Raw genomic sequence first — 72,089 nt, forward strand, 5'->3', positions numbered from 1 at the left:
TGTTCACCATTATTAAGGGTAAATAATGAGCCTGTCACAGTCAAATGCAGGATTTAGCGCATGAAAGTGTTGTATTAACACACATATAGTTTTTGCAGGTAATTTTCAGTTACACATAAAATTACACATTTGAGTGTTTACTAACACATTTTGCGTAAAATTACCTGACACAATTCTTGTGTTGAAATGGGCAACACTTCTGTTGTGTTGAAGTCAACACAAGATGTGTTGTCCCTGATCGCACACGGCCCATGTGTTAAAAGTTCTGCACGTGTCATTTTTGACGCATCTGTTTTTGTAGTGCAGAGGATGAGGAGCCGCTCTTTAGAGGACACTGAGGTGAAAGAGCCGCTGTGGTTTGAGGAGCCGCGGACACTTCAAGCTCTCTCTTCGCGGATGCGCAGGCCAGCTGGAAGACCCGCTCCTCCCGTGCAGGGCTCCAGTTCCCAGTGGGCCGTGTCCACAGGCTGCTGCGTAAAGGCAACTACGCAGAGCGTGGGTGCCGGTGTTCCAGTTTAACTGGGGATCATGTTGACTGGTGATATTTGTTTACATTCCAGGCAACCAGATGTGCTTGGTGTTGGCCTCCGCAGATTCGTCACAATCCGAGACCACTCCTATGCTGTGTGGCCGTCAAATGTTGCAAGATATAGATATCCGCGTTGAATAAAAACAGCCGTCCTGTCGATACCGTGCACAGAAAGTAATGAAAACGTGCTTATAAAACAAAACAGCCACATGTATAAATAAAGCCCCATGCGGGATTCGAAACTCTGCACAACAGCAATATGATTACCAACCCAGTGTCGTATTTTCTGCACCACGGACAAGCTACTGTCTCCCGTCGCTTTACCTGCACATATCTCCTTCACGGTGTTGGCCGTTCAACACACGTGAGTGATGCGGTGAACACGCCCATGTTAACCAGTGACAGTCACAACTTAACATGGGCAGATGACCCTCTTTAAAAGCGAAATAAACCAACACAAAGCAGCGTTTTTCACAGCGAAACTCAGCTATAGGGAAGAATACACAAGCACGGACACCGTCACGTTGAATGGATTTGATGTGAACCATGTGAAATATGTAACTCTGGCCCTTTTGATCGGACCACCGAACTACAGCCACCATTCAAAACATAAGCAGCGCTGTGTGTCACAGCCACGCTGGTATTGTGAAGAACATTCAAAGACAACCACCACGACGTGACCAGGGTCCAGTTATCATATTCCATGGTGCCCTATAAAGGAGCTAAATGCAGTTTTATCCCAATATCTGTGGTTGATTCTGTCACTCGCTCACATTTAGGCGGCGAGGTTAACGCGCCCATGTCAACTAGTGACAGTCACAACTTAACATGGCCCGACTTCTGCATCCTCAAAAACAAACGATCGTCTCACACAGCAAACTCAGGTGATGTAAAAACACACAGACATGGCCACCGAGGACACAGACCGTGGGCTGACAGCGTTTTTTGGGTTCGGTGTAAACATTTAGAGCTAGTTTAAAGCTCTGTTTGATTACACTGCTGAGCCACAGACACCGGAAGCGAAATGCACCTTTCAAAATAAGAGCAGGTGGCATGCACAGCCACCCCCAGAAGAAACTACACACAATATGTATCGTTACTTGTGTTTGTTTGTATGTATGCACTAACGATACAAATTGTTTACGGTAGTTATCAAACAAACACACAAAAGTACAAGTAGTTTCTTCTGGGGTGGCTGTGCATTAGGGGTGGGCGATACTGAAGATTTCAGTATCGATCCGATACCAAGTAAATACAGGACCAGTATCGCCGATACCAATACCGATACCGATACTTTTACTTTGAAGTTTCATGATCATAAAAAAATATTTTTTTGCCTTCTTTTTTGCCTTTAAATAGTTGATCGTGATTAGCAGAATAATAATACACAAGAAGCATTTGTTAAGTAAATCAAGCTGCAAACAAAAGTGCAGAACTGTATAAGTTTTTTTAACCTCACAATCATGTCAGCAATGCTCCTTATGACAGCCATGGCTCTTTGTGAATCATGTAGGTGAAACAGCATGACTAATATACTTTTATAAAAGTCTAACACCTACCTGCATGTAGCCTAAATATGAAGAATAAAGATCCTTCAACAGTTATCACCAAAGCATAATTATATTAATCATACTGAAATACATATCATTATATAAACTTATTTTGGAATTTGAGAAAAACAAGATTTATTTCAGCTGGTGATATGATGACTGTTCAGTCATTCTGCTAAAATTGCATGTCTTATTACTGCACTCAGAAAGACACCATTAATTCATGCTGCAGATTACTGAATCTAAACCTTCACTTTTTAAAATCATCTACCTGGATATTCATGAGTGTTTTGCAGTAAAGCCTCTGTCAGTGACCACTGTCTCTGGTTCATGTTTGGGGATCTGCCTCTTCCTCCTCCCTCCGTTTACACTGCAGCTCGAGGTCTTTGGGCTCTGCTGCTTTATGTTTGTGTAAATGAGTTGTGTTTCCACAGTGGCAGGTCTCTTTCCTGCACACCTCACAGTAGCAGTTTCTTCTTCTTTGTCTGTCGCTGTGAAATAACTCCAAACAGCGCTCCTCTCCCTCTCTGCCATCTCCATGACGCTAACTGCACTTTACAGCCAATCAGGAGCTCCGTCTGCTCCAGCAGAGTGGAGAAGGAGGGGGAGGGGCGGAGTGTGCCTGCGCACTGAGCAGAGTGAGAGAGGAGCGCTGTTTGCACCGCGAGTAAATACGAGTAAAGTTGCTGAAGGTATTAAGAGAAACTTCAACAGAAATATCGATCTCATCATGCTAGTATCGAGTAATTACTGATCCTAACGTTGGTATCGATACTATCGATATTTAGATCGATTCGCCCACCCCTACTGTGCATGCCACCTGCTCTTATTTTGAAAGGTGCATTTCGCTTCCGGAGTCTGTGGCTCAGCAGTGTAATCAAACAGAGCTTTAAACTAGCTCTAAATGTTTACACCGAACCCAAAAAACGCTGTCAGCCCACGGTTTGTGTCCTCGGTGGCCATGTCTGTGTGTTTTTACATCACCTGAGTTTGCTATGTGAGACGATCGTTCGTTTTTGAGGATGCAGAAGTCTGCCCATGTTAAGTTGTGACTGTCACTAGTTGACATGGGCGCGTTAACCTCGCCGCCTAAATGTGAGCGAGTGACAGAATCAACCACAGATATTGGGATAAAACTGCATTTAGCTCCTTTATAGGGCACCATGGAATATGATAACTGGACTCTTGTCACGTCGTGGTGGTTGTCTTTGAATGTTCTTCACAATACCAGCGTCGCTGTGACACACAGCGCTGCTTATGTTTTGAATGGTGGCTGTAGTTCGGTGGTCCGATCAAAAGGGCCAGAGTTACATATTTCACATGGTTCACATCAAATCCATTCAACGTGACGGTGTCCGTGCTTGTGTATTCTTCCCTATAGCTGAGTTTCGCTGTGAAAAACGCTGCTTTGTGTTGGTTTATTTCGCTTTTAAAGAGGGCCATCTGCCCATGTTAAGTTGTGACTTTTTTTTTACGGCGTACGCCGCAGAAAACGCCGTTTTCACGTCATACGCCGTATGGCGTTTTCACAGTTTAACGTCGTACGCTGTACGGCGTTTACCAAACGGCCACTCATAACGCCGTACCGCGTTTTCTAATATTATAATGATCTACACTGCAGTTTACTCTTTATCAGCCTATCAGCAGAGAAGAAGGTCAGACCACACTAATCCATCACCGACCTCCTGTGCCAAAAAGGATCGCTTCGGTCTGGATCATAGAAGACTGTATATAAGCCTGGATACTGCACAGCCATCATGTTTCATGAAAGAAATAAACTGAATTTTGTTTACAATAGCATCTGTTCACCTTTCTCTTACTTCTTCTTCTTGTCTTACACACTTAAACCACAGAGAAAAGAACGTCTGTTTACTGACTTTTTAAATCAGATTGGATTGATTTCCATGTTATTTGACACACTATCCTGAAGGACACGCACCAGGTTTTGCTTTATCTTCGTTCTGATCATAAACGTTGACAATCTTAGTGTCTCAAATGATAAACCATTTAAAATGTCGACGAATAAAGAAACCGTGCTGTTCTCAGATATGGCCAGCATATGGCACAATACACTAAGAAACCGCTATACAATACAATAATAGGCAGTTTTACCGCATAGTTGCTCAATTTGCCATTGAGGTCATAAAAATAAACTGAAACATTATGTGTGTGTTTTTATGTGTTTAAGACCTCAGTGGATCTTGGAGAAACTGACAATACAGATCAGTTAATGACCCAACAATCTGCACCAGGCCATGTGCAGGACTAGTATCATATTGTTAGATGTCAATTTAGATCCTCAGTCATTTAGGTCATTTTGACCAACCGAACCCATTGATAAGAGTTTAACTAGGGGTAAAACGTGCTATAGGAAGCCAAAAAATAAAGAAGCCTGTGGACGTCCTAATGAGACAGCACTGATAACTTATTAAACACTTTTCACTGAGACATTGTATTTGCCAATTTCATTTTAAGAGAAGTGATGTGTAATGTTTTGACTTTAAACAAGCTCCTCAAACTGTTTTTTGTTGATTTATTTCAATTGAACTCAACTTGTGAAGAACAAAACATGGAATGTCAATCTATTAAAAACAAGTCAGTGTCCCTCCATCCCCCTAGTCACCTCTATCCAGTACACTGTCAGTTGAAGGAGTCGAGAAATGACACCAAGTCCCGTATGAGTGGTATCCCATGCAGCCTTCTGGGGCCATCAAGGGGGTCAAACTGTGTGCGTACCTGCTCCATTATTGCATAATTCACAGCGTAGTTGACACCAGGAACCATAACTGTTTCTGGCCAGTTCAATATTGACGCAGGATCACCATCAGCAGGAGGCGGAGGAACACAGCCAGCAGCAGCTGGACCAGGAGCAGGGGGAACATGGCCAGCAGCAGCTGGACCAGGAGCAGGGGGAACATGGCCAGCAGCAGCAGGAACAGGGGGAACATGGCCAGCAGTTGTCATTGTCAACATTGATGATGTCCTCTCTTTCCAAATGGCGGAACAAGTTATAATAGACATTGGTTAGTCCACGCCACAGATCAGCCCACAGCCTCTCAATTCTCTGATTGTGAACACTTCGACCTTGGAGAGCACTGCCTCGTTCTGGACCTCTGAAAATGTCCATCATCAATGATATAGTATTGTTTTCTCCTCCCCTGTCAGTCCTAACCCTGGATGGCACACCGTATTGGGCCACAGCACCAACAAAACTGTCCATGACTGTTGTGCTGCGGTTGTTGGAGGAAGCATGGAGGAAAACCACAAGCCGACTGTAACCATCAATACCTCCATGAATGACTATCCTCCACCTAAAACGATATACATTTTGTTAAACAGACACAAGCATGGTCATTGTTGTTTTGGCAGAATTTGCAAAGCACCCAAATGGACAAAATCCACATTAATCTAGAATGAATTACCTTACCAGCTTGTGATTTCCATCAATGTGCCATAAAGAGTTTGGTCCTGCCACATGGTATGACCGTCTCTCAGGTCTTCGCAATAGGGCTCTAATTGCAGCTGCTCCTGGATTTACACGAAGCATGCTTTCCCTCACTCTCCTTCGCTGGATACGAATTCCTCGTGCACGTAATGCAGCCCTGACAGCTTCGGGACCCACCAGGTCATTGCCAGCCACCAAGTCTTGGAGTAATTCATCCAGATCTGGATCCGGCATTTCAGCATAGGTAGCCCGAGTTACGTGGAATTGTCTGAAATTGAAGCACAACCATATCAGAACACCTATTACCAACATGATATGTATGCATGTTTTTTTAGCCTCAATATCTAATCACTTGCCTCAGACGACGATTCACAGTAGGCACAGACACTTGTAGCATATCTGCTATTTGAGGAACAGTGAAGCCACATGATCTCAGAAATGACAGCTGTTCCCGAGTGACCGACAAATGGGGTTTGTATGCTCACAGAAAGCTCTTCGTTTTCTGTATGAGCTATCCACAATGCAAATGTTCAAATGTGTTATATGCACCTACCTCGTCTAGGCTGGCAATACAGTCTGACCTCTTGAATGTATTCCCCTAATTCCCTCAGAAGGCTGGATATCGGAGTAAACAGGGCGTTTAAAGCTAAGCTGCGAGCGGTGTGGGAGCGATGGATGGCAGACGGCGAGCACAGTTTTACCAAGAATTGGAGGCAGCACCGGGCGAGTTACGCCACCATATGTGAGTGGATTGTGGACGCATGGGCTCATGTTTCTGCATTGACTGTTGTCCGGGCTTTTGTGAAAGCCGGCGTAATTTCAGAACAGCCAGCCGGCAACGACAGTGACTCTGACAGCGATGAGAGGGAAGCTGGTATGCAAGCACTCGCACAGTTGTTTTATTCTGACGCTGAAGATGAGGACTTTGATGGGTTTGCGGGAGAGGATTGATTAAAATGTGAGTGTATTGTACATAGCTGTAATAAAGTTCGACTTAACTCTATGTTTTTGTCCCGTTACCTTTTTATTTATGTACTGGTATGTTTTAGCGTAGCATGCGTCTTAGCGTCTCAGTGTTGTCCGAGCTTTTGTGAAAGCCGGCATAATTTCAGAGCAATAATGAATTAGGAATCACTGTGGTGCAATTTATATCCAAAGATGGTCTTTATTTGTTAATAAAGTGTAAAGATAAAGTTGGAATCACAACAGGCATTCAGCAGCAGCCACTGCTCTGCCCATAGGAACACACACGCTGTTTCTCTGTCGCTGCCACCGTTGAGAGAGAGGCTGCACCGGCTCCTCACTGATATCCAGCCGGTTTTTACTGAATTTAGTACTGGTATGTTTTAGCGTAACCTGCGCCTTGTAGTACGGTGCGCCTTGTGTATGCGCTGAGGACAGAAATAGACCGTGTAACTGACACTGCGCCTTATAATGCGGTGCGCCTTATGGTCGTGAAAATACGGTAATTACCCATAAGTCGATGCGGAAGGCTTTGTACGAGTTCCGGTTTCTCCAAGTATAGGAGTTGATATGAGAGTACCTGAGAGTCCAGTCGTATCATTCATACACCATATGGCCCTTTAAAGTGCCTCCGCAATTTCGTAGTGCTGTCCGAATTCTTAGTGTCCATCCGATAGTCACTACAATTATTATTAAAACACTGTAACATGGGTCATGATCCATTCATTAAAGATATCGCTATTCCTATGTTAACAGGTCACCATTATCTCCCTTTTCGTTCTCATTGCTGGTCAGTACAATGCATAGTGTTGCATATATTTCAGAACTACTTCTTATCATGTAATTTGGGATACACAGAGTATATGGGTACAAAATTCTTACTACACATTACTGTGGCTCTATAGGGTCAAATTAGGTAGTTATTTCTTGTCAAATATGAGCACAACATTTAAGTTTGTAAATACATAGGATACAGTAACCCTACCATAGGTTGTAATGTTAAAGACACACATGCCCAAAACTTTTTAATTTCATGCTTGCAACAAAGAACACATTTCATATTAACACACAAGAACATAAATGCGTTAATAATCAAAAATAACTTAAATTAACACAATACTGCCCATCCATCCCATCAACAAAAATAAAATCAATAAAAATAAACTAAATTAAATTCAAAATTATGGTTCCCCAAACTGCAAAGAATTCCCAATTCCCAGCTCCATGCTCCATGCTTTTGGAAATCTCACCAGTCCATCCTCTGGGTGAAGGAACCCAAGTTCCGGCTGAGATGTAAATCCCATTGGTGGGATTTTCTCCAGCCCTGTGGCAAAGATTAAAACATCTTTCAGCTGTAGGGGTTGGGCAAGTCCACCTGTGCACAGACAGACAAAATAAAAATGGGAACAGAAAAAAGGAACAGAAACTGTGGACAACACATTCATGTGAAGTCTATAAAATAAATTCAAGATGTTGCACTTAATTTACAGCATTCACTGGCATAGTTTCTATAGGGAACCTTACCTTCTACCTCCAGCAGCCAGTCTTTCCAAAAGGCAATGGCCCTGGCTTCCAGACGCCTTCTATTAGATCCAGGCACAGACAGACTTCTGGCCTGGAAAAGGTCCCCGATGTCCCTTGCCGTCAAAGCTTTGGTGTCCTGGAGGAAGATTTCCTCGAAACCTTGTGGGTGCAAGGTGACTTCCTCCAGGACACCGAGGGTCATCAGTCCTTCTTTGAACCTGACAGAACAAAGAAACAAAAACATAAAATACATATTAACTGTTCCTGAAATGTTTGTTTCTAATAATATCATGGTCCAATTACAGAAATAGTAATTATATTTATGTGTACAAGGCAAGTACCAGCAGAACATACAATATATACATTAATATGTGTGGAGACACAGAGCAGTTAAAAAAATAAAACAGGAAGTAACTAGTAAAACTCAAATTAATGCACACAGAAAACAAACTATCAAAATAAAAAAAGTTTGCAAGGCTTAGACGTACAAACAAACCCACAGACATCCCAGGACAACAAAACGAACTGGCACCATGTGAAGGGAAGACACATACTATATACACAAGTAGCAGAGGAGCCAAGAAGCACAAGAAGATTTATTTACATTTTTCTACTTAAAGTATAAGCACAGGCAACTTACTGCTGGAGGGCGGAATGAATACGTCCCTCACAATAATAGTGAAGGACTGCCTCCACCAGTTCCTCTTTTTGACTGAGAGACTGGAGGTGACGAAGAGCTCCCATAAGGGCAAGCTCTTCTGCCGCATCACTGATTGCATCTCTTGCCTCCTCCAGAGTCTGTGCACTGCTTATCTGAAATTATGCCAAAAACATAATTGGCAACTAAACTGATTCTAATGCATACAGAGTTTCTACATGTCAGTTGCAGGATATTTGCAACTGTGGAACAAATACTCTTATCTTTATCAAGTTACTTACATTTCTTAATGTAGTACAATAAAATAATGTTTTAGAATGAACAAGGTAAATACACTTAAATCTGCTGAAATCTGTGCATAAATTAAGGAATCATTCACATTTTTAAATTAAATACAAGAACAATTGTAGTAGTACATAATGATCGTAAACTTTCCTTCTCAAGTTTGGTCCTTAGCCCATAGTCAGCCACCTCTCCAATTAAAACTGGGCCTGTTGCCAAACACAGACCTGCTGAAACAGGCGCCTAGAAAAAAAATGGGGTGACACCCCACCTTGAATAAGGCATACAGCCAGCATTTGTCCCACACTCCTATAAATGTTGCTGTGAAGAGCTAAATAAGAAAAAAAATAGTAATCACATATTTTTCTGAAATAACATAAATTTGTATGAATAAAAAGGAATTGAGTAATTCCATCTGTTTATGCATACCAACACTGTCAAGGGCCAGGGTTCTCTCCTCTACAGGGCCTTCAAAAATGGGGAGATTCTGCAGCTGTCCCAGAAGCAGTCTGCCGAACTCTCTGGTCGGCCCACCGTCATCAATTGCCCCTTCTCCCTGTCCATCTTCATCAACAAAAACGACGTCCAGCTTTGCCTTAGGGTTAAACGCTGGGCGCCTGAAGGCCCTCAGTGCACAATCAAACTCCTCATTCCTGATGGCATTTATTTGATTGGCAGCTGGGGCAAAATGCCGAACTCTAGCCCTCAAACTTATTAGGGAGGTCTTCATGTCAAAAGGTCTGTTTGAAGAGAATAACAAAGAACCAGTAAGAATTCTATACACAATTATACAAAAATGGGTTTATAAATTCTACTTACTCCTCTACTGGGCCTGAGGCCTGGGGACTGCTGGGTGGAGATGGAGCAGGGGAAGAGGTTGTGTCCCCCACAGCTTCTACAGGGGGTCAGGAGAAGCAGGGGGAAATGCAGGTGGAGGAGAAGGAGGGTTTATCACAGATGGTGATATTTGGGCAGCTGTATGGTCCTAAAAGAAATGGATAAATTAACATGAAGGTTGGACAGCATTATTCACAAGTTCACATCCTAATTAATAGCAATGATGTTTCTAAATGATTAAGAGGGACTTGATCCAAATCTACACACATGACAAATATCTGTGGTTTCTCTCACACATTCTGGTATTGGTTGTGCTGGTATCTTACATCTCATGTTGTGTGTTTGTGTTTATTGTGCAAAATTATAATAAAAAAGTTCTTGATGTTACTGTACGACAAGCCCCCAATGGAAACATATTTGTATACCTTGGGACGTAAATACAGTGCAGATCTACCAAGATGTAGATCTGCAGGACTTTGGGTGGTCAGCGGTATTATGTCCCGCTGACCATTGACCCGACACAGTTCGAATTGTTCTGGGCACTCAGGGACATCTCAGAAAACTCTCTGCATCTAGGTCTACTCCTACAACCACTCGACAGGCAGGAGTTCCATCTGTGAAGGGGTAAACAGAGAAACATTACTTGTATTTTTGCCATTAAGATAGATGAATTATTACTAATTACCAGTGTTAATTTTGGCAGCAAATTTTAATTTAGTTTTTATTTTAGTCTTGTGACTAAAATGTCATTTAATTTTAGTCACATTTTAGTCATCAAGATTTTTCAACTTTTAGTCTAGTTTTAGTCGACTAAATATCATAGAATTTTAGTCAACTAAATCCAAGGCAGATTTAGTCGACTAAAATTCTATGATGTGTGTGTCATGAAATTAAGGTTTTATTGTGCAAAAAACACATACACAGCTTTAACTTTTGACACAAAATTTTTATTTAAGTGCCCTTATCTTTTATGAAAAGAATTTTTAAAAACGCAACAAAAAAATGTGACCTGCTCTCCCTGAATAAGATATACACTGTTCAATGACAGAGTGCATGACATTCTTCACTGTCAGTAGCTGGAAATGCAACAATTCCTTTTAAGGATCTTCAACTACAACATAACTGCAAACCTCCAGATCTTGTGGTGCATGGAGATAAAAAAAAAAATCTGTCAACATCAAAACACCTAATAAAAATATAACATTGCTTTCAGAATAATTATGCAACTTGTTGCTATAATTTCAGAAAACAGATTTATTTGGTTCGATTCATCTTAAGAAAAGCACTTCGCGCCAATGTGACCCTTGCTCGGTTGCGCCGACCTCGAGCGAGATCACCTGTGACACTAAATACCCTCTCTGCAAATGCTTGAGAAGCTGGCATAGCCAATATGTCTAATGCAAAAGGTTTTAAGTTGTGATATAAGGTGTCACTTTTTTCCAGCCAGAAGTCAGTCCCTGTGTCACATGTGATGGGCTGTGAAAGCTGTTCCTTATACTTTATGATCTGCTGCCTCATGCTGCTTGTGGAGGTCCTCTGTTTAGACTTTGTGCTGCATTTTGAAAGAAACCTGAAGACTGGCTGCTTTGATGAGGACGGTGCTGATTTGGAGTCCTCTGCTTCCTTCCTATTCTCCTCTCCATCATCTTCAGACAGATCCTCGTGTTGGGAATGTGACTGAGTGGACTGGACCAAGTACTCCTCTGCCTGTTTCAGAAGTTCCTGGATATTTTCATTATCCACATCAACAAGAGTTTCACAAACGGTAGGGTTGACAAAGCAGGCAGCCGCTACAAGTGGTAAGAACCTTTCATCAGTTGGATCCAAGATCCATGCAAAGCGCTGGTTCATACTTCCTGTCATTTTCCGTGCAAGAGCAGCAAGGTCTCGGTGGCTAGTGCTTTTTCAAAGTCAGCAAGGTGGCTGAGGAGGTCAAAAAGAGCAGGAACCACAAGGGACATGGACATGGTGTCACTCTGAAGGGTTTGAGTGTGTTCTGCAAAAGGCAGCAGTAGTTCATGCAGTGACTTCAGCTTTTGCCACTCACTAGGGAGCAAGCTGTCCCATCCCATGTCATTTGCAATTTTGCAGACTGAGTCTTTAATTTTAAGGAGTCTTGCAACCATGTTGAATATGCTTGACCATCGTGTAGGGCAGTCATTTACAACAGTAAGGCCACATTCATCCAAAATCCTTTGTGTTGCAACAGAGGACTTGCGGAAAAGCTTCACCACTGACCGTGCTTTATCAAGGACTCTCTTGACACTTGCCTCCTTCTGTATTGTGTGGACGACGAGCTGTAATGTATGCACCACACATGGCATTCGTTGTATATCCATGTCAATATGTTGGTATCTAAAAAGGACGAACACAGACAAATGAGCATATTAATAAATAACATAAAAAGGCTTCCATTTACTGTAAATTACAAACACTTTATGGTGGATTACTTGTGGGATTAATAAATTATTGTAATTTATTAAGTAATTATCTTAGATTACAGATCTTGTGGGGAAAATGCAATTCCCTTTCATGTAAATGTAATGAAAAAATGGGCTCACCGCATGTCATCAGTTTCAGGCTCACAGTCACTTTCAGCCATTGGGGAGTCTTCTGAATCCTCAGTGGTGGCTTCTCCCTCTGGTGTGATGCGTTTAAATGCTGCCACCATATTACTGCCATTGTCTGTGATCACAGTGATGATCTTCTCGTCTGATATGCCCCAATCTTGCATACATTGATCCACACATGCTTTGATGGATTGTGCAGTGTGTGGATGTGCCACTTGTTCCAGGGCCAACAATATATGTTCTGGCTTATTTTGTTCTACACAAAAGTAGCATGAACTAATAGCCAGGAAAGAAGCAGTCAGTCCTTTTTTCGTCCACAAGTCAATGCCAATAGCTATTCTTCGGGCAGCAGCCAATCTCCTTCTGAATTTTTGTACTTCACCTTCATAATATTTGTCTATCAGATTGCTTATTTTTGTTTTCTTTGGAACGGTGAGCTTCCTGTCCACTGTTTCCATCATAAGAACAAAGTCCTCATCTTCAACTGTAGTGACTGGTAATCCATTTTGCTATAGCTTCCTCCTTAGTCTGTTGCTCTTTAGAGTCACTTTTGTACTTTGCAGCACTTAAAAGAGCTGCTGAAATATGCTGCTGGGACACCCTCCCTTTCTTTGCACTCGGTGGTCCACTGTTATCTTCTGAGGTCTTCTGTAACTGTGACGTGATAACAGAAAAAAAATGTTCTCGTCAACTAAGCTAACAACTTTTTTTAATTCACATTAAACATGATTCAGATTCTTTTAAAAGTATTGTTAACGGTCCGTGTATCTTTTGGTATTTGGATTTTTTCTTCAAAGGTTGATATTAAAAAAAAAACGAGCGCTTATTTGAGTTTTGTTTTAAAATACACAAATCAAAATTGAAATACGAGGCATTTCACTTTTTTGGTGGTTTGAATGGAGTTGCCGAAATGTAAAAAATACTTTGAATTTCTTTCTCTACAAAGCGTAACGAAATACCTATTCAGGAAGAGACAGAAACGAAAAACTACCATTTTTCTGTATGTGTTTTTTTATCCAGAGACCGGAAGTTGTCATTGTTTTCTTCTTCTTGTATTTAATGTAGACCTGCCTGCTACTGACTGGAGCATTGTCGCCACCTACCGTTGCTTATTTATAACAATCTCGCGTTTGAGCGAACTGTAGCTTCTTACAGCCACCAAGAGGAAGACCCGTGCTGGTGATGTTCTTGTGACGCGCGCAATCAGAATGTCACTCGAGCCTTACCGCGAGATTGTTTTAGACATGGCTAAACAAGGCCTTTCTTCTGCAGAAATCTCTGCACGAATTTCAGAAGAAAGCGGGGGCGGAAGAGGATTTTCTGCAAGAAATGTCAGAAAGTTTTGTGCCGAAAATGGCTGCAGTTTAAGAGGATTGCCTGACACGCATTTGGAGTTGGAGGTGGCAAAAGCCATAACTGAGGTATGACTCGTGCTATAGATTTAATTGTATGCCTATTTAACGTTACTGCAAGGAGCACTGTCTTTGGCTAATAAAGCACAAAAACGTGTTCATCTGCCATTTGTATATGAGAAGCAATCACAGCCTACATACATGTAAACGTTACAACCCACACACACACACAATATGGTAGCATTCAAGTTTATGGTAACATTTTGGTAAGAGTAAGTCATGTTTATTTGTTATTAATCTAGACTGGGCCTACTTATGGAAGGAGGATGATGAAGGGGTATCTCGCTATAAAAGGAGTGCATGCTGCAGAGACACGAGTTGGAACAGTGCTCAGAAATATGCATCAACCTTACCATGAAGCCAGACGTCAGGTATGCGTCTATTTAGGCCAAATATTTTTACACAACAAATAGTGTAGATTATGCGTACACAGTAGAAATTCTTATATCATATAGAAATACATTATTTTTGATTTACTTTTCCCCCTTTCCTCTTCAGGGTGCCCGCAATCTAAACCCAATACCATACAATGCTGAATATATGGGTCATAAAATACACATGGATCAAAACGAAAAATTAGCTATGTTTGGACCCATGTTTTGGGCATTGATGGTTTCAGCAAAAAGGTTGTTGCTCACTCAACAATGCCTGTAAAAAACAACCTTGTCATCTATGAAGACGTCTTCAGGTAATAGCCTATTGTTGTGGACATCAAATCGTATATAGTGCAGATATGCACATGTTGTTTCTTTCTGGTTTCAAAAGATGCTTTACAGTAAAATGAGATTAAATGTAATCTTTCCAACAGGCCTGCTGTGCTTGCACATGGTATCTGGGACCAGGTACGAGTAGACCATGGCAAGGAATTTTATTTGACACTCTTCATGCAGGAGCTGCTGTCACCTCGTCGCCATAATTTGGAGACCAAGCCCTATTTACAGACTTCATCCAAAATGGTAGTTATAGTATCTTTTATTACCACTATTAGAGTATTTGCTTCAGCAGGATAGCTGTTTGGAATATGTATCATAAACATTCTGCATGCTAGTAAACATAACATTATTATAGTTGAACATTTTACAACTGCAGAAGCAACCATTACTGGAGTTTATGCAAACCCTATATTCTAGTTATATGGGGGAGCATGGTCCTTCATGGTAATTTGTGGAAAATTGTCAATTAGCAGAAACAATGATAAAGCTGTAGTTATTAGTTCACCAGTGTGCATAATACCTGGTCAGCTGTCACCATGCAGATTTACTGACTGATAAATGTGAGAGGTCACTGCTGAATTGATAAATATGCAGTTTTACCAGGAATCCTACATGACCACTTACATAGGCTTTTCATTAACACACAAATGATGACTTACCTTTGTTGCAAATTTAGAATCACATAGTTGAACGAATCTGGCCTGAAGTCAACAATCGTGTCAACTATCCACTGAAGACAGCCCTTCTCCAGATGGTGGATCAAGAGGAACTAGACATGGACGACAGCCTTGTGAAATACTGTGTGTCTAACTTGACTATACAGTTGTGCCAAATTGGTCTGGCACGGCTGGTTGCATCATGGAACGCTCACAGAATTCCAGGTAATCTAGTGTTGTTAAGCTTATTACAAATACAATCATGAGATTCAAGACTAGCATTATTGTCTTTATTAAACAGGCAAAGGTATACCAAATGATTTGGCTGGCAGCGGGTGTCCCAAAAGAATCCCACAGGAGCTGCTGTCTAATTCAGCTGAAGCAGCAAACCTTTACAACCAGCAGCTGGGATCTTCACTGACAACACATTCAACTTTTGGAGTTGATCCATTTTCAACAGAACAAGACAAACTTACAGTTGAGAATCAGTTTTCAGAGCAGTACCCAGACATTTCAGACTTGTACTCTAGAGCAGTGAACAATGACTTTGCTCCATTCAAACATGCACTGCTTGACCTCATAACAACAACTAAGCGCCATGTGTGAAAAGATATTAGAACTTTGGTACTTTTACAAACTGCTGGAATCCAAAAGAGAGTAAAATAAAACTTTTTTAAAAAATGTGAAAATCAAGTGTATTTTCTGGGTTGCAACTTAACAAAGTTGAGAGCAAGTGCTCCATGGCACTGAACAGTAGATGTTGCCTCAAATAAGCATTGCTCTCTCACAACTACAAAACCATCAGTATCAACACTTTATGAGTATGAAAGTGCAAGAAGTTACTCCTCTTCAAAGAAGGGTCTCAGAACAGAAAGCACCTCTGTCAGACCATTAACCTCAAATGTGCCTGTGGTCCGCCCTCTACATTTTGCACAGTGCTCAGAGGTCATCTGCCATTGCATCACGCATGTTTTGCAGCCAATAATGCTTCGGCAGCAGTCTGTCAAGACTGGCTCCTCAATGAATCCTAAAAGACAAAATGACGATGAAATGAATAGAATAGAATATACTTTATTCAACCCAAGCTGGGAAATTTCACTAGATGCATGTCTCCTGATGATGATAGATGATGTAATTATAAGGGGCAATGAAAGGATTAAGAAAGGAATGGGGAAAAGAGGAGACAGAAATACTTACTCATACAGACGACACAGCAGAATCCTTGCTTGATGACCAGCAGCTGGGAGGGCGTCAGGATGACTTTTTGAGAGGTAGCAAGATTGGTGAGCTCCCTGATTGCTACAGTGACATCTGGTAGGCTCTGTGCTGCTAGTACCAGCTCTTCGACTTTCTCAGTGACATCTCCAATGCCAGCAACATCATCATATTTTCCGCTGTAACAGTACAAATACAACAGATATGAACAAGTTGTATTAGTAGTGGTGTAGCGTGTAACTTTGGAAGTGGTTGTGAGGTGGAGGCCTAACGTTTTGTTTTACATTGGAATTATTAAAATGTTTTTAGCAAGCATTATAGAAGCTGCTGGACAGGTCCCGATGGGCTAATTTTTCAGTTCTTTAAAGATATACTTAAGTGCAGGAGAGAAAAGCAGAGAAAAGGACAAGGAGTGGTAAGGGAGTAGAATAAGAAAATTGTCAAAAACAGCATCCATTCAAACATTTTATAAAACATCATTAATTTTAACCGATCTCATACCCAGGAACCAGTTAGTTCTTAGTTAGTTCCAAGAAAAGTTTCCTAATGAATGAGAATGTTGCATTATGCTTTGCATGCACCTTGATTTCCTTCTTTTTTTGTCCTGCATTTCCTCATAGTCTTGTTCTTTTACAGCAAGAATCTTTCGTGCATTTTGTTTCCAGTAGGTTGACCCTTTGAAATGGGGGTGGGAAAGGAAATCAGTATGACTTAACAATGAGTAAATAAAAGTAGATGAAATGAAAATAAAACAAAAATTACCTGTTGTGCCTTCTGATTCTAAAATTGCATTCCCATGTGCATCAGTCAATACAATGGGGTCATGACTTCCAACAGCATCTTGCACTTTTCCAATGATACCCTGAAGAGTAGCCTCACACTCTAAAAACCGGACAACAACCATTCTGCTGGGACTCAACCTCCCACCAGCCACCTCAGCAAGTAACACTGATCTGGAAAAATATATATAATAAAAGAATTGCAATCACACATTATTCTTTATTTTATAGTCGACAATTATTAAAAAATGCACTGACAGAAAGGGTCAAGAGTGATGCAAACTACTATACTATGAATATGCAAATATATTTTGACATATGACTAACAACATTTTAGCAAACATGAGTTAGGGTTAGCTAACAGGATGATAGGCTACTGTCCTCTTGGCCTTTATTGGCCTGGCAAGGCTTACTTACTTTTTACTTACCTCTGAAATATTTTAGAAACAGTGGCTCTTGGGGGTGCATGAGCAGTTTGCTGTAAACTTGAACTAACAGCACCTGCAGGCCCTCTCATAAAGGAAAACCTCGGGCTCATGGTATTTGAACTCGCTGAGGTCTCCTCTGTCTCACCATGAACCTCATAATGAGTTCCTGAATTAAGGTCCAGTGAGCTGAAAACACCAGATGCTCCAGGAAACAAGGCCACATTTGTGTCATCGGTCAAGTAGAGACTACGAGTTGAGACCTGTAAAAATGCACAAATTACATAATAATGATCAGTGTTTATAACCATGCCTTTCTCTGTGAATATATCTAATTCACTGCTAGATTATCTTCTTAAAGTCCACTTTCCATGTGAAATTAGGGCAGATCTGATACATAGTGGAAAGTAGTCGTGTGCGAACATTAAGGTTATCTTCTATCAATTCGGAGAGCATTGATAGAAGATAACCCTTATGTTAGCAACCATGGCTAACCATGGCTAACCTTAACGCAAACGACTACCATGTAGCGGTAGGCCTGCTAGCTAATGTGTGTAATTTCAAATTACTTTTCTTTACCTGAAATATGCGACTGAGTTTTTCTCCAGTCATGTCTTCCTCCCTGAGACACACTCTTTTATTGTTTCGGAAGACAATATACTGATCCATGACGGTCAAGGGTAGTGTCGACACGCGTTGCTGTAAGAAGCTACAGTTTGCTCCAACGCGAGATTGTTATAAATAAACAACGGTAGGTGGCGACAATGCTCCAGCCAGTAGCAGGCAGGTCTACATTAAATACAAGAAGAAGAAAAAATGACAACTTCCGGTCTCTGGATAAAAAAAACACATACAGAAAAACCGTCGTTTTTCGTTTCTGTCTCTTCCTGAATAGGTATTTCGTTACGCTTTGTAGAGAAAGAAATTCAAAGTATTTTTTACATTTCGGCAACTCCATTCAAACCACCAAAAAAGTGAAATGCCTCGTATTTCAATTTTGATTTGTGTATTTTAAAACGAAACTCAAATAAGCGCTCGTTTTTTATTTTTTAATATCAACCTTTGAAGAAAAAATCCAAATACCAAAAGATACACGGACCGTTAACTTTACAGGACAGCAGTGATGTCTTAATTTATAGCAGAAACAGAGGCTTGCAATTAAAAGAAGACATTTTGTTATGTTTACCTTTGCATGGATGTCAGGATGACTAGCGTGCAAATGTCGCTTCAAATTTGTTGTATTCTTGCCGGTTATACTCGCTCCACATGGTTTGCAAACGGTTTTATTTGTCTTCACATCAAACGTGAAATGCGTCCATATGTCTGTTCTTCTTTTTCTCCCAAGCGTTGTCATTTTTGGTCACCATTCACGAGAAACTGAGTACTGAGTCTTCCATGTGCTTTGTCTTGCATCGCGGGGTCACATCAAATGTGTGCGTAACGTCCTTACGACACAAAGACATTACTTCTGATTGGCTCTCCGCCGCTGTCTCCTAATTCGTCCCGCCCTTCCACAAATAAAATCTGCTCTGATTGGATCTCGTCTCCATCAATAATTTCGTCTCATTTTTATTCGTTGACGAAAGTGTCAATACATTTCGTCTTCGTTTTTGGCACCGTGCGTTAGTTTTTATTTAGTTATCGGCTCGTTTTTATCAGCAAAAAAAGGTCGTTAACGAAAACTATGACGAAAATGATTCGTCAACAAAATTAACACTGCTAATTACAAGTTAATAAATGAATTTTACAAAACATATTTTTTATATAGAAAAATGAGACAGCAGATTACCCCTGTGAGAGGTGTAGCGAGTAATTGTAGAGCTCCTCAGTACAGATACTCGATGATTGATGAATGAGATTTGGCAAGGCCTTGCTGTGCCTCGCCTCTGCCGTCTCACAGGCCCTGCCTGGCTCTCCTGTCTGAACATCTGGAATCTGGTATTAAGTTATTAGTATAGCTATAAATATAGTTAGCTATAGTATAGCTATCGATTGTTGAAGACTTATATGTAATTACAGACAATGTATATAAAATATCTACAAAAAACCCACCTTTCAATAATAGAATTACCGTCTTCTTCGGTCAAAATCCTACTTATTTGGTCATTTATTCTGTCTCGCAAGTTGCTAATTCATCTTCGGAATCTTGCCGTTCGCTCATCCATGACACCGGTACTCCTTTCCAAAAACCACGGAAGGTCTTGGCCTATAGGCTACATATACGTAGTGAAAATTCAAATTTTTGCAGGAGCAAGACGCACACATTTTTCAAAAGTCCTTTTTTGTGTTCTTTTTTTTGTGAAAAACTGTTTAATTCGGAGTGTATTTAATAGTTTATATGCAAAGTGAAAAAATATTTAATACAAGATAATGTATAGTATTTAGCTACATCCCAGATTTCTTTTAACCCTTTCAAACCCTGAGTGTTTCTTAGCTAGCTTGCAATGTATTATTCCGGAAGTGAAGTAATCTCTAATAATAAATTTGTGCTTTCTAAATAAACAATTTCTTATGTTTATTTAGACTAGTATATATTTAAGATAAAAGTAGTGTACCATTTTATATATGCTTTATATATTTATTCATTCATCCAACTTAAAGATTTACATAAATGTTTTTATATAATTTTTTTATTTTTAAAGAAAAAATGTATTTATAGTCTTCCAATTAATTCCGATTAAATATTCCCAAATCATCATTTAGAAAAAATAACATTTTTGACTTTGTATTATATCATCAATGATCTATGTTATCTACTGTACTGATGTATAGTAAAGGGTAAAGGGTAAAATTATTTGCAGATATCTGTGTAAGGATACTATAGAAATACAGAACTCATCATGTGAATAGAATTATGTGTGTATTGTCTTCAATCATTGGTTTTTGTATGCAGACGTGCTCGGTTATATTTGCACTCAGTAGTTTGTTAGGCTATAGGTTGTGGATTGACATTGTTCAGCTGTATAGGTGTGTTTTATGTTGTCTTATCTTTACTTAGTATATATTTAAAACTATAGAACAACAATTATTGCGACTTCCTCCAAAAGTCGCTAGAACAGAAGGATATGGGCCCTGCCTATTTGTCTGACGCGCTGTGACTGGTAGAAAAGACGCAGTCGATCTTTGGCTTGAAGATGTTTTACATAGCTTATATGAGAGTAAATACTGCATTTCGGAGAAAACATGTAAACCGAGAGAATGAGACCGGGGATGAAACGTGAAAAGGTGGTCAACAAAAACTGTGGCCACCCAGCTTCCTTCGCTCCTCCTAACCCCCATGTAGGTGAGTGAGTGCCCATTTTATAAATTCCAGCTGTCAACACCTACGCCCATGTGACACAAATATTTTCATTTTACTATGTATATAGATGATCTTATTTTTTGCTTCTGTAACCTATTTTTGCTGTTGCAAAAAATTAAATTTCCCCATTGTGGGACAAATAAAGATTTTGTTAATATTCATCTTAATTGTATTTATTTTATCAATACTTACTTTTTATTATGATTTACCTAGCATTATTTTATATGTCTTCTCTGTTAATATTTCTGGTCATGCATGGAACACTTGGAATGTAAACAATTTTCCTCTGGAAGGTATTTCTGATTCTGAACAAATAATTCATGTAAATTCCTTCCTTGTTCACTTGTCAATCAGCGGCCTTGTATTGTATAGCGGTTTCTTGGTGTATTGTGCCATCTGCTGGCCATATCTGAGAACAGCACGGTTTCTTTATTCGTCGACATTTTAAATGGTTTATCATTTGAGACACTAAGATTGTCAACGTTTATGATCAGAACGAAGATAAAGCAAAACGTGGTGTGTGTCCTTCAGGATAGTGTGTCAAATAACATGGAAATCAATCCAATCTGATTTAAAAAGTCAGTAAACAGACGTTTTTTTCTCTGTGGTTTAAGTGTGTAAGACAAGAAGAAGAAGTAAGAGAAAGGTGAACAGATGCTATTGTAAACAAAATTCAGTTTATTTCTTTCATGAAACCTGATGGCTGTGCAGTATCCAGGCTTATATACAGTCTTCTATGATCCAGACCGAAGCGATCCTTTTTGGCACAGGAGATCGGTGATGGATTAGTGTGGTCTGACCTTCTTCTCTGCCGATATGCTGATAAAGAGTAAACTGCAATGGCTGAGCAAGTTATGGGGCGGAGATCATTAGAATATTAGAAAACGCCGTACGGCGTTATGAGTGGCCGTTTGGTAAACGCCGTACGGCGCACGACGTTAAACTGTGAAAACGCCATACAGCGTATGACGTGAAAGCGGTGTTTTCTGCGGCGTACGGCGTAAAAAACGCCATTTAAAGTATGGCGTAAATGTGATATGGGCGGCTTGCCATACCTGAGCGCTGCCGCACGCTGAATCATTTGAGGAAGATCCCTGACGAGAGCGCCTATAGCCGGCAAGGGAGAAAGGATTAAACTCCCGAGTGAACCCCAGGCATCTCCTTATCATCATCCAGCCCCTCCATCCGGAGAGGGGGATCGACCTGAGGAGAATGTGGTGAAGGTGGGGCAGAGTCGTCCGACTCCGACCCTTCTGCAAAAAGAGCAATAGCGTCCTCTAACGGTTAGTCATCTGCCGCGGGAAAAGTTGCGTCCGCTGTAGTGGTGAAAGCATCTGCTCTCCGCCGCCTCTCGTCCTCGGGAAGGAGCTTGTAATAGGGGCACCCTGCCTGTGGAGTTAGCGTCAGGCCGGCGTGCTCCGGGCCAAGGCAGGATTCGCAACGGGCATGCAGATCGATCTGGCACACCGGGCAGATCCTAATGCCATCCGAGGACTTAGCGGACTCTCTTGCTCGTTCTTGCTCGCCATTGCTCGCTTGCTCTTAGCTCGCTCTTAGCTTGCTCTTAGTGCTGCAGCTTACGCTGAAGAAAAATGGGAGCCGATTGTCCGGTTTCAGTTTCCAATTTATACTCGAGGTGAGACCGAGGTGAGGCCCACGTAGTAGGTGGGCGGTGATTAAATCTTTCAGTGCTGCGCATGCGCGCGAAGGGATGAAACCCACTAGCGATAGCCTTAAAGGGCGAAGCCTATACGAAATAGAACCACTTCTTCATCTGAACCATGGGGATGCCAATTTATAACACCTGAAACCACCTCCACTGTCTGCACACACAGGAAGTTCACCCTTACTCAATGCTCTCTGTTTCAGTTAACCTGTTTGCACAGAATTATTCTCTGTAACAACATGTAGAGCCCGGATAGCTCAGGCTAATTTTCATATCTGTCCAATGAGAGACAATTATCAGAGGAGAGGTTCTGCTTCTCAGGAGGGTCACACCCTAATACAAGACCACTTCCTGTTATGCAACAAATAAACTTTATGATTCAATGTTGGGCTAATGCCACAGCCACAAAAAGACATTTCTCCCAGCTGCTAGACAGCAAGCCTTATCTAGACATGGAGGACAGCCTCCTCATGGAGGACAGTGATATGCAAAGTGTTCAGTCTTTGTTGACACAAAGAAATCTTTGCACATATCTTTACCAATGTCAAACTGCTGACAGTCGGCCGGGTAGAGGAGGAGAAGAAGACCCATGAGAAGCAGGTTCCATGGTGTAATGGTTAGCACTCTGGACTTTGACTCCAGTGATCTGAGTTCAAATCTCAGTGGAACCTTTTGTTTGGACAGTAATACTGGTGTCCTTTCTACTTCTACTTCTCTAAAAATTCAGGGCTCACTTTGCAGATTTCCAGTCAGCATGTTGTAACTGAATAACTATCAGAGTGTATCAGAAGGAGAAGTTACATAAAGATAGAATTTAAATCTCTCTCCTAAATGACACCTTAATCTGGGATTAATAATGAGTATAAAAGTAGCTGAAGACATAATTTAGTATTATAACACATACCTCCTTTATAGGGCTGTCTTGATAACTGCCTCTCATTTCCACCTGTTATCTGCTCCATTTGCACAACAGCAGCTGAAACTGATCCACAATCAGTGTTGATCCTAACTGGACAGGCTGGTTTCACACAAGTGTGGCTGACTTTTTGGGGCAATATTATAACAAATACTTATGAGACATTATATAAAAAGAAAGATCAGTGCATCATGACTTCAGCTCCATTCAAAGCTTTAAGAGGCTTCATGGCCTCCATCACTCCATAAGACTGTTCCATCTGTTCTGCATCTCTGATATGTGCTGGGACGTGGTCGCTTGGATGTTTCACTGCAGCTCATCTAGTAATAATGAGTAACACATATATGAACATCAAGCTAATCATGTCATGCTAAACTGAGTCCTTGGAAGAGCAGAAGCTGTGAACAGACCTCATGGAGCAATGGTAGCACGTCTTGAGTCCAGATCAGAAGGTTGCATGTTCAAATCATGTCAGGGTCACTGGTTTTATGTAATTTAGTCCTCTTTCTGTTCACACCAGGTCCACTAGAGCTCTCAGACTCCTCCACTGCACTGAAGTCTGGGTAGTTTTCACTTGAAGCAGAATGTCGGCTTTCTCCTGTGTTTTCTGGTTAAATTACTGCACATTCAGGGAAAATAGAGTTAGAGTTAAATAGAGCAAAAAATCCTGAGTCATCGATCTGCATTCGTTTAGAGGGCCGAAAGGGAGCAAGTGTGAAAACACCCTAAATTTTAATCTTAAGTGGGACCAACACTCCCCCGAGTAGCTTCTTCAGTTCTGCAGTGACAATGTTCTTCCTCAGCCAGTTGTTGTCTTTGTCTTGTTGTCTGTGGGTCTTGTTTTTGTGGCTTTGATGACAGCCCAGCTGGGATAGCCACAGGTTTGCAGGGCCTTCCTGATGTGATGTTGCTCCTTCTTCTTCTCCTTTGAGCTGGTCGGTACAGTTTGAGCTCTGTGCTGCAGCCATTGCGACAGCCATCGCCCCTCAGAGTGATCCAGCAGTGCCTCATGTTCAGCAGCATACAGTGAGCAGCTTTAATCTCTGGATTGACAGACTTTATCTGCGCAATAACTTGCAGAACAGAAAGTCTTCCAAAATATCTCCTTTCCAGGGATAGCACACCAAAACTATCAACTGAGCAGCACTGGAGATGCTCTGCTCTGTCGATTCATCCAACTGAAAGGAACATTTCTTACATGATCGCAGTCTATCCAGCAGCTTTGCCTGAATGTCAGCTGAGAGATCTTCTGTTCTCCTCCTCACCATGTCATTTGAAAAAGGTACAACTTTCAGTTTATTAGCTGCCTCTGTGCCAAGCAAAAGCTCACACCAATCAGATCTCTGTCCACCTGTACGGTCACAAAGCCGGGGGCAGAGACGCTGTTTTCCGGGATGTCTGGGTGCAGTCCTTTTTTTCTAGCTCTGGACAGGAGCTGTATCCACCCTGAAGGACGGCGCCACAGGAAGTTAAAAGGCACTTTGACTCTGGTGGGACTCGAACCCACAACCTTTGAATCACTTCTCCTGTGTTTATCTAGAAGTCCAATGCGCTATCCATTGTGCCACAGAGCCACAAAGCAGTCCATTTGTTTGTCCTAGAATGAAAGGCAGAAATCCGGAATAAGCAGCAGCATTCCAGAATAGTCAACAGAATTCCAGAATTATACGTAGAATTCAGGAGTAACAGTCAGTATTCTGGCAAGTCAGCAGTCCAGAAGGGAAGGCAACATCAGCAGTGGCTCAGTGGTAGAGCAGGGTTGTGTGTCCTTGACCCACATTGCCTCCAGTGCTGGTCATTGTATGACACTGCTTGGCAGCAGCCTTAATTAATATCCCTTCTGGGATTATTAAAGTATTTTTTTAAAAAAAGTCAGCATAACAGAGGTTACAGCATCACTGAGTTTCCCCTCAGGGAAGCTGCTTTTTACTGCCACCCCTGGATATATGCAGTCCAGTGCAGTGTGGCATGCTCTGTTCTGTACAATGGAGAAACCAAACAACTACTCCAAAAACTGGCCTTCAATGTTTGTCAAAGTTTGTCTTCAAACGATGCTTATGTTTAAGGCAAAAGCTGTGACAGAAACAAGTTCTTCTTCAAAGATACACAACTCCAACATCTTTGTGAAGTTTGTGGACGACACAACTGTGGTGGGTCTCATCTCCGGTGGAGATGAAACAAACTACAGGAAGATGTTGATGAAGATTCTCAGTCATCCAGGTCATCATACGTAGAGAAGATTGAAGCAAGGCGTCTACAGGAATGAGGTGCACCTTCTGGCCGAGTGGTGCAGAGACCACAACCTCTCCCTGAATGTGGAGAAGACAAAGGAGATGGTTGTGGACTACAGGAGAGCACACAGTCAGCACACCCCTCTGACCATCGACGGGGTTCTTGGGTGTGCACATCACTGAGGACCTCTCCTGGACTAACAACACTGCATTCCTGACCAAGAAGGCACAGCAGCGCCTCTACTTCCTCCACAAGCTCAAAAGAGCCAGAGACCCTCCCTCCATCCTGTGCACCTTCTACAGAGGGGCTGTTGAGAGCATCCTGTCCAGCTGCATCACCGTGGTACGGAGCCTGCACCGCCACCTGCAGGAAGACGCTTCATCGCATAGTGCTGCTCATAGCTGAGAGGATCATCAGCGTCCCTCTCCCCTCCCTCCAAGACCTCTACGACAGCCGTCTCATCCGAAAGGCCCTCCGCATCACAGGAGACCCCACCCACCCTTCACACCGCTTCTTTAGTCTGCTGCCATCAGGAAAGAGACTGCGCAGCCTCCGGGCCAGGACCAGCAGACTGAGGGACAGCTTCATCCACCAGGCTGTCAGGAAGCTGAACTCTCTCCCTGCTGTGCCCCACTTTCTCCCCCTTCCCTCTACAAAAGAACCCCCCCAAGTTAGGAACTCTGTGCACCAGCCACTTTACCCTGTGCATTCTCTTGCACCCTAGTCATGTCATCCAGTCTCATATAAGCTGCTATAACTTAAACCATTCCTGGACTGTTTACATTATGCCAACTGCACTGTCTTGCACTATACATCTTTTGCACTCTTACTGCATTGTGCCTTCATTTTTGTGTGTGCCTCATTGTAGGTACATTTTTTTATACTTACACAAGTTTTTAGTTATATGTTATATATGGAGTGAAGAGTAACGCAATTTCGATTCTCTGTATGTCCAGCACATATAGCAGATTTGACAATAAAGCTGACTTTTTTACAAGTGAGTTGTAAAAAAAAATTCACCCCCATACAATTGACACTAGAAGAGAACCTATCATTTGAGACCAGAATGTTTGTACCAGGCTGTAAACATGTTCATTTCTGCTGTGAAGTTGGACATTTTAACATGGGAGTCTATGGGAAATAACACACGTGAATTACAATTTTTCACACATGTCGTAAACATTCCAACTTAAGACTAGTGGTTAAGACCTTCAAAACTCAGTGTGTAACATTGTTGGTAAAAACTGTTTGCTTTGGCATGTTTGTAGAGAAGATTGAAGCAAGGCGTCTGGACTTGTAGAGTTTTCCTGAAGAGGTTTCGCTGCTCATCCAAGCAGCTTCATCAGTTGTTGATCTGTTGGTGGGGAAACATGGTTTATATGTGGTTGCAGACCTCAGTGAGTGGTCTGGATAAAACTCACAAACAATAGCACTAAATGTTTCCATAATTACTTGTGATGATCTGGCTGCCTGTGCCAGGTGTGTCTAACGACTGGCTAACGACTATGAGACTGCTGGTAGACAGCCCATTGTTCTTGCTGTTAGCATGTGACTTGGAGTGAAACTTCCTGGGAATGGATGAAATAACTGCTTTGTATGTGGTAAAAAGATGAGGCCACCACCTCGAGAAGGTTTTACCAGCTTAACATAGATGGCTTCCTTGACTTCCTCTCTGTCTAAAATGTGAACATTGTTGTCCTCAAAGGAGTGTCCTTTGTCTTTGAGGTGGAGGTGAACAGCTGAGTCTTGTCCTGAGGAGGTGGCTCTCCTGTGCTGAGCCATTCTCCTGTGGAGTGGTTGTTCCAATGTACAGATCAGAGCATTCCTCACTGCACTGGACTGCATATATGATATTGCTGTGTTTCTCCCTGGGAGTTTTATCCTTTGGGTGTACCAGTTTCTGTCTCAGGATTGTCCTCCAGTGGAGACTGCAACTTTAACACAGCGCCTTGGACGAAAAGCAGACTTGCAGAATGAAAGGCAGCATTTCGGAATGAAAAGCATTCCAGAATGAAATTCAAATTTCCGGAATGAAAGGCAGTAATCCAGATTAAGTGGCAGCATTCCAGAATAGACATCAGTATTCCGGAATGATAGGCAGAATTCCCGAATAACACTCTGTATAGTGGAACAGAAGTCAGCAAGACATCATTCTGGAATGAAAAGCATCCCAGAATGGAAGAAAGCATTCCCAAATGAAAGGCAGAAATCTAGAATGAGAGCATCCTGGAATAGACATCCATCCACCCACTCCAGAATGATAGGCAGGATTCTGGAATGGTAGACAAAATTCTAACCCAACAGCGGCCTGTGATGTCATGGAAGCGTGCGTTCCAAAATGGAAGGCAACATTCCAGGACAAAAGTCAGCATAACAGAATGAAAAGCAGATTTGCGGAATGAAAAACACCATTCCAGAATGAAAAGCAGTCCATAATGAAAGACAACATTTTGGAATGAAATGCAGAAATCCAGAATAAACAGTAGCATTCCAGTATAGACATCAGTATTTCGGAATGATAGGCAGAATTCCAGAATAACATCATAACGTCATTTAATCAATAGGGCTCGACCGATTAGCTCAATCCCCATACGGCCAATCTGTGTTTTCATTGTTGAAGCGTGGATATGCCTGTTTCACTTAATGTGTGCTGGTTGGTACATTGGACTCAAGGATTGGTTTTTGAAGACACTCCTCCAAGTGGTGTCTTCAGTTCTGCTACTATTCTGGTTGGGAATCTGAGTTTTATGTGTTCAGGATCTCTGTGGGTGGATCTTGCAGGAAATCAGACTTTTAATCTGAGGGCCCAGGGTTCAAGTCCCTGTTCAGGAGCAACACTATATATTCCTAACCAGAAATCTTTGTACATATCTTTACCAATTGCGAACTAAGAAAAACATGTGCTTTGTGTTGTTCTTCCACCAACTGAAACATGAAGTCACATGTGGCTCGTTGGTCTAGGGGTATGATTCTCGCTTTGGGTGCGAGAGGTCCCGGGTTCAAATGCCGGACGAGCCCTTATCTTTGAAATTCAGTAGATTGGATGTCTGTCTCATGTTTACATTTACAGGAATAATCTTCAACCCAAATAGGTTCATATTCCAATTTAGACCCTGTAAACAGCAGTCAGCTCAAACTCCTAGAAGCAATCATTCTAGAACTGATATTGTTTCTTCAAGAGAAGAAGTCTTTACACTGAGGACTAACGTCGGAAGTAAAGGCTGCACGTAGACATTTTAAGCCAATGACCCCCTCGGCAATAATAAGGAATGTCAACTCACTACTGAATAAGATGGATGAGCTGTTTTGCGCTGAACAATCAACAGAGTTAGCGTGAGTGCAGCTTATACATCTTCACAGAGACGTGGCTCACTGATATGAGACCGGATGCTAACGTGGATCTACCAGGCTTTACTGCTGTGAGAGCCGACAGAGACATGAACGCTTGTGGGAAGAGCAGAGGTTCATCATATATGTGAATGAACGTTGGTGCGAATGAACGCCCAGGACATGTCTCAGTGAAAAAGGTACTGTGTTGTCAGGACTTGTTAGCCTGCGGCCATATTACTTGCCGAGGGAGCTAAGTCATGTGATCGTGCTCTGTGTTTACGCCCCACCGAGCGCGGACACATCAGCTGCCTATGAGAAGATACACACAGTAACAGCAAGACTGCAGACAAAGCACCCCGAGGCGTTTGTGGTTCTGGTTCACCTGCAACCACAGTACACCCCCCTGGTCAAAAGGATGTCTAAAACCACACGTTCAATCAGGAAGTGGTCAGCTGAGACAGAGGATGGTCTGAGGGACTGCTTTGACACCACTGACTGGGATGTAATGCTAAAAACACATGTTGAGGACATAGGGGAGCAGACTCACTGCACTCAAAAATCTGATTCAAGCCCCTCTTAGAGGTGAAACATTATTATTTTGTTTGTCTTATGAAAATGTTATTAATTCCAACAATACCCAAATATGTTTAGCAGATGTAACATAAATATATATTTGCTTTGACTCCCGTGGCCCTCTCAAACCGAATGAGTTCAACTAGCAGAGCAAGAGCATGAGCAGGAGATCAGCCTCTGTCCTACCCGCCATCTGCCTTGAAACTACCGTTGGTAAGTTTTCTGTCTTCTATTCAATAAGTTTATTATCTTTATGTGAAACAATGTGCATGCCTTAAGATAAATGGACCTTGAGCTTAAGAAGAAATGTCAGTCATTGTTCACGTTGGGGTAGACAGGCTACAAGCAGCTAAGATTAGTTAGCATTCGTTGTAGCTAATGTCTATGGTCGCGTCATATAGCTGTCAGAGGTAAGTGGTGAACACGGTTAGTACTTGGAGTTTTCTACACAGGCACGTTGAATTCATCCTTAATACACTGAGAGCGCAGCTCGCCGCCAGCTAACGCAATCCAAAAGTGCTTGGCTTTACTTTTGTAGTGTAGCTGACAGGCTAACGTTAGCCCAGAGCTTTAGCCCAGAGCTAACGCTCTGTGTTAGCCTAAGCAGCACTTGTATCGCGACTGTATTGTTTCACATTAACTACACTAAGTGTAGTTAATGTGAAACAATACAGTCGCGATTTATTGAAGTGAAGCAGTCGGCATATTTTCGCGATATATTTTATTTTTTATATATTTTTTTGTCTGCTGGTTGGTGCCTGCTCCCCTGTGCATCGGGCTGGAACTGCGCCGTACATGACAGAGAGCAGGGGAGACCTGTAAACGTGCTGAAATGACTTTGTTTAGTAAAAGGAAAAGGTATAAATGTGTTCTATAGTAAGGGACCATTAAATGACTTCTGTTGTGATCTGGCGCTATAGATAAAAATAAAATAAAAAAGAACTCAGTTAAATTGTGGGAGACTTTTCCATCCAATAAATATGGGTAGCCCCAACTCAATGTGATGCATTTGAGTTGGACCAACATGATTTTTCCATGTTGGTCCAACTCAACCTAAAACATACCTATTAAATGATATTTGATTAAAACGAGTTGAGATTTCAGATTAAAGTTTTGGGTGGACCTCAGAGGCTTTTCAGATTTGAAATTTCATTGTGAAATTTGGGAGTGGCTGCTGCAGCATAACAGCTTTAACATATTTATTACATGCATACCTCTAATATATAATCTCATCTTATGCTCTTAATGACTGCAGCTAATTATATACTTGGTAATCAATTACAGCATCTTATTGTTATTTGGTCAATGAGATCTGACTCTTTTCTGACTTCTTTTATTTTACAGGATGCTGTATGTGGAAGTGTGCAGAGTGCAGTTTGGAACCAGGTACTTTTATGCATCTGCAGCTTATCATACACCATACACCGCCTACATGCAGATGTACTTTAATACATGGATTATGCTACTACTAAATCACATTTTTACTTGTCCATGGTAATTAATGAATGTAAAATGAAAACTCACATTTCTTTATAGCTATTCAAGTCTGTGTGAGAGTAACTACAACTAACAATACTGTTTTGTACTACTACTGTTTTCAAGGTGAATGATGACTTGCAGATCACCAGAAAGCCGCTGCATTGAAGTTCATGGCCCAGCTGAACCACTTCTCAAAGAAGCTTCTGTACGTTTCCCAGAACAAAGGAGAAACTTCAATATTAATGAAAGATTCACATGTTTATGTGATGCTCAGGATTGTATGTAACATGAGTGTTATGTGTGTTTGTGTTTTTTAACCCTATAGGAGGGCAGCTTACATGTTCTGAAGACAGGAGCCCAGCGATGTGGGGGTTTCATCCAACTTAATTTGGTATATTGAAATGCAAAGGTTTATGTCCTGGAGGAATGTTATGCACCTTACTGTTTCTATTTCTGCTGCATTTAAATAAAAGGACCTCAACCAGGTGTCATGTTTTTCTTAAGGGGTGGTAGGTTCATTTAAAGGTAATTTTATAATAATTGTATTATATATTTAGGTTGGACAAAAACAAATAACCTTAATTACTAATAAACAAATGTACTATATTTTAGCTCTATTTGACACAATTAAGATGAACTAACTGATGAACGACCCTCGGGCGTCATTGGGGACTTTTTTGTGCACTTGGGTAATTTTTGCCTCTTTACCTGGCCACCATTATATCTGTGTTGGTGCATATGGCACAATTTTTTGTAACAAAGACTCTCTCTAGACACATTTTAGAATTCCAATTTCAATTTTTCAAATACATCACCAGAACATGGTGAAACAAATTTACTACCCTTTTGTATCATTCGTGGACAAAAACGTCCACTTACAAAAAACTGCTATAAAAACTCAACAGATTAATGTTTTTTCTTACTTTTTTCTGCATAAATATGTTAAACCACTTCAGCCCTGCTCAAAACTACCAAACAAATCATTTTGAGGAATTTAACCCTTTGAATGCCAGTTACATTACTTTATGTCACAGTATTTATTTATGAAGAAAACACAAAAATGAGTTTTTTTCCACAAAACAAAAGTTAGGTGGCTGAGGCATTATATTTATATCTATCATGAATATGTCAAAGATTAGCCAAAATATTGAGTTTTATGCATTATCAGTTTTTGTTTAGCAGCAGTTTAAAATGGTATTTTCCACTTATTTCCCATATAACAATATATAACCATGCATTTCTTGATGTAAGGGTTGCATTATATTGCATTAACATTGTTTGCTTGTTTTGAGTTGGGGCTACCAGTATTTATTGGATGGAAAAACTCAATTTAATTGAGTTCATCCAATGAGTATAGGTTAAACAAATGAGTGATATTTAATCACAATAAATATACAGCAACAGTGATTAATGTGATTAAAATTTTAATCATGTGATGGCACTAGTTCAAACGTTTGAGTTCAAAGAACAGATGACCTACCAGTGGATGTCATGGTCATGGTTTTCTGCAGAAAGTCTCGTTCGTTTTCTAACATGGCAACCTTCTCCTTTAGAGTTTTCTGTCAACAGGCTCTTGTTCTGACTTTTGCAACCCTCACCTCTCATTAAAGCTGGCTTCCAATGATGTGTGTCTGGGTGCGTACACACTGCCCATAGTTACTGACGGAGCCACTGCGTCACACCCCAGCTTATACATGACCGCACCAGGTGACTGCTGCTATGACCTATGTTGGTTATCAGCATTCCTTCCATTCCATTACAGCAGCATGAAAACAAGGTCCTGAGCAGCATAACAATAGATAAAGTAGAAATAAAGACTATGTACAGAGCAACCATAAGATATGCAGATATACAGATGAGAAATGTACAGAGATGTATTATGTCCTGTTATGATATCATGAAAAACTCTGAGTATTACACTGTAGGTGAGGATGTTATTGTCAACTATGCCTGTTGACATCAGACAAAAACTGAAAGAAAACTAGAAAGTGGTAAGTGCTCTTGTTTCAAATGTGATGTGCACTGTACCACTGAAGCTCGTCTGTGAAGTGTAGTGCCTCTGTGTGTATGTCACAGTGATGTTAACAGAAGTCAGATAGGTCTGTTAACACATATAAAAACAACATGCTGAACAGCAGCATAGATGTGAAGGTGAATATATGTCCCCTCACATGTTCCTCAGTTAAAAGGGTCATTGCATTAGCCGGGAATCGAACCCGGGCTCCCGCGTGGCAGGCGAGAATTCTACCACTAAACCACCAATGCTGTGAAACGTTGACATCTAGTGGTGCCATCGCAGGTTGCAGCCTCCTCATTCCAAAATCAATCCCTCCTACATATAAAGTCAATTGTTCTAAATTCGCCTCATTACATGAGCGGTTGTGTGTAATGACGCGGCTCACCAGCAGAGGGCGTGTGACGGAGCAACAAGCAGGAAACTACAGGGGAGAAGAGACACAAGCATCCACAGATCAGAACAGACACTCTCAGCTCTTCTCTCTGAGACCATGATGATACCGTCACATATCATCACTACACATGTTTTTGGCTGCACGTCTGGAAATGAGAGGAGACAGAACATTATCATACATGTTGCATAAGTAAAGTCACATGACATGCACCACTGTAAACAAAGGAAACCACATATTCTCAGACTCTTAGAACACAGAGCTGAAGGATGAATGTAAGACAGCAGTTTGTTGCTATCTGACTTTTCTGCCAACAACAGTGAACATGGTCTGGACCAGGGTCCCTTTAGCCACCAGGCTCTTGATGGCCTCCACATCGTATCCTCCGGCAGCCAGAGCCTTCTGGAGGGCGGCTGCAGACACGCCGCTCCGCTCCTTGGAAGCGGCCACAGCTTTCACGATGAGCTCACTGACGCTGGGGCCGGACTTGTTCGGCTTGGAGACCTTCTTCTTCTGCGCTTCGGCCGGAGCGGCGGCTGGAGCTGGAGCTTCTTCTGCCATGTTCAGTTCGTAGCTGCAACACAAGCACAGTCAGAGTGTATGTGTGAACAACAGAAGCTCTTCACTGTAATACATTTCAAGTCTGTTCAACTTAGAAATGAAAGTTCAAAAGTTAAAAATGTGAGTAAATACAACTTTCAGATAAGCTTTTCAACTCAAAAGTCTAAGTTGAACATTCTGGTTTATATTATTTTATATATTATGTTAATATTCTAATATTTGTTCATTTTTAAAACTTGATGCTGTGAGTTACAACAACTTACTTGGTGTATTTTTCTTGTAATTGAACTTACTTTAATGTGTCAAACTAATGAAGATCTCCACACTATTTCAACTCATAATTTTCACTTATAGATAATAAAAAATGTCACTATAAATTATGTGGACTCATATTTTTCAGTAGTTTCTACTTTGAACAATGATTTTACAACTCATGTTCAAATGATTTATTCAAACAAAAAATCTGTTTTTTAATAACATTCACTCCAACAAGGAAGGAGGTACAATATAAAAGCTTCCAGGCATATATATTCTTACATATATGCCCATTCCTGCAGTGAGAAGAGCAGCAACATCGGGTAAAACAAACGACTAGACAAAACAAAGCCTTTCTTTAACAACAAATGATGCAAAGTGGGATTAGTACAACAAAACTTCTATGCACATTCCCTGATCATGTTTCAAACAACAGTATCAGTTACCATCTGTTATAACATTTTCACCACCCCAACCAGTTAACTAGCAGGTTAGAGAACGTACAGAGCAGTCTATACAGGATACATCAGTATCAGTATCAGTATCTGAAAGTTGTTCCTGAGTCCATGTATCCTAGCTGAACACTGGTCAGCTTTGACCTTCAGGCTGACCCTCTGCAGGAATTCAAACGTGTACTTCATGGCACAAGGGTACTCCAGATGGAGGCAGTAGATGAGACCCATCAGCATTGCAAAGCCAGACGGTACATCTCTGATGTCACGATCGTCTCCTCTAGCACCACAGCTACATTGAAGATTTCAACAGGGAAAGCATCATGCAGGATGCCTTCATACCCACTCAGAAGTCCAACAGTCATTCCCTTCATGAGGACATCCAGGGTTTCTCCATGAACCTTAAACAAATAGGAAACAACGGAACAACAACGGCTCTGTGTGAAAAGAGTGACATTCAGCACATAGTGTTTCTGACAGGAGGACACTGACTTCATGACTTGGAGCTGAGCTGGGTGAAGATGCTCGCTCATTACCACTGTGTACGTCATCAGTCGTTGAGCTGAGCATCATCGATGTAGCCCGAGTTGATAAACGTTTTCATTTATTGCGGTTCATCCGTTCAAACGTGACCTGAACAACAACAATATGTGTTTTTGTTCACAGCCAAAAGTTTAGCGGCATCAACAGAGGTTTTTGGTGTCCGCGCATCTGCCTGATCAAAATACTGCAGCACTAAACAATCCATACAGACAACAGCTGCTTAGAATGCGCGGACATCATTATATGTTGTTGTCATCATCGTCATGGTTTGTGTAGTTCACTGCTGAGTTGTGGTTTAACCTGCATGTTTAAAAAGTAAACAGTGCAGCACTGATATGATCATTACATGTTGGCTGGTAGCTGAATTCCACCAGTGCCGTGGTGCACACCTCCACAGACCACAGCCAGGTTCAGATGTGACAGCTTAACGCCCTCCTGTCTGCCAATGACAGACACAGACAGCAGTATTATTTAAACAAAGTCTATGATTTGTTCCTGGGGGTCAGGAATCAAGACTCGCTCAATTACAGCACATATAAACTACCTGATCACAGCTAGCAGGTGCTAATTGTCTAATGATGATGTTGAACATGCTGTCACATGCTGGCCACATCACTACGTTCACTGTTACTGCTGAAATAATGAAAAATTTTATTTTAAGGAAGAAACGTTCCTGATGTTACTTCCTGGTTTGTACAAAAAAAACATGTGTGTGTGCATGGGGCAGCTATTTATTGTGTTTAATAAAAAGAACAAAGACCTGTTCTATAGGAAAGGTGACCTTAAATGACTTCTGCTATGATCTGCTGCTGTATAGAAAACAGCTGCTCCCTATATAATGGCAGGGAAACACTGGTAAGTGTGGAATATGATGTAACAACAGTAGTTAGTAGTGTGTGAATGTCCCACACGGGGAAGCCTAATATTTTGTTACTGCACCCTAAGTTAGACTTGCTGAATATCTGTTGACATGATATTACTGAAAAGCTGATGGTATTTCTATGTTAGAATTCTCTATATATAGAAAATACATCTCTCTGTGTGCTGTAAACCTTCTGACCTCTGACCTGCAGATCTCCCTCAACAACACAGTTGTCAAGTGGAGGATGTTCTGGCTGACCAGCAGCTCTGTAACCAGAAGAAGAACTCCATTCTGGACCAGGAGGAACCAGAACCTCCACAGGTTAAAGAGGAACAGCAGGAAGTCTGCACCAGTCATGAAGGAGAGCAGCATGTACTGAAAGAGGAGACTGATCCCTCTATAGTAACTGCTGCTTATGATGGACCAGAACCAAACCATGACATGGTTCTCTCTCACAACGCTCCTCAAGGTAAAACGTCTCTAAAATGTCAAACTTGTGGAAAATATTGTCCATAACCAGATTAAAAGTGTTTTTTTCTTTGTCAGAACCTGAATGTTTGTTATTATTTCTGTTTATTAGAACTTTAATGTTGGTTCAGGTCAGTTGGTTGTTCCAGGGTTTAGATCTCTTGAGAGCAGGTATGGACTGGCCATCTGGCATTCCGGGTAATGCCCAGTGGACTGGAACACATTTTTGGGTTGGGGATGGCATAATGTAATCAAAGGTTAGGGCTGGAACAAACCAGTATTTTGGTACTCGGATACTTGCCGATTATTTTAGCAATTATTCAAGTACTCGGATCACACGTAAATGTCATAGTTTTCTCATGGAAACGGCTGCAGCGGCATTGCTTCAGTCTAGGGCTGGGCGATAAAAACGATAACGATAATTATCTGATAATTATATAACTATAACTTTTTTCAATAACAACATGACAAAAGTTCGATAATGCTCAATAAATGTGTACAAGTTGTGTGACGCTGCACATGTGCATTGCATGCTTGGCTCCCAAGTGCTACATGTGGAGCTGCACCATCACTTGTAGGAGTGGTGAGAGAAACATTAACGGCATATATTTTGGCTATTTTGTTTTTGTTTGTTGAAATTATACCTAAAGCACTTAGAACTTGCACATGCAGCCACGTTACTTGTGTTTTATAACATTGCCCCTTCGGAGTCGACAAACGCTTACAGTTCAACTTTCTCCGAAAAGAGGACACTTTATGCTTTCTATTAGTATACTCCGCCATGTCTCTGTCCTGTTTACAGGCTGTGTCTATGGGAAAGTCAGTGTCCAATCGGACGATCGAACAAGATCAACATTATTTTGACAAATAAAGAGAAGCTTAACACCACAATTAACCATCTGGTTTCTACAAACTGTTCTCCTCTAAATGTGAAATAAATATAGATTTTACATATCGTGTTAATTATCGATAGTGACTGATATGGAAATAAATGATCATGATAAATTTTTTGCCATATCACTCAGTCCGTCACTCCTCCATACCCGGCGCCAAAACCGTGTGTCTATGTGTCCGACCTGCAAACTGCTCACTCGCTTTTGAACCCAGGACCTCTTGCACTCAAAACACTGATCATACCGCTGCACCACAAGAGAATCATTCGCAATGACATTGGGCAGTCGTCGAATGCTAAATTAGTTGTCAATGAATTTTGCCTTCGAATATTACTTGAGTACTCGAGTAATCATTACAGCCCTAAAAAAAATACATCATAGATATTTTCTATCAACCACAATGGTATTTGAGATGTTAGTATTAGTATGAAATAACAATGTTGGTGATACAGCAGTATACCAAAGGGGTACTGGGAAACTCACTCTAAGCTTGAACTGGAAAACTTGAGAGCTCTGCTTTGTGTCCATTTGTTCCTCCAGTTCTCCCTCAACAACATGACTGTAAGGAGGAAGAGATCCTGTCTGACCAGCAGCTCTGTAACCAGGAAAAAAAATCCAGTCTGGACCATTTTGAACCGATTGTCATCCAATACAAAGAAGAAATCAACCATCAGGACCCACTGCTGACACCTGAGATAAAGTTACACAGAGCAGGTATGTGAAACTGCAAACAAGCAGTGATTCCAGTGACTCATGCAGGATCCTACTCAGTTCTGTGCAACGTTTATATTAAGCTCAATGATCAAAACTGTGAAACATGTTTTCTTGTTTCTTCTAACCCTTTAGATCTCACTCAACACAATTTTAAGGAGAAAGAGCTGATTCTAGCTGACCAGCAGCTCTGTAACCAGAACAGGAACGGCAGCCTGGATTGGGAGGAACCAGAACTCCCACAGGTTAGAAAGGAACCGCATGTTCTCTGCAGCAGTCATGAGGAAGAGCAGCATGAACCGAGAGAGGAGACTGAGCCCTCTATATTGACTGTTGCTAATGAAAGGAACTATATTGAACTAGAACCAAGCTGTGACAGGATTGTCTCTCACAACTCTCCTCCAGGAAAAAAAATCTGTAAAATCTAAACCTGGTAGAAAAGGTGAGAAGCCATTTTCTTGCAGCACATGTGGAAAATGCTTTTGTCGAAATCATGATTTAACTATTCACATGAGAACCCACACAGGTGAGAAACCACATTCTTGCAAAACATGTGGCAAGTGTTTTAGTCAATATAACCATTTAACTACTCACATGAGAACCCACACAGGTGAAAAGCCATTTTCTTGCAAAACATGTGGCAGGTGTTTTAGTCGATATAGTCATTTAACTACTCACATGAGAACCCACACAGGTGAAAAGCCATTTTCTTGCAAAACATGTGGCAGGTGTTTTAGTCGATATAGCCATTTAACTACTCACATGAGAACCCACACAGGTGAGAAACCACATTCTTGCAAAACGTGTGGGAAATGTTTTACTCAAAATGGTACTTTAACTACCCACATGAGAACCCACAAAGGTGAGAAACCATTTTCTTGCAAAACATGTGCCAAATGTTTCAGTCATAAAAGTAACTTAACTGTCCATATGAGAACTCACAGATAAGAAGCCATTTTCTTGCAAATTATGGTGGAAATGTTTTAGACAAAATAGTGTTTTAACTGTCCACAAGAGAACCCACACAAATAAGTCAAGTGTTTGCCAAACAGGTGTGACCAACTGAACCATTTGTTTAATGTTCCTTGGTAGGTTTTATTTCTGTGTACTATTGAATGTGAACTGACAGCTGACACTGAGATCTGTCATGTTGATTTGTGTGTATGTTGATCATCAGTTCTGTTAGTTCTAGTTCTGGTTCTAGTTTTAATTCTAGTTCTTACTGTTAGAAAAGTTAGAACTGATGAAGCTGCTTGAATGGGCAGCGAAACATCTTCAAGTCCAGACGCCTTGCTTCAATCTTCTCTATGTATGATGACCTGGATGACTGAGAATCTTCATCAACAAAACAGCACAAAAAAACCCAGTCAACTAAAAGCTTGTCTGAATAAAAGTTTTTTCAGCTGGCGTTTAAAAGAATGAACAGACTCAGCCACACGGATAGGGAGGGGCAGAGCGTTCCATAGTCTGGGTGCCACTGCCTGAAAGGATCGGTCTCCCTGGGTTTTAAAGTGGGTTTTTGGAACCTCATGTAGGTGCTGGCAGGAGGATCGAAGAGTACGTCTAGGGGAGTAACACACCAGCGTGTCTGTGATGTACTGGGGGGCTTGCCTATTTAAAGCTCTGAAAGTTTGGGTTAAAATTTTAAAATCAATTCTGAATTTAATGGGGAGCCAGTGTAAGGAAGATAAATTTGTGGTAATGTGTGACCATCTGTTTGATCCTGTTAAAAGCCTTGCAGCAGCATTCCGAACCAATTTCAGGCGTTTGAGTCCAGAATTGTAAAAAAAACAAAAAGTGAACTGCAGTAATCTAAACGAAACCAGATAAAAGCATGGATAATCAGCTCTAGATCTGCATTTGACAACATCGGCCGTAATTTTACCTGTTTATGGTTTAATAATATGAGCAATGAGCATTCAAACGTGTTTCTGTGTGGGAGCTTCTTTGATGAAGATCAGAGTGAGTCTTAAATGTTCATATGATTTATCAGATTTGTCAGAACAAATATAAAACAATACAAGTGAATATACACACACACACTGCATGCAGGACTATAACATACTGTTCAGCCCATTCACCCATGTGAAAATATATACAACATATACAGGTCAAATATTATACAATAAAATTAATCAGCACTGCATAAAGACAGCCTTATCTAGACATGGAGGACAGTGTCAGTCAGTGTTGATCCTAACTGGACAGGCTGATTTCACACAAGTGTGACTGACTTGGAGTTACATTGTTACAAAGATTTCTTCTCTTCATTGTTCTCTTTTTTTCATTCATTAGAGTGCTAACCATTACACCATGGAACCTCCTCTTTACGTAAACCTGCCTGGAAGAGAACCAGAGACATGTCTTGTCCAGATGGTCTGTCTTTCCAGAAACGGAGTCTGTCAGTGGTTAAAATGAGTGAGCTGATGTCCAGGTGTAGAACAAAGGAGCTCCTGCTAGCAGTGGTACAGTTTGTACCTACCAGCTTCAAATGAGACAGAAGTGTCCTCTGAGGACTCACACAGCACTACAGTAGATCCTTATTATAGTCATCCATCTTGTCACATGACCTCACAACACACTGAACTGTTAGTGGGATTTGAACCCACACTATCAACAACAAATTTGGAACACCTTTTCCCCTCTCATTGATCCTCACCAATTATTAACTTCTTATTGATTCTTGTTGTCCATTGATTCATTGATCAATCAGTGACATCATCAATACAGCAAAGCTGAACTTCATGTGGTTCATTAATGCCAGCCTCTTATTGGTTGTTGCTGGTCATTAGATAAAGAATGACAGACCTATAAAAGGCTGAACTTTTCTTGCTGAACCTTCTCTTCCCTCCAGCCAACCCTTCATTCAGGTACTTTTACTGCCATAAGCTGTTGGCAAAGATAGGACCACTGTCCTCTATGGACTAGACTGATACCATCAAGGCCACAGCAACAGTAACTGTAATGTGAGGAACTGGGCCTGCTCATCTGACAAAGATTGCTGAAGGTGAACCTGTTTTATATTTGGAACGATCTTTATATGTCTTTAATGTAGTGCTGACTCTGCGGATGAAGGCCCCAGTCGAGCTGCCTACGGCTCCAACACAAAGATGTGCAGGCAGCGTTGGTGAGGTGGTCACCGCTGCAGAGGGCCAGCAGATACATGACACTGCAAGCAGGTAGGAGACCGGCTACATGTTCTTTTACATGAAAGAGTGGACTGCTGACACACACTTGGCCCACTGTGAGTGCCACCACGACAAAGATATATTTGGCTGTCTGAAGCCACTCATCCAAGTGCTGCAACCTGAAGCTGAGGCTGGACACCATTGGCTGCTTGGGCGAGGAACAGGATGTCAGCCAGCTGGAAAAACAAGCACTGGCTGAAAGACTAAACTTTGCCAAATTGCCGGAGCAGATTCCATTGGTGGAACTTATCATGAGGTGGAGTCCTCAACACACAGTAGAAGAGAGATCCCACTAGCAACTAAGAAACAGATAGTCAGCTACCTACAGAAACTGGAGAGGGATCAAATAATCAGCTGTCAGCTCTGCTTCCAGCTTTATCCAGGCCTGTATGTACTCCAAGATACACCAAGGAGTCTCCCTCAGACCCATCATCAGCAGCACAAACTCAGTCACACAGAATGTGGTTAAACACTTGGCTGACATCCTGACACTACACTGCACTCTGTTCGACTAGAACAGCCTTAATGCACCATTCTGATATGGATTGCTTCTGCCTCATATAGACCCTGGTGGGGAATAGTTTATCCATTCCTGATAAAGCTCCCGATGAGACAACACCTCGGCTGCCCCGCAGATGGCGCAGCCCCTGCTGAATGCCTCTTTGTTTATTTGATGTAGCACTATTCCAGGGTGTATCTTTCTGTGCCTTAATCTAACATCCATTGTGAGCACATTCCCAGGGGCCATGCCGCTCCTGAGTGTGGCCCAGATCCTGTCCCCCCGGAGGCCAGGGAAAACCCTCCTCTACACCTGGTCAGCCGCTGGTGGTCTCCTCTTGTTCTGGAAGAAGATGTGATACAACCCTTTTGTGGGGATGTCTTGTAGGTTTTTCTGGTCCTGTCGGGTATAAACTCACAACAGAGTGGATTAGTTGTTCCTGGCTGCCTTCCCTCCCTCAGCAACCGTAACCAGTGCTGAGGGACAGAGGCAGCCAGTTTATCACATACATCAACAATGTTGCCTGTTCTGAAAACTATTCTCCCCCTCCTTAGGATGGCCAGGATCCCCGCAGCTTCTATGCCACCGGCCGGGTCGACAATGTCCCCGAACTGGACTAAGTATCATGACGTCATGGGCGACCTGATTCATGTTAGACCTCCACAGGGAGCTGCTGATGGCTTTGTTAATGTTGCTCTCCTGCTGTGGGGACAGAGGACAAACAGCCAGGACATGATTCATTCTAGACATCATTAGTGAATTGATTACCATTATTTTTCCCTTTATCCCCAGCTGTCTCTGCTTCCACAGGTTAATTATGTTCTTGATTTTTCCTGTTAAAATGTCCCAATGTTTTTGATTTGCTATCCCTTCATCTTTCCCCACCCACACCCCCAGTATCTTTATTTCCTCTCCCGCATTCTGAAACCCCCATGTGTTGCGTGTGCTTTGTGCTCCCCCACACATCATTATTTGTATTTTATTAATATTCATTTTTGCACCCGATGCTTTACAAAAAGAATCTATCGTGCCCATCACCTCATTAACACTATCTTTATCTACCACCGTGGCATTTGTGTCGTCTGCGTACTGCACAATCTTGCAGCACGCAGACTCTCCCACTCTAATCCCTCTAATATTTCGTCTGAGCGCTTCTGCCAGAGGCTCTGTCACCAGGGTGAAGAGCATGGCAGACAGCGGACAGCCCTGTCTGATCGATCTGCTCAGCAGTAACGCGCCCGTGCACGCGCCGTTTATTTTGACGCAGCTGGTGGCTCCGCTGTACAGAGTTTTGTACCGCCCTCCAAAGCCCAGCCTCTCTAGGACTCGCCATAGAAAGGTGTGCTCCACACGATTTTCAAAATCTACACTCAATAAAAACCCCCGTTGTGCACATGTGTTTGACCAGGCATCTGACGGCCAGGACAGAGTCAGAAATGTCTCTGCCCGGCACGCCATGTGCCTGTGTCTCACCCACCACCTCCTCAATGACCCTTTTCAGCCTGTTTGCTAAAATGTTCGCCATTATTTTATAATCCGTATTCAAAAGACTTATCGGTTGTAGCTGTAGTTTTCTAGTTTGTTTTATCCCCTGTCTTTTTATACACTATTGTTATTATTCCTTTTGCAAAATTCTCCGTTGTTGTTTTTCTTCTTTCTATTTCGTTGAAATAGGATGGGGGCCAGGTTAGGACTGAACGCTTGGTAAAATTCAGCTGTCAGTCCGTCCCATCCTGGGCTTTTCCCCGTATTCAGTGATTTTATGGCTGTTGTGATTTGTTGTATTGTCAGGTCGGAGTCACAGAAGGCCCTGTCTGCTTCGTCTAGCTTTTTCTCCAGGTAATTTATATTTTTTTCCCCTTCGTCCTGATCTGTTGCTTCAGTTTGAAATAATTTACCATAGAAATTCTGCGCCGTTTTGTAAAATCCCTCCCAGGTCCGTTATTATTTCCCCCTCACTGTTTACTATCGATTTTATGAAAGAGTTTTCCTGTTTTCGTTTTTCCAACCCCAGAAAGTAACTTGTTGATTTTTCCCCTTCCACTAGATATTTTGCTCTTATTGCTGCTGCTTTGCATTTGTTGACCGTTAAATTGTGCAATTTTGCCTGCGCTGTTGCGAGTATGATTGTGTTTCGATCCGGATTTTCTTCTATTTTTTTCGTTTCGATTTTTATTATTTCTAATAATTCGTTCTCTTCCTGTTTTTCCTACCACAGTTTTTTTTATCCTATTTTTTACACCCTCCCACCATTTCAATAAGTCTTCGGTTTCCGTTATTTCATATTTTATTCGTTTAGAAAAGAATTAATCTTTATTTTTCATTTTCTCAGATTTTATTGTTTAGAACCCACAGACCGCCGTTTCTGGGCCTGCCCGCTCCTCTCATTCGAACCTGAAGCAGGGAATGATCGCTCCACCTGTTAGGCATGTAATCCACGGTGTCCACCTCTGTGACTACTCCAGGAGACGCCAGTACCAAGTCTATTCGGGATTGTCTCAGCTTCCCCCGCACCAGCTGTCTCCTGGAGTAGTCCCGACCTCCCGGGTTTAGCATAAATCTATTAAATTATATTCCGACATTAACTTTAGTAATTCTTGTCTGCTCATATCACTCTTTAATTTGTTGTTATTTATATTTACTGTATCTTCTGTTGTCATTATTATATTAAAATCCCCAATTATGATGCAATTCCCCGATACCCATTTACTTAGTTTTTCCCATAGTAAATCTTTCCTTCCCTTTTCATCATTGTTTCCATATATATTAATTACTTAGACCCTTGCTGCCTTCTTTCAGGTCCACCATGACCAACCGGCCCCCGCCGTCGGTGTGCACACAGGCCACATCGTGAGGGAGGCCCGGTTTGATCCGCACAGCAGCGCCCGCTGCCAGAGAGGGTCCAGGGTCATAAAATATTTCTCCTCTCCAAATGTTCTTTACTTGACTTAATAGGTCTGCGCTCCACCTTACTTCCTGCATACAGAGAATATCCGTGTGTGTGTGTTGTATTTTCCTTATTGTCCTTGCGCCAGGAATGTTTAAAGATGTGATAGTGATCATGGCAAGAAGTAAGGTGGAGGCAAACTTTAATGTAACAGTATCATTTCTTTTTCCTAGCATGCCTATTCTGTTTTGCTTCCTGCATCTTTTTTCTATATAATTTCTGCCCTGCCTCTCTCTCCAGGTCAGAGTCGGAGGAGATCACCCTATGTCCCAGGAAGGCGGGCACAGAGGCGGCTTCTCTTGCCCTGGCTTTTTCATCCAGCAGGGACTTACTGGAGCGAAGGGTGAGCCTCACAAAACTGTCTTTCATGGTGCTTTGCCCAAGCTCCTGGGAGCCGGCATATAGGCTAACGTCATCCAGGCTGGATCCTAACGACAGAGCCTCTTCACCACCTGGCAGCCTCCGGGCAGGGCTCTTCACCTCCCCCCCATCCACGGCTGTCAACGCACTGATCCCTGCGCCACCCCTTCCGGGTGCGCTCATTTTTTTTATATGCTACAGGATCCGGGGTAGGGCCAGACTCACCGCCCCCTTCTGGGCAATCCCTCACGATTATGGAGCCAAATCGGGGTCATAAATTTTGTTAACCTGAAAAAATAAAATTCATTCAAACACTAAAACTTGAAACTGAAAATGTATGTTTTGATGTTGATTTTTTCAGTTCAAAATTTTTTTTAATCAACTTTGAAATTCTTTTGAATAAATAGTTTATTTTCAGGTTTCATGTCAATAATTATTTTCATATTTACCATTTTATTTTTTAAGTTTCAGAGTTTTTGTTTTCAGATTCAAATCTTAATTTTTTACAGTTTCACATCTTGTGTCTTCAGGTTCAAATCTTTTTTTCAGCTTCAGATTTACTTTTCAGGTTCAAATCTTTTTTCCACTTTCGCCTCTCCTTTTTTCACCTTTGAGGTTTTGACTCCGATTTTGCGGGGGGTGGGACATGGGTGTGGCCTGCTGAGTGACAGCAGGACAATGATGCTGAGGCAGAGCGCGCTCTGGGCTGAGGCCTTAGCTCGGCCATGGTGCCTTCAGGGAACATCGGACGTGTGTCCGTTAAACTCAACATGCGCTATCTATCGTATTGACGTGACTGGCTGCAAAACACTGACACCAGGCAAAGTTGTAGACAGTGTCGCATCAAAAGGGAGAATATTAATAATTTGTGGAAGCGATAAGACGCTAAACACATCACGCAGGCCTCCTGGCGGACCCTGAAAGGAACTATCGGCTGGCTGTCACTCTCCTCCTGCTCTGTGCACCAGAGAAGTAATAAGCGTCAGTGCTGAGTTACAGCAAGAATAAATACATAACATCATCAAACATGGCAATTACTGCAGGTTAGATTTGCTAAAACCAACAAGGGCAGCGATGCTACACAGCCAGTTAGCACTGAATCTTTATTATGACTCTTCAGTGCATTTCCTCTGGTGTTTACAGAGCTGTCTGTGCTCCCTACAGATATTCAGCTACCTCACATCACCAGACACCTACCTGCTCTACTTTAGTCTGAACACCAATCATACTGTATGTAAGACCTGGTCAAGGACAGTAAAGCTCTGTTTATTGACAACATATAAATGTTTATTGTTTACTGATTGACAGGTCAGAATTCAAATCCTGAGCCTTGAGCAGACCCATCAGCTGCTGGACCAAGTCTGACCTCTGACCCCCTCACCATGGTCCTCCTGCAGCAGGTGCAGCCAGCTGTTGTTTCTGAGGGAGCTGCAGGCTCAGATGATGCTGTGGACAACCTGGTGACTGGTGCATCCTCATGCTGACACACACAGGCCTGTATAGAAGGAAGGCGCCCCACACCTAGAACTGGCCTGTTATCTCTTCAGGTTCTAACATGTTTGGTGCTTCTGTTCTTTTTTTGTTGATCATACATGAGAATAAATATCTGTTCACTGAAAAACTGTAACTGTGTTTGTTGTCTATTACAGAAAACATTCAGTCTTTGTTATTTTAAAAAGCTGCACAAATAATGAAAACCAGATAAGTTGGCAACAGTTTACTGTATTTGGATTTAAATAAAATACACAACATATATATGAACAAAATCAGTGATCATTATTATCACGTGCTGTCCTCAGGCAGGTGAAGACTGGTCTGGTGCAGCTTCTGGCCATAAGATCACAGAGCTGTGGAGAGAATATCACAATTACACAATGTACAGTAATTACAGCGAGACATAAAGAGAGCAGCAGTAAACTGAACAATGAAAACAGCAGCAGGTCTATGACAGAAGACGCTGCTCTGCTCTCCCTCAGCAGAGCTGAGGGAGAGTCACACTGAGTCACACAAACAGAAGCTTCTGTGGTTGCCTGGCCTCACAGCCAGAGAACAATATGCCATTCTTGTAAACACCTTTTATCCTATCTTGAGATCCCATAAAATCATGTCCTTCCCTAACTCTGCACCAATGGGGTCAGCTCAACTGATATTTAGTTTACCTTATTTGGTAATGGTTAAACCTGAGAGTCAGGAGAAAACAGAAAGGAAATAGCAGGGGGTCCCCTTTTGTCAGTCATAAACCTAAGTTGAAGATAAGTTCACCACGACAATGATCACTGTCCCATACGAGCGACTTTATGACGCCCCATAAAAGCTTACACCTCTTCCCCCATGTAAGTTCACTTTAAGTCCTAACATCTCATAGGCTGTGGGTCGGATCTGGAGGTGACCAGGAAGACAAACTCACAGGAAGGGTGGGTCGTAAAATTGGGTCATGGAGGTGAACACATCCTTTCTGTCAAGATCTAGATTTACAACCTTAGCTTGATATCAACCAGAGCTGTCTCCAAAGAGCAGACAACAGCTAACTGATCTTCTGTAAAACTTACTTCACACATAAGTACTTATAAAACACATTACAGTAATATGCATACAGAAATGAAAACTTCATATTAGGGACACACTTCTAGATATGTGGACCCACACCACATAACAACATTATACAAAATAAAATCTTTCACCTAACAATACCTCTAATATATAATCTCATCTTATGCTCTTAATGACTGTAGCTAATTATATACTTGGTAATCAATTACAGCATCTTGTTATTTGGTCAATGTGATCTGACTCTTTTCTGACTTCTTTTATTTTACAGGATGCTGTATGTGGAAGTGTGCAGAGTGCAGTTTGGAACCAGGTACTTTTATGCATCTGCAGCTTATCATACACCATACACCGCCTACATGCAGATGTACTTTAATACATGGATTATGCTACTACTAAATCACATTTTTACTTGTCCATGGTAATTAATGAATGTAAAATGAAAACTCACATTTATTTATAGCCATTCAAGTCTGTGTGAGAGTAACTACAACTAACAATACTGTTTTGTACTACTACTGTTTTCCAGGTGAATGATGACTTCTTGCAGATCACCACAAAGCCGCTGCATTGAAGTTCATGGCCCAGCTGAACCACTTCTCAAAGAAGCTTCTGTAAGTTTCCCAGAACAAAGGAGGAAGTTCAATATTAATGAAAGATTCACATGTTTATGTGATGCTCAGGATCAACATGAGTGTTATGTGTGTTTGTGTTTTTCAACCCTATAGGAGGGCAGCTTACACGTTCTGAAGACAGGAGCCCAGCGATGTGGGGGTTTCATCCAACTTAATTTGGTATATTGAAATGCAAAGGTTTATGTCCTGGAGAAATGTTATGCACCTTACTGTTTCTATTTCTGCTGCATTTAAATAAAAGTACCTCAACCAGGTGTCATGTTTTTCTTAAGGGGTGGTAGGTTAATTTAAAGGTAATTTCATAATAATAATTGTATTATATCTTTAGGTTGGACAAACACAAATAAAACTTGAATTACTAATAAACTAATGTACTTTATTTTAGCTCTATTTGACACAAATAAGATGAACTAACTCAATCAAATTATATTTAATAGATGTTTAGGTTGAGTTGGACCAACATGAAAAAATCATGTTGGTCCAATTCAAATACATTATATTGCATTAACGTACTTGTTTTGAGTCAGGGCTACCAGTATTTATTGGATGGAAAAACTCAATTTAATTGAGTTCATCCAATGAGTATAGGTTAATCACAATAAATATACAGCAACGCAGTGATTAATGTGATTAAAACTGTAATCATGTGACGGCACTAGTTCAAACGTTTGAGTTCAAAGAACAGATGACCTACCAGTGGATGTCATGGTCATGGTTTTCTGCAGAAAGTCTTGTTCGTTTTCTAACATGGCAACCTTCTCCTTTAGAGTTTTGATTTCTGTCAACAGGCTGTTGTTCTGACTTTTGCAACCCTCACCTCTCATTAAAGATGGTTTCCAATGATGTGTGTCTGGGTGCGTACACACTGCCCATAGTTACTGACGGAGCCACTGCGTCACACCCCAGCTGATACATGACCGCACCAGGTGACTGCTGCTATGACCTATGTTGGTTGTCAGCGTTCCTTCCATTCCATTACAGCAGCATGAAAACAAGGTCCTGAGCAGCATAACAATAGATAAAGTAGAAATAAAGACTATGGACAGAGCAACCATAAGATATGCAGATATACAGATGAGAAATGTACAGAGATGTATTATGTCCTGTTATGATATCATGAAAAACACGAATGAGTATTACACTGTAGGTGAGGATGTTATTGCACTAAGAGAAAAAACACTGTACTGTTTCCCCATCAGTGTCACTGTGTGTAAACATGGTGATACAGTACAGAGGTTAGAGTACAGATGGACTGATGTTATACAGTCTGACCCCTGTCTGGACAAATGTCTGTGGCTGAAGGAGACACCCAAGGTCCCCACTGTCTCATGTTTGTATATTTTACTAATTTTCACAGCACTTCATTAGTTTGTTATCGTAATCAGCCACCATGTACAGGTGCATCTCCATAAATGAGAATATTGTGGAAAATATTATAAATATATTATATTAATATTATAAACTAATGATGTCACACTGTGATCAGATGATGAACTCAAAACACCTGCAAAGCAGACACAATCATGGGGAAGACTGCTGACTGGACAGATGTTGAATAAATAAAAAATAGTCAGTATGGTTATCCTCAGGAGCAATAATGGGAATATGACTCCCATCCATCACCCCTGCACACTGAGGGAACCCCTGTCATGGTTTCAGCCAGGTCTTTTATTTTGTAGTTCATTTTCTGTTTGTATTAGTTCTAGTTTTACTAGTCACTTCCTGTTTTATTTTGAAACTCGATCTTCCCCCTGTGTTTCAGTTCTGTTTACTTCCCCTTCCTCATGTGTGCTCCCTTCCCCCACCTGTGATTACCTGCTCCGCCCTAATGTGCTTCACCTGTGTTCAATTGTCTTCCCGCCCTCCTGTGTATAAAGCCTGTGTGTTTCCTGCCCCTTGTTGCCAGTTCGTTTTGTGAGTCTTCCATGCGACACAGCCGTCCAAGTAGCCTTTCTGCTCCTGTGATTTTTCCCTGCGTGTTCTCGAGTAAGTTTTGGATTCTCTTGTGTGTGACTTGGTTTGGATTTGACTACTGCTTTTTTGCCTTTGCCTTTTTGGATACCTCTGCCACGTGGACTGAACTCCTGTGTACCGAACCTTGCCTGAATTAAAACACTGAGATTTGCCTGATACTTCCGGCTTAGTCTGCATTTGTGTCCTCCGTCTCACAACCCTCCTGACATTACGAACTGGCCTGTAAAGGACGCAGCAGACATGCAAGAGGTCGGAGCGGCTGTTAAAAGCCGAAGCCTTCAGTGGGCACCGTTTAAAATGGTGCGCCTCTGGAGCCAGGTTTACCGGCTTAGGGAAACTGTCCAGGCCGAGTTAAACCTGTTGGACAACCTGCCCTCACCGCCCACAGAAGAGAAGGAGATGTGGTGGATGGTTAACCGCAGGGTTGTCCTGCTTCAGCAACTGGGGACATTATGGAACTGGAAAGAGCTACTGAAAGCTGGCATGGACCAAGCACTGAACACAGAGCCTTGGCTCCACGTCCTTTATATAGGGCCGTTCCAGGAAATGGAGGAGTTCCCAGCGCCTGTGGCCTCCTTTCTGCCCTCCTGGTTTCCCAGTCTCCAGTTGACGCCGTTCTCCCCAGTGCCGCCTGAGGGCAGGCTCCCGATGACGTCACCACTTCCGGTTCCGCCCGGAGGCGGGCCAGAGGGCGGGCTCCAGACGGCGCCGCTCCTCCCGTCTCAGACAGAGGGCGGGCTCCCAACAACGTCGCCACTTCCGGTTCCGCCCGGAGGCGGGCTCCAGACGGCGCCGCTCCTTCCGTCTCGGACAGAGGGCGGGCTCCCGACAACGTCGCCACTTCCGGTTCCGCCCGGAGGCGGGCTCCCGACAACGTCGCCACTTCCGGTTCCGCCCGGAGGCGGGCTCCAGACGGCGTTGCTCCTCCCGTCTCGGCCAGAGGGCGGGCTTCAGACGGCGTCGCTCCTCCCATCTCGGCCAGAGGGCGGGCTCCAGACGACGCCACCTGCCCCAGAGACCTCCAGTGCCCCCCGCAGAGGACTTCCTGCCAAGACTGGAGTGGCAGAGACACTGGAGGCCACCTGTCTGGATGCAGGGGGTGCATCCAGCCTTGATCTTGGAGGGCCATCTGTTCTGGGTCCACGCCCTGACCCAGAGGGACCCTCAGCCCCAGCGACTGACTCTGTCACTGGGGAACCCCCAACTCCAGTTTCTAGCCCTCAGCCTGGTGGGGTTCCGTCCCCGGCTTCCTGTCCCGACCCCGGTGGTCCACCGCTCCCGAGTCCCTTTTCCGACCCCGGTGGTCCACCGCTCCCGAGTCCCTGTTCCGACCCCGGTGGTCCACCGCTCCCGAGTCCCTGTTCCGACCCCGGTGGTCCACCGCTCCCGAGTCCCTGTTCCGACCCCGGTGGTCCACCGCTCCCGAGTCCCTGTTCCGACCCCGGTGGTCCACCGCTCCCGAGTCCCTGTTCCGACCCCGGTGGTCCACCGCTCCCGAGCCCCAGTCCCGACGCCGGTGGTCCTTCGCCTCTGGTCGTCAGTTCCAACGCCGGTGGTCCCTCGCCTCTGGTTTCCAGCCCTGACGCCGGTGGTCCTCCCTCAGCTCTGGTTTCCTGTCCGGACCCCGGAGGGTCCTCGGCTCTGGTTTCCTGTCCGGACCCCGGAGGGTCCTCGGCTCTGGTTTCCTGTCTGGACCCCGGAGGGTCCTCGGCTCTGGTTTCCTGTCCGGACCCCGGAGGGTCCTCGGCTCTGGTTTCCTGCCCGGACCCTGGAGGGTCTTCTGCCTCGTCTTCGGCTCTGGCTTCCAGTCTGGACCCTGGAGGGTCTTCTGCCTCGTCTTCGGTTCTGGCTTCCTGTCTGGACCCTGGAGGGTCTTCTGCCTCGTCTTCGGCTCTGGCTTCCAGTCTGGACCCTGGAGGGTCTTCTGCCTCGTCTTCGGTTCTGGCTTCCAGTCTGGACCCTGGAGGGTCTTCTGCCTCGTCTTCGGCTCTGGCTTCCAGTCTGGACCCTGGAGGGTCTTCTGCTCCAGTGCCGGTCTCCAGTCTGGACCCTGGAGGGTCTTCTGCTCTAGCGCCGGTTTCCAGTCTGGACCCTGGAGGGTCTTCTGTCTCGTCTCCGCCGACCTTCTGCCCTGTCCCTGGTGGGTCAGCCTCATCGTCTCCGCCGACCTTCTGCCCTGACCCTGGTGGGTCAGCCTCATCGTCTCCGCTGACCTTCTGCCCGGACCCGGGAGGGTCCACAGCCTCGTCTCCGCCAACCTTCTGCCCTGACCCTGGAGGGTCAGCCTCCTCGTCTGGTGGGTCGGCCTCCTCGTCTCCGCTGACCGTCTGCCCTGGACCTGGTGGGTCAGCCCCATCGTCTTCGCCGGTCTTCTTCCCGGACCCAGGAGGGTCCGTCTCGCCTTCCTCGCTGGTCTTCTGCCCGGACCCAGGAGGGTCCGTCTCGCCTTCCTCGCTGGTCTTCTGCCCGGACCCAGGAGGGTCCGTCTCGCCTTCCTCGCTGGTCTTCTGCCCGGACCCAGGAGGGTCCGTCGTCTCGCCTTCCTCGCTGGTCTTCAGCCCGGACCCAGGAGGGTCCGTCGTCTCGTCTTCGCCGGTCTTCTGCCCGGACCCAGGAGGGTCCGTCTCGCCTTCCTCGCTGGTCTTCTACCCGGACCCAGGAGGGTCCGTCGTCTCGTCCTCCTCGCTGGTCTTCTACCCGGACCCAGGAGGGTCCGTCGTCTTGCCTTCCTCGCTGGTTTTCAGCCCGGACCCAGGAGGGTCCGTCGTCTCGTCCTCGCTGGTGGTTTTCCGCCCGGACCCTGGAGGGTCCGCGTCTCCATCGCTGGTGGTCTTCCGCCCGGACCCTGGAGGGTCCGCGTCTCCGTCTCTGTTGTTTTTCCGCCCGGACCCTGGAGGGGCCGTGTCTCTATCTCTGTTGTTCTTCCGCCCAGATCCTGGAGGGTCTGCAATCTCGTCCCTGCCGTTTCTCTCGACCCTGGGAAAACTCGCCCTTCTCAGCCTCTGGCCTTGCTCTCTGAGCCCCCCCCAGACTTCGTCACGCTGGGTCTCTACCCAGTTTTCTGAGTTTTTGTTTTCTGGACTCTTATTAGACTGATTTTTTTTGCTCCCTGTATTTTTGTTCAGACTAGTGGTTTCTAGTGGAACGTCTGGGAGCCGTTCCTTGAGGGGGGGGGTACTGTCATGGTTTCAGCCAGGTCTTTTATTTTGTAGTTCATTTTCTGTTTGTATTAGTTCTAGTTTTACTAGTCACTTCCTGTTTTATTTTGAAACTCGATCTTCCCCCTGTGTTTCAGTTCTGTCTACTTCCCCTTCCTCATGTGTGCTCCCTTCCCCCACCTGTGATTACCTGCTCCGCCCTAATGTGCTTCACCTGTGTTCAATTGTCTTCCCGCCCTCCTGTGTATAAAGCCTGTGTGTTTCCTGCCCCTTGTTGCCAGTTCGTTTTGTGAGTCTTCCATGCGACACAGCCGTCCAAGTAGCCTTTCTGCTCTTGTGATTTTTCCCTACGTGTTCTCGAGTAAGTTTTGGATTCTCTTGTGTGTGACTTGGTTTGGATTTGACTACTGCTTTTTTGCCTTTGCCTTTTTGGATACCTCTGCCACGTGGACTGAACTCCTGTGTACCGAACCTTGCCTGAATTAAAACACTGAGATTTGCCTGATACTTCTGGCTTAGTCTGCATTTGTATCCTCCGTCTCACAACCCTCCTGACAACCCCTGGGCACCAGTACAGCACCTCCCTGTGGATTAATCTGTACATTACAGGCAAGTGTCCCTGATCAGATGGCGGGTTACTGTCCGTAGCTGTCCTGAGGGTAAGCCAGTTCATCATCAGATTAGGGTCACTTCTACAATGGTGGTCCGTCAAATTGGCATGCTAACTGACATGCTAACATTTATTGGCTTGCAGCATGTTCCATCAACTGCACACAAGTGAGTTACCTTGGCTGGGCGCTCCCTGGCCCTCTTCAGTCCAGAGGTGGATGGGGAGTCATCTCTGTCTTTTAGTTCTTCCACGGAGGCCTGCCTTAGGGACAGCCGCACAAATACCTCCCTGAGGGACTTTGCCAGGCTGAGGTTTTTGTGTAAGGCGTAAAAACGCTCCTGTGTATCAATGTTATGACACATGAAGGAGGACACTGCCTCCTTCATGGTCGGATTGTTGTCCTCAAAGTTCTGTGGAAAAAAGACAAGCAAATCAGAATCAGCATCTGCTTTGGCTTTGTCATCTGAAAGAAAAAGGGGTTCAAGATTGATTCAGCATTAATATATCTATCATCATATATTATCATCATTAACATAGCTCATATGTCTGCTTCTACTTGATGCCTGTTGACATCAGACAAAAACTGGGAGAAAGGCTGCAATCTGAAATTAATGCAGCAATGCAGGTGGCCTAGACTGAATCCTTTGACTTTTTCTGTGGTTTCCTTTGTTTACAGTCGTGCATGTCATGTGACTTTACTTATGCAACATGTATGATAATGTTCTGTCTCCTCTCATTTCCAGACGTGCAGCCAAAAACATGTGCAGTGATGATATGTGACGGTATCATCATGGTCTCAGAGAGAAGAGCTGAGTGTGTCTGTTCTGATCTGTGGATGCTTGTGTCTCTTCTCCCCTGTAGTTTCCTGCTTGTTGCTCCGTCACACGCCCTCTGCTGGTGAGCCGCGTCATTACACACAACCGCTCATGTAATGAGGTGAATTTATAACTTTTGACTTTATGTGGGGGAAGGATTGATTTTGGAATGAGGAAGCTGCAACCTGCGATGGCACCACTAGATGTCAGCTTTGCACAGCATTGGTGGTTCAGTGGTAGAATTCTCGCCTGCCACGCGGGAGGCCCGGGTTCGATTCCCGGCCAATGCAATTACACTTTTAACTGAGGAACATGTGAGGGGACATATATTCACCTTCACATCTATGCTGTTGTTCAGTATGTTGTTTTTATATGTGTTAACAGACCTATCTGACTTCTGTTAACATCACTGTGACATACACACAGAGGCACTACACTTCACAGATGAGCTTCAGTGGTACAGTGCACATCACATTTGAAACAAGAGCACTTACCATCACTGGTAGTGAAGGTGTCACAGGAAGAATTACTGTGATGTTTTACCTTTAGAGCCTTTTTATAGAACACATTCATTTGATTTAAATTAAGAATGTTTGTTGGTGCAGTAGCCAGCATGAGCACTGTAGATGTCTTTATTTTAAAAAGAAAAAGAAAAAAGACCATATTTCACCTCTTTCTGAGCCTCGTTAGTGCAGTAGGCAGCGAGTCAATCTCATAATCTGAAGATTGTGACTTCAACCCTCACAAGGGGCACTTGTTACCTGTGATGATCTGGCTGACTGGGCCAGGTGTGTCTAACGACTGGCTAATGACAATGAAACTGCCGGAGGGGGACTGGTTGACAGCCCTTTGTTCTTGCTGTGAGTATGTATATAACTTCCCGGGAATGGATGGAATCACTGCATCACTGCAACAGGGTCTTGAACCCTGGACCCTCAGATTAAAAGTCTGATGCTTCCAATACTTCACTAGTACACTTCATGTAGAGCAGTGTTAGGTGAAGGATTTTATTTTGTATGATGTTGTTATGTGGTTTGGGTCCACATATCTCGAAGTGTTACCCTAACATGAAGTTTTCATTTCTGTATGCATATTACTGTAATGTGTTTTATAAGTACTTATGTGTTAAGTAAGTTTTACAGAAGATCAAAGGAAGACAGGTATACTGAATGTATTGAGAAGTGTGTAATTTCCCTACTTCTCATAGACTTTTGTAATTCATTTCCTTTGTTAGCTGTTGTCTGCTCTTTGGAGACAGCTCTGGTTGATATCAAGCTAAGGTTGTAAATCTAGCTCTTGATTGAAGTAATGTGTTCATCCCCTATGACCCCATTTTACGACCCACCCTTCCTGTGAGTTTGTTTTCCTGGTCACTTTCAGATTTGACCCACAGAGATGTTAGGACTTAAAGTGAATTTACATGGGGGAAGAGGTGTAAGCTTTTATGGGGCGTCATAAAGTCACTCGTATGGTACAGTGATCATTCTCCTGGAGAACTTATCTTCAACTTAGGTTTACGACTGACAAAAGGGGACCCCCTGCTATTTCTTTCTGTTTTATCCTGACTCTAAGGTTTACCCATTACCAAATAAGGTAAACTAAATATCAGTTGAGCTGACCCCATTGGTGCAGAGTTAGGGAAGGACATGATTTTATGCGATCTCAAGATAGGATAAAAGGTGTTTACAAGAATGGCATATTGTTCTCTGGCTGTGAGGCTAGGCAACCACAGAGGCCTATGTTTGTGTGACTCAGAACTTGCTTCTTTACTGTTAGAATAAATTGTAATTTTGAGACCAGATATTGTCCACTTCTTCTTAATCAAAGAACCGGGGAAGATGAACGAAAGGATCCAGAAGATTTTACTTCCACAACAGCAGTGAGTCCTGATTGACTTGTGATTGACCCTTTATACAAGGGGGATTAGCTCAAATGGTAGAGCGCTCCAGCCTGCTTTTTTAGAGGGAGGGTGTAGCTGGATGGATGAGGGTGGATGGATGATGTAGTGGACTCCCACCCAGCAGATCAAGTCCCAGAGGTTACAGCATAATTTATTAGCTGAGTTTCCCCTCAGGAAAGCTGCTGTTTACAAGCTGTTTAAAGTATTCTTCCCAACACTGTTAGTAACATACGACACCAGCAGATGGAAAAAACAGGCATTCACCTGGCAGTCCCCAAACACAGTGGAAATGAAATATGAAGGAGACAGACAAAATAATACACTGCAATGGAACTGAGAGGAGGAACTACAGCTGAGTGAGCATACGATATAGAAGCTAGGGTACCGTTTCACCACAAACCAATGTATATGTTCTGGGCAACAGCATTTATAAAATATGCCTATTTCATGTGCATCAGATGGCATGGAGCTCCTTCACTCTGTTGGCTGTTGTTTTCTTGCTTCTCTCTTTAAACAGCTTGTAAACAGCAGCTTCCCTGAGGGGAAACTCAGGTAATAAGTGATGCTGCATCAGCTCTCACCTGTTCACAGCTCTGTCCCTTCATCCCTTCCTAGCAGACTTCACTCACATTCAATCTCTAACGATGGGCCGTCAACTAGTCCTGCACATGGCCCAGACACACTTTCTGGTTGTTAACTGACCATTAACCAACTATAGGGATCTTAGTCATGGTAGCTCCTGCAAGATCCACCCACAGAGGTCCTGAACACATAAAACTCAGATTCCCAACCAGAACAGTAGCAGAACTGAAGAAGCCACTTGGGGGAGTGGGAAACATCTTCAAAAACAGTCCTGGAGTCCAGCTGCCTCGATTTAAACTCTTGGAAATGACTCTGACCTGATGAATGAGAGCATCCACAGATATACTTTTCTACTTACATTTACTCTGTTTCGTTAGTATATTTAAATAATTAGTTTCATGTTTACTTAATATTTTGAAGTGTAAAAATGTTTCACCAAAGACGTTGAGTAGAGCCTGCTTATAGTTTTTAGAGTGTATATCAGTTCACTGTGCAGCATAGTGCTCATGAACAGTGAGCTGCTGAGACACACCGACATGTGGAGTTTAGGGAAAACGTTGAAATGCATTTTCACACAGGTTGGTTTGGACCTCTGAACACAGCACACTCTGCTGTAAACACCCCAGATGGGACTTGAACCCACAAACCCTGGCTTAGGAGGCCAGTGCCTTATCCATTAGGCCACTAGGGCTGATATGTGCCTCTTCTATGTCCTCCCCTTCCTGGGTGATTCACAGTGTGAGGGGGTGTGGGGGGTCTCTTTGTCAATAAGAGGTACTGTAACACCGTTGTGATTTGGGAGAAGTAAGAAGAACATTGAACTGCTGTCTGTCTCACTCCGCCCTTACTTCGTTTGCCCCGTGAATTTCAACAATTATTTTTTATGCTTCTTATATTCCTTGGGGACTTTAATCACTGCGATCTGAGCAAGACACTCACAATACACACACACAATATTTCACTTTGTCTTTTTAATACATCTGCAAACATGTCAACAACTCTGTGTTTCTGTCAGTATGGGGTGCTGTGTGGACATTAATGAGGAAAAACGAACTTCAATGATTTTAGCAAATCGCTGCAATATAACATTTAAGGGGGTCTGAATACTTCCTGCACCCACTGCACATTTTTCCATCCTTGAGATCGCACGTTTCTCCCTTGTCAACGATCCTGAACTGCTCGACTTCTTCTACATAATAGCTGTCAAGGAAACAATAGCTTAGCATTATACAGTGAGATGGTGTGGATGTGTTGTGTTATGTTTTTTTGTCATTGTTAAAAATGACTCTAATTTGTATCACATATTTTGTGTGAAACCATATACCTGCCATTACCAAGAGTCAAGGATGCAGATATGAAGGAGAGCATCAAGTTCTCTCACTATCAGATCATCAATGGGAACCTTGTCCCCCATAAACTTTAAAAAAAATTCACAAGTACAATAACAATGTCATATATAAATATTTTTTAATTTCACTGCATCAAATTGTTTTTTAAATAACTTCAGACTTAATTAGACATTGAACATTTTTTTTTCTTCTTTTGAAATATTTTTTAACATTTTAAGGCAATCACTGCAGATGACATCATGACGCATTTTGCAGACATGGGCCCCACATTTGGCACAGTGGCTCCACACACGTCTGCGCTGGAAGCACAAAGTGCACTGCTTGCGGCTTTTAGATGGCCCTGGCCCTTCTTTTTCTTCCTCTTCTTCTTTTCCTTCTTCCTTCTTCCTGAAGGACCAGGTTTTCTGGCTGTTCCATGCAGGATCGACAGCCACAAAGAGTACAAAAGCATTGAAGCAAGACATGTCCAGCATGTGATATAAAATGCACATTGGCCCTCTCGGTGTCTTGCGCCGGCACGAGTTGTCATGACCTGGTGTTTATTTATGGTTTTGTTTTCCTTGTTTTGGGTTTTTAGTTTAATCTGTGTTTAGTTATTGTTATTTTCCTGTAGTTCTGGTGTTTTGTTTCCTTGGGTTTGTGTTTGTGTCTAGTTGTCTAGTCTTGTTTTGTGTTTCTAGTTGTCTAGTCTTGTTTTGTGTTTCCTGTTTTACTTTGGTAGTCCTGTCCTCCCTGTGTATTGTCTTGAGTTTTGCTCCTGGGTTTTCCCTCCTTGTTGATTACCAGCCCTGCCCTCATGTGTGTCACCTGTGCCTCGTTGTCTTCCCTGGTCCCTTTGTATATAGTCTGTGGCTGTGTCTCATTTCAGGGTCTGCATCCTTCGGAGGACGCAGCCTACGCGGTCTCAGGAGGCCGCGTCCTCCTGAGGATCCTCCGGAGGATCCTCCACCGTTGGTAAATGGGACGGTCTGGCCTTCAAAGCACTTCCTGATTGTGGCGCGACGTCATAAATTTTGCCCCGGGAAAAACAAAAGCAGCGACAGCGACACAACACGGACTACACAACAAACGGGACAACAGTGTGGATTTAGACATTTGGAATATTTTAATATATTTATTTGTTGTTGGAGGAAGAGGAGAGGCGGCTCCAGCGGCAGCAAAACCGGTGACGGCTCATTTTCTTCAGGCTGGGAGAGCGCAGTGGGGAGGTGACGGTAAGCTGCTGTTTAACCATATTATTGATCATAGTTAATATACCGGTTACTGAGCAAACGCTAGATATATAACCAGTAGATAGACAAATATGATTAAATGTAATTTATATTTGATTCAATTGTAAGACTTGATACAGGGTCTGTTTGTAATTTTAATACTTTAAATAAATAGCTAAATGTGTAAGAACCCTGCAAATAACCCTGAAACCACTGCTTTAATGTGTCATTAAGCATCAGGTCTGTCACTGCACCAGAGAATTACTGCTGGGTGGAGGAGAGTGGGGCTCCCTGCAGGACCAGCTGTCTGTCCTGGAGGAGGTGTACTGACCATCATCACCTTTGGAGGGTGAGGATACATATTTTATAGCTTTTCATATTTTAAGCTGCTTTGGAAGCCGCTCTGTTGAAGTTATTATTTTTATTTTTGCCCTTTTTAAAAACATCTTTAGTAACATGGCAGCCGCCGATCGTCAGCTCTGCAAACCCTGATGGACGATGTGGTTCAGAGGAGACAGGCACCCCCCTCCCCCAGATGATGTCCCACTCACAGCCAGAGGACTCCAAGGTCTTCACCGTGGCATCATCCAGTCCAGCAGCACCAAGGACTCCTGCTCAGCCAAACATTTATATATATGTTCTTTGTGAATAGTATTTTCTGCTGATCTTTATAAATAATAAACTGTACATTTTCATAATGCCCACTGGTAAATAGTTAGAAATGTTCAAACTGTGTCTTTGTAAATATTGTACATAACACAACACACACACAATAAATGATTTACTGTGGTCACTGAGAAGTTGTTCAAAAGTTTACTTAAATTATAAATAGGTGATGAAACACATAATGTAACAAGGTTAGAAGAGTTTAAGAACACAGAGACAAGAACGATTTAATATCATCCTTTAATTTAATAAGTAACATTTAAATAACACAGAACATAAAATCACTGCTGTCCAACATCCTCTCAATGAGCTGAGGTCTGTCCGTTCTTTCTCTGCTCTCCCCCTCTCCCCCTCTCCCCCTCTCTCTCTCTCTCTCCCTCCCTCTCCAGCCTCATCTCCTCCGTTATCAATTGTCAGGTTTCTTCTGTTTCCCTCTGCTCCTCCTACAACAAAATGCCAACAGGCAGAATGACCGTTTGATATAATAACGATAATATTGCTCCTCACGTGAACTATACTTTATACTATACTACAGTAAACAGTCCAGAAACAACATTCAATCAAAACGTTTAGTTTACAGCGCCTCGTATCAACAGGACGTCATGTTTGTAAATATAAAACTCATTTTTTTAATGCCGCTGTCACTACTAGCATTTTAAAACTCTCGAACTACTGCTCTTTACTTACATTTAAATGTGAATTCGGCACTCCTGCCGGTGCCGCTGCCGCTCGCTTGGTCCGTCATCGTACTATTGGACAAAAAGTAGGTCCGCAAAGCATTGTGGGATATTTAAGGCCACGAAGGATGGTAGCGATGCGTCCTCCAAATTCAGGCAAAAGGAGGACGCATTTGGAGGACGCATTTGAAGGACCCTTCGACTTTTGGCGAATTGGGACAGCCTTCGCGCAGCTTTGTGACGTAAGCGGCCTTAAAATGCGCACTCCGAAGGATGCAGACCCTGAAATGAGACACAGCCCGCGTCTTCCCCAAGCGGCAACCTTCGGGGCTCAAAGTTGAAGCCCATGCGGAAGTGTCAAAACTTGTAATTCACGCTGCAACAGCTGGGGGTTGGCTCCAAAAGCGAGTAATTTCCCATAGACTCCCATGTTAAAATGGCCGACTTCACAGCAGAAATTAACATGTTTACAGCCTGGTACGAAAAATTGCTGTGGTCTCAGATGATAGGTTCTCTTCTAGGGTCAATTGTACGGGGGGTGAATTTTTTTACAATTCACTCGTTTCAATTGTATTCGGACTTAAAATTACGCCTAATTATGGGCGTTGCCGCTTGAGTGACAGACAGTTGACGTATCACAGCGTGAGTTTCCTGCTTCCACGATCGCCCGCCCCCCTAAACCCCGCTCGTGCTCCCCCTCTTTGTCCATATTCGGAGTTTTAGTTGACGTGACGCTGCCAACATGGCGGCGGTCATCACGTCCCGGAACCTCCCACTGAGACTCAAAACGGCTCTTCAGAAACAAACGGGTGACGTCACGGAAGCTCTGTCCATAGTTTTTACTGTCAATGGTCTTCCCCTTTGTCCTTGCTAGTTCGTCTCGTCTGTGTGGGCTTTGTGTCCGTCTATGTCTCGTCCATGCCATGCCATGCTATGCTATGCTCCAGGTAGTTCTTTGTTTGATGTTATGGTTTTTGTTTTACCACGCAAGGTGTGATTTTTGGTTAGGTTATTTTGGACTCTCCTTTGGACCACGCTAGTGTGATTTTTAGTTTTGTATTGTTTTGCCCTCCTGGCCTTTAAATAAAAGACCTTTTGGATTTTAACCGCTCTGCGTCCTGCAACTGTGTCCTCCCTCACAAAACCCTGACAGTACGAACTAGCCACTATGGACACAGCAGATGCAGAAGCGGGCTTATCGGCTGCTTCTAGCCGGAGCCGTGAGGTGGCCCCTCACGAGTTGGTGATCCACTGGAGCCTGATCAACCAGCTCAGGAGGAAGCTCCAGGCCGAGCTGGACCTGGTTGACCACTTGCCATCACCTCCCATGGACAGTGGGGAGGTGTGGCAATGGACTAACTATCGGGTCTCCCTGCTCCAGATGCTGGGAAGCCTGTGGAACACCAAGCAGGAACTCAGAGCAAGGATGGACTTGGCTCTGAGCGCTAACCCGTGGCTCCACCTCCATTATGCCAGGGCGTTCGAGGACATGGAGGAGTTCTCAGCGCCCGTGGCCCCCATGCTGCCCACCTGGTGTTCCCGACTTGCATACGACTCTGCTGGAGGTCTTCAGGGAGTCCTGAAACCAGCTGTGTTGGCTCCATCTCCAGCCACTGTCCCTGAGACCCCCCAGCTGCCGACCAAGACGACGTCATCCATCTCTGAGCCGCTGGAGAGCAGGCTGACAGGCTGACTGCAACTGTGTCCTCACCTCATCCACAAACCCTGACACGAGTATGTACCACACATCTGAAAAAGAAATGCTCAGATGGTTTGAATACATTTACACACAACCTTCTTATTATGAAAAAGAGTCTGAAATCTTCCAATAATATGTAAATACGGAATACAATTGAATAAATAGTATGGCTATATCAGACAATCACAATAATACATAATAATACTACATACAAATGTATTTACTTAACATGTACATAAGTAAATAACTTGGGTAATAATTGATATGTTGCTTACCTGGTCCAGGTGGTCCACAGCTCCTTTGGCTTTGCTGTAGTCCAGGATGATCTGGGGCTTTAACTTACCAGACTCCTGGAATACTGGCTCCCCGTGTTTTGTACTGAGGAGGACCACTTTTTTGGGACGTCTTGGCTGCAAAAATGACCCTCCCTGTTGTTTCATCCCAGAGGCTCTTCATGGACTCGTGTCTGGACCAGTACATGCCGCCCAGGATCAGCAGCCCCAGGAATTCACACAGCTCCTCAAGATCCGCATCTCTCCATTGTGGCACTGAATGCCTTCAATGCTTTTGCTTTTGAAAGGTCCACAGCTGCGTGGTAGCGCTGCAGTGTCTCTCTGAGTCTTTCTTTGTGTCTTTGCTTCTTTTTAACATCCCGGGCAGGAGCAGGTGAGTGATCGAAGTTCCGCCGATGTCACAGGTTGAGGAAAAAAAGGGCAATCGGGCAGTTCAACACAAATTTTAGAATTCAAACTTAAATGTTTCTAATCCATCACCAGAACACTGGGAAACACACTCATGACAATTATTTTACACCAACTACTGACTGTTGACTACTATGACTACTGTTAGATTAGGACACCACTATTACCGTCCAAACAAAAGGTTCGCTGGAGTCAAAGTCCAGAGTGCTAACCATTACACCATGGAACCTGCTTCTCATGGATCTTCTTCTCCTCCTCTACACGGCCGACTGTCAGCAGTTTGACATTGGTAAAGATATGAACAAAGATTTCTTCTAATTGTGTCAACAAAGATTGAACATGTTGCATATCACTGTCCTCCATGAGGAGACTGTCCTCCATGTCTAGATAAGGTTTGCTGTCTAGCAGCTGGGAGAAATGTCTTTCTGTGGCTGTGGCATTAGCTCAACATTGAATCATAAAGTGTATTTGTTGCATAACAGGAAGTGGTCTTGTATTAGGGTGTGACCCTCCTGAGAAGCAGAACCTCTCCTTTATAGGGGCTGTCTTGATAACTGCCTCTCATTTCCACCTGTTAGTCAGTCTGTCAGTGTTGATCCGAACTGGACAGGCTGCTGCTGCTATTTTCTGAAAATGAATCTTTAATGTGATGTTAATGATTAATGATTGTTTAATGTAGTGTAGTGGTTATCATATATCAACAGATATTACATTGATGTTTCATTATATTAGCTCAACATTGGACATAAATGAAAACTGTGTTTGGATAACTACTACTAACTGAGCTACTACCGACTGAGCTATCCGGGCTCCACATGTTGTTATAGAGAATAATTCTGTGCAGACAGGTCAACTGAAACAGAGAGCATTGATTAAGGGTGAACTTCCTGTGTGTGCAGACAGTGGAGGTGGTTTCAGGTGTTATAAATTGGCATCCCCATGGTTCAGATGAAGAAGTGGTTCCAGTTCCTCACATTACAGTTACTGTTGCTGTGGCCTTGATGGTATCAGTCTCTATCAGTATCTGCTAGTCCACAGAGGACAGTGGTCCTATACACATAAAGAATACATTCTTAATGAATTTATGTGTTTTTATAGAGGACTTATTATATACATATTGTCCGAACCTGAGGAGGGGGGGGTCCTGTTCATATCACCTGACGGGACCGATTCTGGTGTAAGCACATGTTGCTTTAATCTACAAAGTGAAATTGTTATTTGTTGCATAAGTCATACATTACAGGACAATGTGGACCTCATGTCAGTGTTGTATGGAAAGCCAGTTCAGCATTTGTTACATTTCTTAATATTAAATATTTTTTCTTGCACTAGTAAGGCAAAACATTGCACTAGTTAACTAGTGAATGCATTTAGACCTGGTTAGCTAATTAGTTCTTACATGTTCATGTTCTTATCTGTCCTTCAAGGAGTGCAGACATGTTTCTGACTGCTCCTGCTATGCTCTGCTCAGCTCTGTTCTCTCTTGTCCTGTCCTGTGATTTTTGTGACTTTTTATTCCCTGAACACCCTGCTTTGCTATCCTTGGGATAATTTTTTTGACATGGAGCTAATAAATTGGTCGCTCAGTGCATTGGAAAACATTTTCTCACAAAGAAAGACATCACTGGGAGAACCCCTCTGCCCTGAAGGGACATTTGCTGGTGGATATGTCCGTGATTCCTGGAAAACCTTGCGTCTGGTATGTCTCCAGCCACTGACCCTAGAAGATGTGGAGGATCTATTCATCTATTGGACATTGGTAGTAGGCATACTTCTGAATTGCGTGGGAGCTGTCCTGCTGTACCGAAAAGTTGGAAAAGCTGCTGCTGGCAAATTGGCACTACCGCTAAGCGTGGACACAAAACAAGACCCTGGGCTCATGGGACCTCGGATCTCAGAATTACATCAGTAGATGGACCGGATGGAAGGGCTGATCTGCAACATTTCAGCCCGCTCCAGAGAGGGCTGGAAGCAGGTGGATAACATAGACAAGACAGTCCGACCATTTGAAGATCTCAATGGAAGGAATATCTGTCAAGCTGGAAGAGATGTCGAAGGATCTCCATGCACCTGCAAGGGACGAATGCGCACTGAGGCCGGACTGACCTATCGATCACTGATCTGGGCAAATTAATTACAGATCGAAAATTGTTGTTATGATTTTGGTTGATTTTCTGTCTGCCCCTCCCCCCCCCCCCCCTCCCTCTCCCGGCCCTGAAGAATAGCCCAGCAGCTGTGCTCCTATCTGACTCCTGTGCAACTCCTATCTCCCGTCAAGGACAACTGGTGAACTGCCTGTAAACATCTTGGCAGTCTGTCATACTATCGCACACACTTCTCATGGAACTGACGCACATACATTCCCCTCCCTACCCCTCCCTTCTCGTCTGCCTCCGTATCTGTTGTTTTCTCCCCCCATCCTCTGTGTCCATGAAAAAATTCCATGTTACCACGTGTACTGTAATCAAGGGTCAATGTCATTATGTGATTATATTGTTTGTATGTACCGCAATCTGCAAATTTATTTTTGAGAGCCAAAAGGGCGCCTTGAACGGTCGTTCTGGTCCGAATGGACCGTAACCTCCTGCCTGAGGGGAGTGGCTCAAAGAGTCCGTGTCCAGGGTGAGAAGGGTCAGCTGTGATCCGACCTGCACGCCTCAGAGTCCTGGAGACGTACAGGTCCTCGATAGATGGCAGGCTGCAGCTGATCACCTTCTCAGCAGAGCGCACAACACGCTGCAGTCTGTGCCTGTCCCTGGCAGTGGCCCCAGCGTACCACACTGTGATGGAGGAGGTGAGGATGGACTCAATGATGGCCGTGTAGAACTGAACCATCATCCTGGCTGGCACCTTGATTTTCCTCAGCTGCCGCAGGAAGTACATCCTCTGCTGGGCCTTTTTGATGAGGGAGCTGATGGTGAGCTCCCACTTGAGGTCCTGGGTGATGGTGGTACCCAGGAAGCGGAAAGAGTCCGCTGCGGAGATGGAGGTGTCTGTCAGGGTGAGGGGGGGTGATGGAGCTGGCACTTTCCGAAAGTCTACTGTCATCTCCACTGTCCAGGTTGTTGTCAGCACACCAGGACACCAGACGGTCCACCTCCATCCTGTAGGCAGACTCATCCCCGTCTGAGATGAGTCCAATGAGGGTGGTGTCGTCAGCAAACTTAATCAGCTTGACAGACTGGTGGCTGGAGGTGCAGCAGTTGGTGTACAGGGAGAAGAGCAGAGGGGAAAGTACACAGCCTTGGGGGGTACCGGTGCTGATGGTCCTTGTTTCCGAGACATTCGTCCCCAGCCTCACATGCTGTCTCCTGTCTGTCAGGAAGTCAGTGATCCACCGGCAGATGGAGTCTGGAACATGCAGCAGGGACAGCTTGTCTTGGAGGAGAGCTGGGCGGATTGTGTTGAAAGCAGAGCTGAAGTCCACAAACAGGATCCTAGCATAGGTTCCCGGGGAGTCCAGATGCTGCAGGATGTAGTGAAGAGCCAGGTTGACAGCATCGTCCACAGATCTGTTAGCTCTGTAGGCGAACTGCAGGGGGTCCAGGAGGGGGGCTGTGATGGTCTTGAGGTGGGACAGTACCAGGCGCTCAAAGGACTTCATGACTACAGACGTCAGTGCCACAGGTCTGTAGTCATTAAGACCAGTGATCCTTGGTTTCTTGGGAACTGGAACAATGGTGGAGGATTTGAAGCAGGCTGGCACATGGCATGACTCCAGAGAGGTGTTAAAGATGTCTGTGAGCACTGGAGTCAGCTCATCTGCACAGTGTCTTAGGGAGGAGGGGGACACACCATCAGGTCCAGGAGCCTTGCGGGGGTTCAGTCTCCTGAACAGCCTGTTAACATCCTCCTCCAGGATTGAGAGGGCAGCTGAGGGGGAGGAGGAGGGGGGCAAGGAGGACTCTGATGGGGTATCTTTGATGTGGATGTCCGTGTTGATGGGGTGTGGAGAGGTGTGTGGAGAGGTGTCAGGGCTGGCTGATAGTCCATCAAAGCGGCAGTAGAACTCGTTCAGACTGTTGGCTAATTGCAGGTCGTCAGCTGAGTGGGGGGCTTTGGGCTTGTAGTTGGTGATCTGCCTCAGTCCTTTCCACACAGAGGCAGAGTCGTTAGCAGAGAACTGCTGCTGGATTTTCTCAGAGTACAGTGATTTAGCACTTCTCACCTCCTTGCTAAACCTGTACTTGGCCTGTTTGTAGCAGTCTCTGTCCCCACTTCTGAAAGCGGCCTCCTTCTCTAGCCTCAGCTGTCTGAGTTTAGCTGTGAACCAGGGTTTGTCATTGTTATAACTCACCCTGGTGCGTGTTGGCACAATACTGTCCTCACAGTACTGTATATATGACGTCACAGTGTCTGTATACTCATCAAGACTATCAGTGGCAGCCCTGAACACCTCCCAGTCCGTTGTCTCAAAACAGGAGCGAAGCTCCTCCACAGCCTGGCTGGTCCACTTTTTAGATGTCCTCACCACAGGTTTGGAGAGCTTCAGCCTCTGTCTGTACGCAGGAATCAGATGGACCATCACGTGGTCAGATAGTCCAAGAGCAGCACGGGGCATTGCGCGATATGCCTCGCTTATTGTGGTGTAACAGTGATCCAGTGTGTTCTCCTCTCTGGTCGGGCATTTGATCAGCTGTTTGTACTTCGGGAGTTCTTTGTTCAGGTTTCCTTTATTAAAGTCACCAAGGACAATAATTAAGGAGTCCGGATATGTTTGCTCCAAACACAGGATCTGATCCGCGAGTGCACGCTGAGCCTCGTGCACGTCCTCGTTTACTGCTTACTTTTGCACTTCAGCCACTTTACAGTCTGTTTACATTGTTCATGGACATTTGGATAGTTATAACATTTATGACTTGATAACCTGTACATACTTAATATTTTATATTTTATTTGTATCTATTCTCTATTCTATTTTACTGTGTCTTATATTTCAAGCTGCTCACTTAGAGACAAATAAAATTTTCTGAATCTGAATCTGAATCTGAACAATATGTGAGAGCCCAGAACTGTGGGTCTTCAGAAACAACACTGACGGCTGTGTGCTGCAGAAGTTCTCTAACAACACTGCGATTGTTGGTTTCATCACTGACAACGACGACGCAGAGTACATAGGACTGACGCAGAACTTTGTGGACTGGTATCAGCGAAACCACCTCCTGATCAATGCAGGACTTCCTGTGCGTTTTAGAGGATACCTCCAAGATACTTTTTTTCTCGTCTAGAGGTGATACGTATGTGTACCAATTTTCATGTCTGTAGGTCAAACGGGGACTCAGATCTCATTCCAGGGGGCGCTGCTGAGCCATGTGGCCACGCCCACATATGACGATTTGGGGGTTTTAAAAGGTGCACAGGGGCTGATGTCATGATAGAGTAAGAGGCAGGTAGGATGAACAAATCAAGAAACACAGCAGCTTTCTCTATGGTGGCGAAGGGTCAACTTCATGACGTTGCCCCGCCCACACGGTGTAACATGCATTTATGCTTGCATTTCAGAATCAGAATCAGAAATACTTTATTGATCCCAGGGGGAAATTGCTTTCATTCCAGGTGCTCCATGTATACTCAAAAAACAGGTTACAAATATAAAAAAGGTAAAGTAGTAAGTGTAAAATAAAAATAAAACCTAATAAATTCTAAACATTAATAAACATTAAGTTTAAATCCAGGCTCTCGCACGTTTCGTGCTCAGGCCCTAATAAAGTAAAATAAAATCTTAATCACAGCTTCCTTAATACGAGCTGAACTTCATAGCTATAGCTTCATAGCTGTAGTTTCAGCAGCCAGTTTAATACCGTTCATGTCTATATTTGATATAACAGACACGATGACCATCCTTTAATGCTTTTGTTGCTTTATTACTTGAACTTTTGTCGCTGAGCTCCGATGCTGTTTGATGAAGCATTTTAGCAACAGCCTGTTGCACTGTGTCCGTCTTTATTGTGATGACAGCTCCTATTTCTTCACACTTTAGATGTTCCTAAAAGTAGAGTGTGCATCACACACTGTACAGTATTTATCAAGTATTATTGTTCCTCCAGTGCACCATTTCTTCTGTATAATTATTATTAGCAGTTATTACTGAAGATCGATGCCCCTACAAATATTCAAACTTACTGTAAATTCAGTTGTAGGCTGATTCATCACTCTGTCATTTCTCCAGTGTTGTTGATGGATAACCAACTTTAGATATTTTTAATGAACAATAAATGCCCTGAAGCTCTGAAGTGTATTGTTTTTACACTGCACACCTGGTTTGGATCTTTCAATAGTAACCTAAACATCACAGGAACTATACAAGAACAACCTCATGGAGGCTTCAGTGGTGTTTGAAATAAAACACTATCCTTCTTTTTTCACAAACAGTACAATACAGCACATGTGACGCCACAATGAGCAAAGCAGAGACCGCAGACCACGTAACACGGCGTTACTATGCTGGAAAAAACGTGTCTGCCTGTGAGCTTCTGTTATGTACTGTAGCATCCTAACTTCCATCCTTACAAACCACCTGTCCTCTGTTTAAAATGTGGACATTATTGTCCTCAAAAGACTGACTGTCCTTTCTCTTTGAGGTGAAGATGGACTGCTGAGTGTTGTCCTGTGGATGTGTCTCTTCTGTCCTGTGCTCTTTACCTGTGGGGTGGCTGTGGGTTTTTATTCACTAATAACATATCAGTTCTAGAATGATGTGTGTGTGTTTGATGTGATTTGATGTGTGTGTTTATCTGGTTTTAGGGGTCAGTGTGTGTTCATCCACACGCGGCCGCCTGTGTTGATGTAAATGTGTGTGTCCTGTTAGCCATGATCATGCTGAGACAGAATAATGCTGGAAAAAGCTCCCAGCTGTTAGACCTGAAGGTAAAGCTGCATGCTGTTGTGGTTTCTCTTGTGTGTGTGTTGATCACGATCAGAAAACGATCCCCCAAAGAGGGGGAGCACGAGTGGAGTTTTGGGGGCGGGCGATCGTGAAAGCAGGAAACTCGCACTGTTATACGTCAGCCTTCTGCTGCTCAAGTGGCAACGCCTATAATTATGCATAATTTTAAGTCCGAATATAATTAAAACGAGTAAGTTATATAAAAAAAATCACCCCCATACAATTGACACTAGAAGAGAACCTATAATCTGATACCAGAATGTTTTTTTGTACCAGGCTGTAAACATGTTCATTCCTGCTGTGAAGTCGGACATTTTAACATGGGGGTCAATGGGAAATGACTCGCTTTTGGAGCCAGCCCCCAGTGGTTGCGGCATGAATTACAAGTTTTGACACTTCCGCATGGGCTTCAAGTTTGAACCCCGAAGGTTGCCGTCTGACAACACCACACAAAACAAAGACGTGTTAAACTGTGTGATCGTTGGCTGGAAGCACTGCTTCATGAACCTGTGTTTACTGTTCATTAAGCTTAGAGAAGTTTCAGGAGTATGTTTGAGGAGTAAACTGATTCAAGTCCTCACAACAAGTGTATTTCACTGCACAAACACACACTCAGCTGATGTGTCCCAGGAAATGTCTTTTTGTCTGACGTATTAGAAGATTCTAGATTCTAGATTCAACAACTAGACAATTAACCCCTGCTGAGACCCCCACAGGGTTTCTGTGGCTGTATCTCCCTCATTCTTCATCCTATGTGGATGAAACCTTACAGTCATGCTGAACATTTGACTCTGCACAGATTGATATGCTGAAATGCTACAGACACTGCGCCACCTACTGGCCAAAGGACCTGTCTTTTGTTTAGGGGCCTTAAACAATTTCCCTCTGGGATTACTAAAGTACCTAAAATAAAAAAAAATGTAAAAAAATTTCCCAGAATGCATAATTTAATCCAAGTCTTCAAAATGGTGGAACAAACATTTCACACATTTCATTTCAGATCCTGTATTGTTCTGGAAAGAAAACCAAAACAAAGTCCTGACGTCCCATTACAAATATCATGGCAGCTGTTCATCCCTCTCCTGACGGTTCTCTTCCACCTCCAGCTTGTCCACACTTTCCGAGCTTTCCGAGCACATGTGACACGCGTGGTAGATAGGTCGCTAATTCCACACAGCTATAGCGCACAGTAGTCTTTTATTCATTTACATTTCAGTTTCAGCTGCTGACACATGAACATCAGAGGGCACACGTGGCTCGTTGGTCTAGGGGTATGATTCTCGCTTAGGGTGCGAGAGGTCCCGGGTTCAAATCCCGGACGAGCCCTGATGTGTAACTTTATTTCATTGGAGACAACTCCTTGTTGTTGACTCTTTACAGTTCCTCTCTAACTACCACACAGCTTTACAAAGCTAACAAAGTTCTATTCAGACTCATCCCAATCCAGAGCAGTTGTTCCACAGTAACACCTGCAGGA

General features: G+C 43.3%; 6 non-coding genes across 6 annotated transcripts; 4 read left to right on the forward strand and 2 right to left on the reverse strand.

The window, feature by feature from the left end:
- Positions 1 to 23,124: 23,124 nt before the first annotated feature.
- trnaq-uug (transfer RNA glutamine (anticodon UUG)) lies at positions 23,125 to 23,196 on the forward strand. Its single transcript has one exon. It is a non-coding gene; the product is annotated as a tRNA-Gln (tRNA).
- A 1,727-nt stretch (positions 23,197 to 24,923) lies between these two features.
- Positions 24,924 to 25,015, reverse strand: trnar-ucu (transfer RNA arginine (anticodon UCU)). The gene is given in 2 exon segments: positions 24,924 to 24,959; positions 24,979 to 25,015. It is a non-coding gene; the product is annotated as a tRNA-Arg (tRNA).
- Positions 25,016 to 28,619: 3,604 nt separating this feature from the next.
- trnap-ugg (transfer RNA proline (anticodon UGG)) lies at positions 28,620 to 28,691 on the forward strand. Its single transcript has one exon. It is a non-coding gene; the product is annotated as a tRNA-Pro (tRNA).
- A 26,469-nt stretch (positions 28,692 to 55,160) lies between these two features.
- On the forward strand, positions 55,161 to 55,231 carry trnag-gcc (transfer RNA glycine (anticodon GCC)). The gene has a single exon. It is a non-coding gene; the product is annotated as a tRNA-Gly (tRNA).
- A 2,810-nt stretch (positions 55,232 to 58,041) lies between these two features.
- Positions 58,042 to 58,114, reverse strand: trnar-ccu (transfer RNA arginine (anticodon CCU)). The gene has a single exon. It is a non-coding gene; the product is annotated as a tRNA-Arg (tRNA).
- A 13,752-nt stretch (positions 58,115 to 71,866) lies between these two features.
- Positions 71,867 to 71,938, forward strand: trnap-agg (transfer RNA proline (anticodon AGG)). The gene has a single exon. It is a non-coding gene; the product is annotated as a tRNA-Pro (tRNA).
- The last annotated feature ends 151 nt before the right edge of the window (positions 71,939 to 72,089 follow it).

The sequence above is a fragment of the Parambassis ranga genome, unplaced genomic scaffold (assembly GCF_900634625.1).
Source record: "Parambassis ranga unplaced genomic scaffold, fParRan2.1 scaffold_24_arrow_ctg1, whole genome shotgun sequence".
NCBI classification, from domain to species: domain Eukaryota; kingdom Metazoa; phylum Chordata; class Actinopteri; family Ambassidae; genus Parambassis; species Parambassis ranga.